At 31.1% G+C, this 72,089-nt stretch overlaps 1 protein-coding gene across 1 annotated transcript; it reads right to left on the bottom strand.

Moving 5' to 3' along the window:
- Positions 1–41,527: 41,527 nt before the first annotated feature.
- On the bottom strand, positions 41,528–70,489 carry LOC133547874 (gastrula zinc finger protein XlCGF57.1-like). The gene is made up of 2 exons (XM_061893349.1): positions 70,248–70,489; positions 41,528–43,825 (listed from the first exon to the last, which is right to left on the bottom strand). The coding sequence occupies exons 1-2, from the start codon at positions 70,381–70,383 to the stop codon at positions 42,006–42,008; spliced, it is 1,956 nt and encodes a 651-aa protein (XP_061749333.1). The 5' UTR covers positions 70,384–70,489; the 3' UTR covers positions 41,528–42,005.
- Between the last annotated feature and the right edge of the window lie 1,600 nt (positions 70,490–72,089).

The raw sequence follows: 72,089 nt of genomic DNA, 5'->3' as shown, positions 1-72,089 counted from the left end.
TTACTATTAAATATATGTTTAGTTTATTAAAATTAAATACATGGTTTTGTATTAATATTAAATACATGTTTAGTGTATTAATATTAAAAACATGTTTAGTGTATAAATGTTGAATACATGTTTAGTGTATAAATATTAAATACATGTTTAGTGTATTAATATTAAATACATGTTTAGTGTATAAATGTTAAATACATGTTTAGTGTATTAATATTAAATATGTTTAGTTTATTAAAATCAAATACATGTTTTTGTATTAATATTAAATACATGTTTAGTGTTTTAATATTAAATACATGTTTAGTGTATTAATATTAAATACATGTTTAGTGTATTAATATTAAATATATGTTTAGTTTATTAAAATTAAATACATGTTTTTGTATTAATATTAAATACATATTAAGTGTAAGAATAATAACTACAAGTTTATTGTATGAATATTAAATACATGTTTAGTGTATAAATATTAAATACATGTTTAGTGTATTAATATTAAATACATGGTTCGTGTATGAATATTAAATACATGTTTAGTGTATGAATATTAAATACATGTTTAGTGTATGAATATTAAATACATGTTTAGTTTATAAATATTAAATACATGTTTAGTGTATTAATATTACATATATGTTTAGTTTATTAAAATAAATACATATTTTTGTATTAATATTAAATACATGTTTAGTGTATAAATGTTAAATACATGTTTAGTGTATTAATATTAAATATATGTTTAGTTTATTAAAATTAAATACATGTTTTTGTATTAATATTAAAAGGAAAAAGAGAGAGAGAGAGACGGAGAGGACCGGACTTATTAAGAGGGAACGTGCGCCCTCCTGTGGACTTCTGCCGCAACTGCACATATAAAGAAATTCATTATTTCCAAGTGTGCCTTATTTAGAGGATAATAAATACATGTTTACTGTATGAATATTAAATATATGATTAGTATATAATTACATATATGTTTGGTATATGATTATTAAATACATGTTCAGTGTATTAATATTAAATACATGTTTAGTGTATGAATATTAAATACATGTTTAGTGTATGAATATTAAATACATGTTTAGTGTATAAATATTAAATACATGTTTAGTGTATAAATATTAAATATATGTTTAGTGTATAAATATTAAATACATGTTTAATGTATGAATATTAAATACATGTTTAGTGTATGAATATTAAATACATGTTTAGTGTATAAATATTAAATACATGTTTAATGTATGAATATTAAATACATGTTTAGTGTATAAATATTAAATACATGTTTAATGTATGAATATTAAATAAATGTTTAGTGTATGAATATTAAATAAATTTTTAATGTATGAATATTAAATACATGTTTAGTGTATAAATATTAAATACATGTTTAGTCTATTATTAAATTCTATTTTAGTGTATAATTATTAAATACATGTTTAGTGTATTAATATTAAATACATGTTTAGTGTATTAATATTAAATATATATTTAGTTTATTAAAATTAAATACATGTTTTTGTATTAATATTAAATACATGTTTAGTGTATAAATATTAAATACATGTTTAGTGTATTAATATTAAATACATGTTTAGTGTATGAATAATAACTACATGTTTACTGTATTAATATTAAATACATGTTTAGTGTATTAATATTAAATACATGTTTAGTGTATAAATATTAAATACACTTTTAGTGTATAAATATTAAATACACATTTAGTGTATAAATAATAACTACATGTTTAGTGTATGAATATTAAATGTTTGGTTTATTAAAATTAAATACATGTTTTTGTATTAATATTAAATACATGTTTAGTGTATAAATATTAAATACATGTTTAGTGTATGAATATTAATTACATGTTTAGTGTATTAATATTAAATGTTTAGTTTATTAAAATTAAATACATGTTTTTGTATTAATATTAAATACATGTTTAGTGTATTAATATTAAAAACATGTTTAGTGTATAAATGTTAAATACATGTTTAGTGTATTAATATTAAATATATGTTTAGTGTATTAAAATTAAATACATGTTTTTGTATTAATATTAAATACATGTTTAGTGTATAAATATTAAATACATGTTTAGTGTATTAATATTAAATACATGTTTAGTGTATAAATATAAGTGTATGAGAAACCAAACTTATGTAAAAAAAATAAAAGAAACAAAAAAAAGGAAAAAGAGAGAGAGAGAGAAGGAGAGGACCGGACTTATTAAGAGGGAACGTGCGCCCTCCTGTGGACTTCTGCCGCAACTGCACACATAAAGAAATTCATTATTTCCAAGTGTGCCTTATTTAGAGGATAATAAATACATGTTTACTGTATGAATATTAAATATATGATTAGTATATGATTACATATACGTTTAGTATATGATTATTAAATACATGTTAAGTGTATTAATATTAAATACATGTTTAGTGTATGAATATTAAATACATGTTTAGTGTATAAATATTAAATACATGTTTAGTGTATGAATATTAAATACTTGTTTAGTGTATGAATATTAAATAGATGTTTAGTTTATAAATATTAAATACATGTTTAGTGTATGAATATTAAATACATATTTAAATATGAATATTAAATACATGTTTAGTGTATAAATATTAAATACATGTTTAGTGTATGAATATTAAATACATGTTTAGTGTATAAATATTAAATACATGTTTAGTGTATGAATATTAAATACTTGTTTAGTGTATGAATATTAAATAGATGTTTAGTTTATAAATATTAAATACATGTTTAGTGTATGAATATTAAATACATATTTAAATATGAATATTAAATACATGTTTAGTGTATAAATATTAAAGACATATTTCGTGTACGAATAATAAATACATGTTTAGTGTATTAATATTAAATACATGTTTAATGTATGAATATTAAATACATGTTTAGTGTATGAATATTAAATACATTTTTAATGTATGAATATTCAATACATGTTTAGTGTATAAATATTAAATACATGTTTAGTGTATTAATATTAAATACATGTTTAATGTATTAATATTGAATACATGTTTAGTGTATAAATAATAACTAAATGTTTAGTGTATGAATATTAAATACATGTTTAGTATATAAATATTAAATACATGTTTAGTGTATTAATATTAAATATATGTTTAGTGTATGAATATTAAATACATGTTTAGTGTATGAATATTAAATAAATGTTTAGTGTATGAATATTAAATACATGTTTAGTGTATGAATATTAAATACACGTTTAGTGTATGAATATTAAATACATGTTTAGTTTATGAATATTAAATACATGTTTAGTGGATATATAATAAATACATATTGATTGTATTAATATTAAATACATGTTTAGTGTATAAATATTAAATACAAGTTTAGTGTATTAATATTAAATACATGTTTAGTGTATAAATAATAACTACATGTTTAGTGTATGAATATTAAATACATGTTTAATGTATAAATGCTAAATACATGTTTAGTTTATGAATATTAAATACATGTTTAGTGTATTAATATTAAATATATATTTAGTTTATTACAATTAAATACATGTTTTTGTATTGATATTAAATACATGTTTAGTGTATTAATATTAAATACATGTTTAGTGTATGAATATTAAATACATGTTTAGTGTATTAATATTAAATACATGTTTAGTGTATGAATAATAACTACATGTTTAGTGTATGAATATTAAATACATGTTTAGTGTATGAATATTAAATACAAGTTTAGTGTGAAAATATTAAATACATGTTTAGTCTACTATTAAATTCCATTTTAGTGTATAATTATTAAATACATGTTTAGTGTATTAATATTAAATACATGTTAAGTGTATTAATATTAAAAACATGTTTAGTGTATTAATATTAAATATATGTTTAGTGTATTAAAATTAAATACATGTTTAGTGTATAAATATTAAATACATGTTTAGTGTATTAATATTAAATACATGTTTAGTGTATAAATGTTAAATACATGTTTAGTGTATTAATATTAAATATATGTTTAGTTTATTAAAATTAAATACATGTTTAGTGTATAAATATTAAATACATGTTTAGTGTATTAATATTAAATACATGTTTAGTGTATAAATGTTAAATACATGTTTAGTGTATTAATATTAAATATATGTTTAGTTTATTAAAATTAAATACATGTTTTTTTATTAATATTAAATACATGTTTAGTGTATTAATAATAAATACATGTTTACTGTATGAATATTAAATATATGATTAGTATATAATTACATGTATGTTTGGTATATGATTATTAAATACACATTTAGTGTATGAATATTAAATACATGTTTAGTGTATGAATATTAAATACATGTTTAGTGTATGAATATTAAATACATGTTTAGTGTATAAATATTAAATACATGTTTAGTGTATTAATATTAAATATATGTTTAGTTTATTAAACTTAAATACATGTTTTTGTATTAATATTAAATACATGTTTAGTGTATGAATATTAAATACACGTTTAGTGTATGAATATTAAATACATGTTTAGTTTATGAATATTAAATACATGTTTAGTGGATAAATAATAAATAAATATTTAGTGTATTAATATTAAATACATATTTAGCGTATGGATATTAAATACATGTTTAGTGTATAAATATTAAATACATGTTTAGTGTATTAATATTAAATATGTGTTTACTTTATTAAAATTAAATACATGTTTTTGTATTAATATTAAATACATGTTTAGTGTATAAATATTAAATACAGGTTTAGTGTATTAATATTAAATACATGTTTAGTGTATGAATAATGACTACAGGTTTAGTCAATTAATATTAAATACATGATTAGTGTATAAATAATAACTACATGTTTAGTGTATGAATATTAAACACATGTTTAGTTTATGAATATTAAATACATGTTTAGTGTATAAATATTAAATACATGTTCAGTGTATTAATATTAAATACATGTTTAGTGTATGAATATTAAATACATGTTTAGTGTATAAATATTAAATACATGTTTAGTGTATGAATATTAAATACATGTTTAGTGTATGAATATTAAATACATGTTTAGTGTAAGAATATTAAATACATGTTTAGTATATTAATATTAAATACATGTTTAGTGTAAGAATATTAAATACATGTTCAGTGTATTAATATTAAATATATGTTTAGTGTATGAATATTAAATACATGTTTAGTGTATAAATATTAAATACATGTTTAGTGTATAAATATTAAATACATGTTTAGTGTATGAATATTAAATACATGTTTAGTGTATGAATATTAAATACATGTTTAGTGTATAAATATTAAATACATGTTTAGTGTATAAATATTAAATACATGTTTAGTGTATGAATATTAAATACATGTTTAGTGTATGAATATTAAATACATGTTTAGTGTATAAATATTGAATACATGTTTAGTGTATGAATATTAAATACATGTTTAATGTATGAATATTAAATACATGTGTAGTGTATAAATATTAAATACAAGTTTCGTGTATGAATATTAAATACATGTTTAGTGTATAAATGTTAAATACATGTTTAATGTATGAATATTAAATACATGTTTAGTGTATGAATATTAAATACATGTTTAGTGTATAAATATTAAATACATGTTTCCTGTGTAAATATTAAATACATGTTAAGTGTATGAATATTAAATACATATTTAGTGTATAAATATTAAATACATGACTAGAGTATTAATATTAAATAGATGATATGTGTATTAATAATAAATACATGTTTGGTGTATTAATATTAAATTCATGATTAGTGTATAAATATTAAAAACATGTTTAGTGTATGAATAATAACTACATGTTTAGTGTATTAATATTAAATACATGTTTAGTGTATTGATATATAATACATGTTTAGTGTATGAATAATAACTACATGTTTAGTGTATTAATATTAAATACACGTTTAGTGTATAAATATTAAATACACTTTTAGTGTATAAATATTAAATACACGTTTAGTGTAAAAATATTAAATACATGTTTAGTGTATAAATATTAAATACATGTTTAGTGTATAAATAATTACTACATGTTTAGTGTATGAATATTAAATACATGTTTAGTGTATTCATATTAAATGTTTAGTTTTTTTAAATTAAATACATGTTTTTGTATTAATATTAAATACAAGTTTAGTGTATAAATGTTAAATGCATGTTTAGTGTATGAATAATAACTACATGTTTAGTGTATAAATATTAAATACATGTTTAGTGTATTAATATTAAATACATGTTCAGTGTATTAATATTAAATACATGTTTAGTGTATGAATATTAAATACATTTTTAATGTATGAATATTAAATACATGTGTAGTGTATAAATATTAAATACATGTTTAAGGTATAAATATTAAATACAAGTTTCGTGTATGAATATTAAATACATGTTTAGTGTATAAATGTTAAATACATGTTTAGTTTATGAATATTAAATACATGTTTAGTGTATGAATATTAAATACATGTTTAATGTATGAATATTAAATACATGTTTAGTGTATAAATATTAAATACATGTTTCGTGTGTAAATATTAAATACATGTTAAGTGTATGAATATTAAATACATATTTAGTGTATAAATATTAAATACATGACTAGAGTATTAATATTAAATAGATGATTAGTGTATTAATAATAAATACATGTTTGGTGTATTAATATTAAATTCATGATTAGTGTATGAATATTAAAAACATGTTTAGTGTATGAATAATAACTACATGTTTAGTGTATTAATATTAAATACATGTTTAGTGTATTGATATATAATACATGTTTAGTGTATGAATAATAACTACATGTTTAGTGTATTAATATTAAATACACGTTTAGTGTATAAATATTAAATACACTTTTAGTGTATAAATATTAAATACACGTTTAGTGTAAAAATATTAAATACATGTTTAGTGTATAAATATTAAATACATGTTTAGTGTATAAATAATTACTACATGTTTAGTGTATGAATATTAAATACATGTTTAGTGTATTCATATTAAATGTTTAGTTTTTTAAAATTAAATACATGTTTTTGTATTAATATTAAATACAAGTTTAGTGTATAAATGTTAAATGCATGTTTAGTGTATGAATAATAACTACATGTTTAGTGTATAAATATTAAATACATGTTTAGTGTATTAATATTAAATACATGTTCAGTGTATTAATATTAAATACATGTTTAGTGTATGAATAATAACTAAATGTTTAGTGTATGAATATTAAATACATGTTTAGTGTATAAATATTAAATACATGTTTAGTGTAATAATATTAAATATATGTTTAGTTTATTAAAATTAAATACATGTTTTTTTATTAATATTAAATACATGTTAAGTGTATAAATCTCGAATACATGTTTAGTGTATTAATATTAAATTCATGTTTAATGTATAAATGTTAAATATATGTTTAGTGTATGAATATTAAATACATGTTTAGTGTATTAATATTAAATACATGTTTAGTGAATGAATATTCAATACATGTTTACTGTATACATATTAAATACATGTTTGGTGTATTAATATTAAATATATGTTTAGTTTATTAAACTTAAATACATGTTTAGTTTATGAATATTAAATACGTGTTTAGTGGATATATAATAAATACATATTTAGTGTATTAATATTAAATACATGTTTAGTGTATGAATATTAAATACATGTTTAGTGTATTAATATTAAATACATGTTTAGTGTATAAATATTAAATTAAGGTTTAGTGTATTAATATTAAATACATGTTTAGTGTATGAATAATAACTACATATTTAGTGTATGAATATTAAATACATGTTTAGTGTATAAATATTGTTTAGTTTATGAATATTAAATACATGTTTAGTGTATTAATATTAAATTTATATTTAGTTTATTAAAATTAAATACATGTTTTTGTATTAATATTAAATACATGTTTAATGTATAAATATTCAATACATGTTTAGTTTATAAATATTAAATACATGTTTAGTGTATTAATATTAAATACATGTTTAGTGTATGAATATTAAATACATGTTTAGTGTATAAATATGAATATTAAATACATGTTTAGTGTATTAATATTACATTTATATTTAGTTTATTAAAATTAAATACATGTTTACTGTATGAAAATTAAATATATGATTAGTGTATAATTACATATACGTTTAGTATATGATTATTAAATACATAATCAGTGTATTAATATTAAATACATGTTTAGTGTATGAATATTAAATACATGTTTAGTGTATGAATATTAAATACATGTTTAATGTATAAATATTAAATACATGTTTAGTGTATGAATATTAAATACATGTTTAATGTATGAATATTAAATACATGTGTAGTGTATAAATATTAAATACAAGTTTCGTGTATGAATATTAAATACATGTTTAGTGTATAAATATTAAATACATGTTTAGTGTATAAATATTAAATACATGATTAGAGTATTAATATTAAATAGATGATTAGTGTATTAATATTAGATATATGTTTAGTGTATAAATAATAACTAAATGTTTAGTGTATGAATATTAAATACATACTTAGTTTATAAATATAAAATACATGTTTAGTGTAATAATATTAAATATATGTTTAGTTTATTAAAATTAAATACATGTTTTTGTATTATATTAAATACTTGTTAAGTGTATAAATCTCAAATACATGTTTAGTGTATTAATATTAAATTCATGTCTGGTGTATAAATGTTAAATATATGTTTAGTGTATAAATATTAAATATATGTTTAGTTTATTAAAATTAAATACATGTTTTTGTATTAATATTAAATACATGTTTAGTGTATAAATATTAAATACATGTTTGGTGTATTAATATTAAATACATGTTTAGTGTACGAATATTAAATACATGTTTAGTGTATGAATATTAAATACATGTTTAGTGTATGAATATTCAATACATGTTTACTGTATACATATTAAATACATGTTTAGTGTATTAATATTAAATATATGTTTAGTTTATTAAACTTAAATACATGTTTTTGTATTAATATTAAATACATGTTTAGTGTATGAATATTAAATACACGTTTAGTGTATTTAATATATTTAATATATTTATATTTAATATAAACATATTTAGTGTATAAATATTAAATACATGTTTAGTGTATTAATATTAAATACATGTTTAGTGTATGAATAATAACTACATGTTTAGTGTATGAATATTAAATACATGTTTAGTGTATAAATATTGTTTAGTTTATGAATATTAAATACATGTTTAGTGTATTAATATTAAATTTATATTTAGTTTATTAAAATTAAATACATTTTTTGTATTAATATTAAATACATGTTTAGTGTATAAATATTAAATACATGTTTAGTTTATAAATATTAAATACATGTTTAGTGTATTAATATTAAATACATGTTTAGTGTATAAATATTAAATACAGGTTTAGTGTATTAATATGAAATACATGTTTAGTGTATGAATAATAACTACATGTTTAGTGTATGAATATTAAATACATGTTTAGTATATAACAATTGTTTAGTTTATGAATATTAAATACATGTTTAGTGTATTGATATCAAATACATGTTTAGTGTATGAATAATAACTACATGTTTAGTGTATTAATATTAAATACATGTTTAGTGTATGAATAATAACTACATGTTTAGTTAATGAATATTAAATACATGTTTAGTGTATGAATATTAAATACAAGTTTAGTGTGAAAATATTAAATACATGTTTAGTCTATTATTAAATTCCATTTTAGTGTATAATTATTAAATACATGTTTAGTGTATTAATATTAAATACATGTTTAGTGTATTAATATTAAATATATATTTAGTTTATTAAAATTAAATACATGTTTTTGTATTAATATTAAATACATGTTTACTGTATAAATATTAAATACACGTTTAGTGTAAAAATATTAAATACATTTTTAGTGTATAAATATTAAATACATGTTTAGTGTATAAATAATAACTACACGTTTAGTGTATGAATATCAAATACATGTTTAGTGTATTCATATTAAATGTTTAGTTTTTTAAAATTAAATACATGTTTTTGTAATAATATTGAATACATGTTTAGTGTATTAATATTAAAAACATGTTTAGTGTATAAATGTTGAATACATGTTTAGTGTATGAATGTTAAATACATGTTTAGTGTATTAATATTAAATATATGTTTAGTGTATTAAAATTAAATACATGTTTTTGTATTAATATTAAATACATGTTTAGTGTATAAATATGAAATACATGTTTGGTGTATTAATATTAAATACATGTTTAGTGTATGAATATTAAATACATGTTTAGTGTATGAATATTAAATACATGTTTAGTGTATTAATATTAAATATATGTTTAGTTTATTAAACTTAAATACATGTTTTTGTATTAATATTAAATACATGTTTAGTGTATACACGGGACGGCGTGGCGCAGTGGGCAGGGTGGCCGTGCGCAACACGAGCGTCCCTGATTCAAATCCCACCTAGTACCAACCTCGTCACGTCCGTTGTGTCCTGAGCAAGACACTTCACCCTTGCTCCTGATGGGTGCTGGTTGGCGCCTTGCATGGCAGCTCCCTCCATCAGTGTGTGAATGTGTGTGTGAATGGGTAAATGTGGAAGTAGTGTCAAAGCGCTTTGAGTACCTTGAAGGTAGAAAAGCGCTATACAAGTACAACCCATTTATCATTTATTTATTTATGTTTAGTGTATTAATATTAAATACATGTTTTGTATTAATATTAAATACATGTTTAGTGTATCAATATTAAATACATGTTTAGTGTATTAATATTAAATACATGTTTAGTGTATGAATATTAAATACATTATTAGTGTATTAATATTAAATATATGTTTAGTTTATTAAAATTAAATACATGTTTTTGTATTAATATTAAATACATGTTTAGTGTATAAATATTAAATACATGTTTAGTGTATGAATATTAAATACATGTTTAGTGTATAAATGTTGAATACATGTTTAGTGTATGAATATTAAATACATGTTTAGTGTATTAATATTAAATATGTTTGGTTAATTAAAATTAAATACATGTTTTTGTATTAATATTAAATACATGTTTAGTGTATAAATATTAAAAACATGTTTAGTGTATGAATGTTAAATACATGTTTGGTGTATAAATATTAAATAAACGTTTAGTGTATTAATATTAAATATATGTTTAGTTTATTAAAATTAAATACATTTTTTGTATTCATATTAAATACATGTTTAGTGTATTAATATTAAATACATGTTTAGTGTATAAATAATAACTACATGTTTAGTGTATGAATATTAAATACATGTTTAGTGTATAAATATTAAACACATGTTTAGTGTAATAATATTAAATAAATGTTTAGTTTATTAAAATTAAATTAATGTTTTTGTATTAATATTAAATACATGTTTAGTGTATAAATATTAAATACATGTTTAGTGTATTAATATTAAATATATGTTTAGTTTATTAAAATTAAATACATGTTTTTGTATTAATATTAAATACATGTTTAGTGTATTAATATTAAAAACATGTTTAGTGTATGATTGTTAAATACATGTTTAGTGTATAAATATTAAATACATGTTTAGTGTATTAATATTAAATATATGTTTAGTTTATTAAAATTAAATACATGTTTTTGTATTAATATTAAATACATGTTTAGTGTATAAATATTAAAAACTTGTTTAGTGTATAAATGTTAAATACATGTTTAGTGTATAAATATTAAATACATGTTTAGTGTATTAATATTAAATAAATGTTTAGTTTATTAAAATTAAATACATGTTTTTGTATTAATAGTAAATACATGTTTAGTAAATAAATATTAAATACATGTTTAGTGTATTAATATTAAATACATGTTTAGTGTATAAATATAAGTGTATGAGAAACCAAACTTGTGTAAAAAAAATAAAAGAAACAAAAAAAAGGAAAAATAAGAGAGAGAGACAGAGAGGACCGGACTTATTAAGAGGGAACGTGCGCCCTCCTGTGGACTTCTGCCGCAACTGCACACATAAAGAAATTTATTATTTCCAAGTGTGCCTTATTTAGAGGATAATAAATACATGTTTACTGTATGAATATTAAATATATGATTAGTATATAATTACATATATGTTTAGTATATGATTATTAAATAAATGTTCAGTGTATTATTATTGTGGGCTTCACGGTGGCAGAGGGGTTAGTGCGTCTGCCTCACAATACGAAGTTCCTGCAGTCCTGGGTTCAAATCCAGGCTCGGGATCTTTCTGTGTGGAGTTTGCATGTTCTCCCCGTGAATGCGTGGGTTCCCTCCGGGTACTCCGGCTTCCTCCCACTTCCAAAGACATGCACCTGGGGATAGGTTGATTGGCAACACTAAAAAATGGTCCCTAGTGTGTGAATGTGAGTGTGAATGTTGTCTGTCTATCTGTGTTGGCCCTGCGATGAGGTGGCGACTTGTCCAGGGTGTACCCTGCCTTCCGCCCGATTGTAGCTGAGATAGGCGCCAGCGCCCCCCGCGACCCCGAAAGGGAATAAGCGGTAGAAAATGGATGGATGGATGTATTATTATTAAATACATGTTTAGTGTATAAATATTAAATACATGTTTAGTGTATGAATATTAAATACATGTTTAGTGTATTAATATTAAATACATGTTTAGTGTATTAATATTAAATACATGTTTAGTGTATAAATATTAAATACATGTTTAGTGTATAAATATTAAATACATGTTTAGTGTATTAATATTAAATACATGTTTAGTATATGAATATTAAATACATGTTTAGTGTAAAAATATTAAATACATGTTTAGTGTAGTAATATTAAATACATGTTTAGTTTATTAAAATTAAATACATGTTTTTGTATTAATATTATATACATATTAAGTGTAAGAATAATAACTACATGTTTATTGAATGAATATTAAATACAAGTTTAGTGTATTAATGTTAAATATATGTATAGTTTATTAAACTTAAATACATGTTTTTGTATTAACATTAAATACATGTTTAGTGTATTAATATTAAATACATGTTTAGTGTATAAATAATAACTAAATGTTTAGTGTATGAATATTAAATACATGTTTAGTGTATAAATATTAAATACATGTTTAGTGTCTGCGATGAGGTGGCGACTTGTCCAGGGTGTACCCCGCCTTCCGCCCGATTGTAGCTGAGATAGGCGCCAGCGCCCCCCGTGACCCCGAAAGGGAATAAGCGGCAGAAAATGGATGGATGGATGGAATATTAAATACATGTTTAGTGTATTAATATTAAATACATGTTTAGTGTCTGCGATGAGGTGGCGACTTGTCCAGGGTGTACCCCGCCTTCCGCCCGATTGTAGCTGAGATAGGCGCCAGCGCCCCCCGTGACCCCGAAAGGGAATAAGCGGTAGAAAATGGATGGATGGATGGATGTTTAGTGTATTAATATTAAATACATGTTTAGTGTATAAATATTAAATACATGATTAGTGTATAAATATAAAATACATGTTTAGTGTATTAATATGAAATACAATTTTAGTGTGAAAATATTAAATACATGTTTAGTGTATGAATATTAAATACATGTTTAGTGTATTAATATTAAACATATGTTTAGTTTATTAAAATTGAATACATGTTTTTGTATTAATATTAAATATATGTTTAGTTTATTAAAATTAAATACATGTTTAGTGTATGAATATTAAATACATGTTTAGTGTATAAATATTAAATAATTTTTTAGTTTATGAATATTAAATACATGTTTAGTGGATCAATAATAAATACATATTTAGTGTATTAATATTATATACATGTTTAGTAGATGAATATCAAATAAATGTTTAGTGTATAAATATAAAATATATGTTTAGTTTATTAAAATTAAATACATGTTTTGTATTAATATTAAATACATGTTTAGTGTATAAATATTAAATACATGTTTAGTGTATGAATAATAACTACATGTTTAGTGTATGAATATTAAATACAAGTTTAGTGTGAAAATATTAAATACATGTTTAGTGTATTAATATTAAATACATGTTTAGTGTATAATTATTAAATACACGTTTAGTGTATTGATATTAAATACATGTTTAGTGTATTAATATTAAATACATGTTTAGTTTATAAATATTAAATACATGTTTAGTGTATGAATATTAAATACATGTTTAGTTTATTAAAATTAAATACATGTTTTTGTATGAATATTAAATACATGTTTAGTGTATAAATAGTAAATACATGTTTAATGTATGAATATTAAATACATGTTTAGTGTATAAATATTAAATACATGTTTAGTGTATAAATATTAAATACATGATTAGAGTATGAATATTAAATACATGTTTAGTGTATTAATATTAAATACATGTTTAGTGTATTAATATTAAATACATGTTTAGTGTATAAATAATAACTAAATGTTTAGTGTATGAATATTAAATACATGTTTAGTGTATAAATATTAAATACATGTTTTTGTATTAATATTAAATACTTGTTGTGTGTATGAATCTCAAATACATGTTTAGTGTATTAATATTAAATTCATGTTTAGTGTATAAATGTTAAATATATGTTTAGTGTATAAATATTAAATATATGTTTAGTTTATTAAAATTAAATACATGTTTTTGTATTAATGTTAAATACATGTTTAGTATATAAATATTAAATACATGTTTAGTGTATTAATATTAAATACATGTTTAGTGTATGAATATTAAATACATGTTTAGTGTATGAATATTAAATACATGTTTAGTGTATGAATATTCAATACATGTTTACTGTATACATATTAAACACATGTTTAGTGTATTAATATTAAATATTTGTTTAGTTTATTAAACTTAAATACATGTTTTTGTATTAATATTAAATACATGTTTAGTGTATGAATATTAAATACACGTTTAGTGTATGAATATTAAATACATGTTTAGTGTATGAATATTAAATACATGTTTAGTGTATTAATATTAAATACATGTTTAGTGTATAAATATTAAATACATGTTTAGTGTATTAATATTAAATACATGTTTAGTGTATGAATAATAACTACATGTTTAGTGTATGAATATTAAATACATGTTTAGTGTATAAATATTGTTTAGTTTATGAATATTAAATACATGTTTTTGTATTAATATTAAATACATGTTTAGTGTATAAATATTAAATACATGTTTAGTTTATAAATATTAAATACATGTTTAGTGTATTAATATTAAATACATGTTTAGTGTATGAATAATAACTACATGTTTAGTGTATAAATATTAGATACAGGTTTAGTGTATGAATATTAAATACATGTTTAGTGTATAAATATTGTTTAGTTTATGAATATTAAATACATGTTCAGTGTATTAATATTAAATTTATATTCAGTTTATTAAAATTAAATACATGTTTTTGTATTAATATTAAATACATGTTTAGTGTATGAATATTAAATACATGTTTAGTTTATAAATATTAAATACATGTTTAGTGTTTTAATATTAAATACATGTTTAGTGTATGAATAATAACTACATGTTTAGTGTATAAATATTAAATACATGTTTAGTGTATTAATATTAAATACATGTTTAGTGTATGAATAATAACTACATGTTTAGTGTATGAATATTAAATACATGTTTAGTGTATGAATATTAAATACAAGTTTAGTGTGAAAATATTAAATACATGTTTAGTCTATTATTAAATTCCATTTTAGTGTATAATTATTAAATACATGTTTAGTGTATTAATATTAAATATATATTTAGTTTATTAAAATTAAATACATGTTTTTGTATTAATATTAAATACATGTTTAGTGTATAAATATTAAATACATGTTTAGTGTATTAATATTAAATACATGTTTAGTGTATGAATAATAACTACAGGTTTAGTGTATTAATATTAAATACATGTTTAGTGTATAAATAAAAACTACATGTTTAGTGTATATGTTCAATGTATGAATATTAAATACATGTTTAGTGTATGAATATTAAATACATGTTTAAAGTATGAATATTAAATACATGTTTAGTTTATGAATATTAAATTCATGTTTAGTGTATAAATATTAAATACATGTTTCGTGTATGAATATTAAATACATGATTAGTGTATTAATATTAAATACTTGTTTAGTGTATAAATATTAAATACATGTTTAGTGCATTAATATTAAATACATGTTTAGTGTATAAATAATAACTACATGTTTAGTGTATGAATATTAAATACATGTTTAGTGTATAAATATTAAATACATGTTTAGTGTATGAATATTAAATACATGTTTAGTGTATAAATATTAAATACATGTTTAGTGTATAAATATTAAATACATGTTTAAAGTATGAATATTAAATAGATGTTTAGTTTATGAATATTAAATACATGTTTAGTGTATAAATATTAAATACATGTTTCGTGTATGAATATTAAATACATGTTTAGTGTATAAATATTAAATACATGTTAAGTGTATAAATATTATATACATATTTAGTGTATGAATATTAAATACATGATTAGTGTATTAATATTAAATACTTGTTTAGTGTATAAATATTAAATACATATTTAGTGTATTAATATTAAATACATGTTTAGTGTATAAATATTAAATACATGTTTAGTGTATAAATATTAAATACATGATTAGTGTATTAATATTAAATACTTGTTTAGTGTATAAATATTAAATACATATTTAGTGTATTAATATTAAATACATGTTTAGTGTATAAATAATAACTACATGTTTAGTGTATGAATATTAAATACATGTTTAGTGTATTAATATTAAATATATGTTTGGTTTATTAAAATTATATACGTGTTTTTGTATTAATATTAAATACATGTTTAGTGTATAAATATTAAATACATGCTTAGTGTATTAATATTAAATACATGTTTAGTGTATGAATAATAACTACATGTTTAGTGTATGAATATTAAATACATGTTTAGTGTATTAATATTAAATACATGTTTACTTTATGAATATTAAATACATGTTTAGTGGATTAATAATAAATACATATTCAGTGTATTAATATTAAATACATGTTTAGTGTATAAATGTTAAATACATGTTTATTGTATAAATATTAAATACATGTTTAGTGTATTAATATTAAAAATATATTTAGTTCATTAAAATTAAATACATGTTTTGTATTAATATTAAATACATGTTTAGTGTATAAATATTGAATACATGTTTAATGTATGAATATTAAATACATGTTTAGTGTATGAATATTAAATACATGTTTAAAGTATGAATATTAAATACATGTTTAGTTTATGAATATTAAATACATGTTTAGTGTATTAATATTAAATACATGTTTCGTGTATGAATATTAAATACATGATTAGTGTATTAATATTAAATACTTGTTTAGTGTATAAATATTAAATACATGTTTAGTGTATTAATATTAAATACATGTTTGGTTTATAAATATTAAATACATGTTTAGTGTATGAATATTAAATACATGTTTAGTGTATTAACATTAAATATATATTTAGTTTATTAAAATTAAATACATGTTTTGTATTAATATTAAATACATGTTTAGTGTATAAATATTAAATACATGTTTAGTGTATGACTATTAAATACATGTTTAGTGTATAAATATTAAATGCATGTTTAAAGTATGAATATTAAATACATGTTTAGTTTATGAATATTAAATACATGTTTAATGTATTAATATTAAATATATGTTTAGTTTATTAAAATTAAATACATGTTTTTGTATTCATATTAAATACATGTTTAGTGTATTAATATTAAATATATGTTTAGTTTATTAAAATTAAATACACCTTTTTGTATTAATATTAAATACATGTTTAGTGTATAAATATTAAATACATGTTTAGTGTATAAATATTAAATACATGTTTAAAGTATGAATATTAAATACATGTTTAGTTCATGAATATTAAATACATGTTTAGTGTATTAATGTTAAATACATGTTTACTTTATGAATATTAAATACATGTTTAGTGGATTAATAATAAATACATATTCAGGGTATTAATATTAAATACATGTTTAGTGTATAAATATTAAATACATGTTTAGTGTATTAATATTAAATACATGTTTAGTGTATAAATATAAGTGTATGAGAAACCAAACTTATGTAAAAAAAAATAAAAGAAACAAAAAAAAAGGAAAAAGAGAGAGAGAGAGACGGAGAGGACCGGACTTATTAAGAGGGAACGTGCGCCCTCCTGTGGACTTCTGCCGCAACTGCACGAATGAAGAAATTCATTATTTCCAAGTGTGCCTTATTTAGAGGATAATAAATACATGTTTACTGTATGAATATTAAATATATGATTAGTGTATAATTACATATATGTTTAGTATATGATTATTAAATACATGTTCAGTGTATTAATATTAAATACATGTTGAGTGTATGGATATTAAATACATGTTTAGTGTATAAAAATCAAATACATGTTTAGTGTATGAATATTAAATACATGTTTAAAGTATGAATATTAAATACATGTTTAGTTTATGAATATTAAATACATGTTTAGTGTACAAATATTTAAGACATGTTTCGTGTATGAATATTAAATACATCTTTAGTGTATGAATATTAAATACATATTTAGTGTATGAATATTAAATACATGATTAGTGTATTAATATTAAATACTTGTTTAGTGTATAAATATTAAATACATGTTTAGTGTATAAATATTAAATACATGTTAAGTGTATAAATATGAAATACATATTTAGTGTATGAATATTAAATACATGTTTAGTGTATTAATATTAAATACATGTTTAGTGTATTAATATTAAATATATGTTTAGTGTATGAATAATAACTACATGTTTAGTGTATGAATATTAAATACATGTTTAGTGTATTAATATTAAATACATGTTTACTTTATGAATATTAAATACATGTTTAGTGGATTAATAATAAATACATATTCAGTGTATTAATATTAAATACATGTTTAGTGTATAAATATTAAATACATGTTTAGTGTATAAATATTAAATACATGTTTAATGTATTAATATTAAAAATATATTTAGTTTATTAAAATTAAATACATGTTTTGTATTAATATTAAATACATGTTTAGTGTATAAATATTGAATAAATGTTTAATGTATGAATATTAAATACATGTTTAGTGTATAAATATTAAATACATGTTTAAAGTATGAATATTAAATACATGTTTAGTTTATGAATATTAAATACATGTTTAGTGTATGAATATTAAATACATGATTAGTGTATTAATATTAAATACTTGTTTAGTGTATAAATATTAAATACATGTTTAGTGTATTAATATTAAATACATGTTTAAAGTATGAATATTAAATACATGTTTAGTTTATGAATATTAAATACATGTCTCGTGTATGAATATTAAATACATGTTTAGTGTATTAATATTAAATACATGTTTAGTGTATAAATAATAACTACATGTTTAGTGTATGAATATTAAATACATGTTTGGTTTATAAATATTAAATACATGTTTAGTGTATAAATATTAAATACATGTTTAGTGTATGAATATTAAATACATGTTTAGTGTATAAATATTAAATGCATGTTTAAAGTATGAATATTAAATACATGTTTAATGTATTAATATTAAATATATGTTTAGTTTATTAAAATTAAATACATGTTTTTGTATTCATATTAAATACATGTTTAGTGTATTAATATTAAATATATGTTTAGTGTATGAATGTTAAATACATGTTTAGTGTATAAATATTAAATATATGTTTAGTTTATTAAAATTAAATACACCTTTTTGTATTAATATTAAATACATGTTTAGTGTATAAATATTAAATACATGTTTAGTGTATAAATATTAAATACATGTTTAAAGTATGAATATTAAATACATGTTTAGTTCATGAATATTAAATACATGTTTAGTGTATTAATATTACATACATGTTTACTTTATGAATATTAAATACATGTTTAGTGGATTAATAATAAATACACATTCAGGGTATTAATATTAAATACATGTTTAGTGTATAAATATTAAATACATGCTTAGTGTATAAATATTAAATACATGTTTAGTGTATAAATATAAGTGTATGAGAAACCAAACTTATGTAAAAAAAAATAAAAGAAACAAAAAAAAGGAAAAAGAGAGAGAGAGAGACGGAGAGGACCGGACTTATTAAGAGGGAACGTGCGCCCTCCTGTGGAGTTTTGCCGCAACTGCACACATAAAGAAATTCATTATTTCCAAGTGTGCCTTATTTAGAGGATAATAAATACATGTTTACTGTATGAATATTAAATATATGATTAGTGTATAATTACATATACGTTTAGTATATGATTATTAAATACATGTTCAGTGTATTAATATTAAATACATGTTTAGTGTATGAATATTAAATACATGTTTAGTGTATGAATATTAAATACATTTTTAAAGTATGAATATTAAATACATGTTTAGTGTATGAATATTAAATACATGTTTAGTTTATGAATATTACATACATGTTTGGTGTATAAATATTAAATACATGTTTAGTGTATAAATATTAAATACATGTTTAATGTATTAATATTAAATACATGTTTAGTGTATAAATAATAACTACATGTTTAGTGTATGAATATTAAATACATGTTTAGTGTATTAATATTAAATACATGTTTAGTGTATTAATATTAAATATATATTTAGTTTATTAAAATTAAATACATGTTTTGTATTAATATTAAATACATGTTTAGTGTATAAATATTAAATACATGTTTAGTGTATTAACATTAAATACATGTTTAGTGTATGAATATTAAATACATGTTTAGTGTATAAATATTAAATACATGTTTAGTGTATTAATATTAAATACATGTTTAGTGTATTAATATTAAATATACTTTTAGTGTATGAATATTAAATACACATTTATTGTAAAAATATTAAATACATGTTTAGTGTATTAATATTAAATATATGTTTAGTGTATGAATATTAAATACATTTTTAAAGTATGAATATTAAATACATGTTTAGTGGATAAATAATAAATACATATTTAGTGTATTAATATTAAATACATGTTTAGTGTATTAATATTAAATACATGTTTAGTGTATGAATATTAAATAAATGTTTAGTGTATAAATAATAACTACATGTTTAGTGTATGAATATTAAATACATGTTTAGTGTATAAATATTAAATACATGTTTAGTGTATTAATATTAAATATATGTTTAGTTTATTAAAATTAAATACATGTTTTTGTATTAATATTAAATACTTGTTTAGTGGATAAATAATAAATACATATTTAGTGTATTAATATTAAATACATGTTTAGTTTATGAATATTAAATACATGTTTAGTGTATAAATATTGAATACATGTTTCGTGTATGAATATTAAATACATGTTTAGTGTATAAATATTAAATACATGTTAAGTGTATAAATATTAAATACATGTTTAGTGTATAAATGTTAAATACATGTTTAGTGTATATATATTAAATACATGTTTAGTTTATTAAAATTTAATACATGTTTTTGTATTAATATTAAATACATGTTTAGTGTATAAATATTAAATACATGTTTAGTGTATTAATATTAAAAACATGTTTAGTGTATAAATATAAGTGTATGAGAAACCAAACTTATGTAAAAAAAAATTAAAGAAACAAAAAAAAAAGGAAAAAGAGAGAGAGAGAGACGGAGAGGACCGGACTTATTAAGAGGGAACGTGCGCCCTCCTGTGGACTTCTGCCGCAACTGCACATATAAAGAAATTCATTATTTCCAAGTGTGCCTTATTTAGAGGATAATAAATACATGTTTACTGTATGAATATTAAATATATGATTAGTGTATAATTACATATACGTTTAGTATATGATTATTAAATACATGTTCAGTGTATTAATATTAAATACATGTTTAGTGTATGAATATTAAATACATGTTTAGTGTATGAATATTAAATACATGTTTAGTGTATTAATATTAAATACATGTTTAGTGTATAAATATCAAATACATGTTTAGTGTATGAATATTAAATACATGTTTAGTGTATAAATATTAAATACATGTTCAAGAATGAATAATAACTACATATTTAGTGTATGAATATTAAATACATGTTTAGTGTATTAATATTAAATATATGTTTAGTTTATTAAAATTAAATACATGTTTTGTATTAATATTAAATACATGTTTAGTGTATTAATATTAAATACATGTTTAGTGTATGAATATTAAATACATTATTAGTGTATTAATATTAAATATATGTTTAGTTTATTAAAATTAAATACATGTTTTTGTATTAATATTAAATACATGTTTAGTGTATTAATATTAAATACATGTTTAGTGTATAAATGTTGAATACATGTTTAGTGTATGAATATTAAATACATGTTTAGTGTATTAATATTAAATATGTTTGGTTAATTAAAATTAAATACATGTTTTTGTATTAATATTAAATACATGTTTAGTGTATAAATATTAAAAACATGTTTAGTGTATGAATGTTAAATACATGTTTGGTGTATAAATATTAAATACACGTTTAGTGTATTAATATTAAATATATGTTTAGTTTATTAAAATTAAATACATTTTTTGTATTAATATTAAATACATGTTTAGTGTATTAATATTAAATACATGTTTAGTGTATAAATAATAACTACATGTTTAGTGTATGAATATTAAATACATGTTTAGTGTATAAATATTAAACACATGTTTAGTGTAATAATATTAAATAAATGTTTAGTTTATTAAAATTAAATTAATGTTTTTGTATTAATATTAAATACATGTTTAGTGTATAAATATTAAATACATGTTTAGTGTATTAATATTAAATATATGTTTAGTTTATTAAAATTAAATACATGTTTTTGTATTAATATTAAATACATGTTTAGTGTATTAATATTAAAAACATGTTTAGTGTATGATTGTTTAATACATGTTTAGTGTATAAATATTAAATACATGTTTAGTGTATTAATATTAAATATATGTTTAGTTTATTAAAATTAAATACATGTTTTTGTATTAATATTAAATACAAGTTTAGTGTATTAATATTATAAATAAAATGATAAATGGGTTGTACTTGTATAGCGCTTTTCTACCTTCAAGGTACTCAAAGCGCTTTGACACTACTTCCACATTTACCCATTCACACACACATTCACACACTGATGGAGGGAGCTGCCATGCAAGGCGCCAACCAGCACCCATCAGGAGCAAGGGTGAAGTGTTTTGCTCAGGACACAACGGACGTGACGAGGTTGGTACTAGGTGGGAATTGAACCAGGGACGCTCGGGTTGCGCACGGCCACTCTTCCACTGCGCCACTAAATACATGTTTAGTGTATTAATATTAAATATGTTTAGTTTATTAAAATTAAATACATGTTTTTGTATTAATATTAAATACATGTTTAGTGTATAAATATTAAAAACATGTTTAGTGTATAAATGTTAAATACATGTTTAGTGTATAAATATTAAATACATGTTTAGTGTATTAATATTAAATATGTTTAGTTTATTAAAATTAAATACATGTTTTTGTATTAATATTAAATACATGTTTAGTGTATAAATATTAAAAACTTGTTTAGTGTATAAATGTTAAATACATGTTTAGTGTATAAATATTAAATACATGTTTAGTGTATTAATATTAAATAAATTATTAGTTTATTAAAATTAAATACATGTTTTTGTATTAATAGTAAATACATGTTTAGTAAATAAATATTAAATACATGTTTAGTGTATTAATATTAAATACATGTTTAGTGTATAAATATAAGTGTATGAGAAACCAAACTTGTGTAAAAAAAATAAAAGAAACAAAAAAAAGGAAAAATAAGAGAGAGAGACGGAGAGGACCGGACTTATTAAGAGGGAACGTGCGCCCTCCTGTGGAGTTCTGCCGCAACTGCACACATAAAGAAATTTATTATTTCCAAGTGTGCCTTATTTAGAGGATAATAAATACATGTTTACTGTATGAATATTAAATATATGATTAGTATATAATTACATATATGTTTAGTATATGATTATTAAATAAATGTTCAGTGTATTATTATTAAATACATGTTTAGTGTATAAATATTAAATACATGTTTAGTGTATGAATATTAAATACATGTTTAGTTTATTAATATTAAATACATGTTTAGTTTATGAATATTAAATACATGTTTGGTGGATAAATAATAAATACATATTTAGTGTATTAATATTAAATACATGTTTAGTGTATAAATATTAAATACATGTTTAGTGTATAAATATTAAATACATGTTTAGTGTATTAATATTAAATACATGTTTAGTATATGAATATTAAATACATGTTTAGTGTAAAAATATTAAATACATGTTTAGTTTATTAAAATTAAATACATGTTTTTGTATTAATATTATATACATATTAAGTGTAAGAATAATAACTACATGTTTATTGAATGAATATTAAATACAAGTTTAGTGTAATAATATTAAATATATGTTTAGTTTATTAAAATTAAATACATGTTTACTGTATAAATATTAAATACATGTTTAGTGTATTAATGTTAAATATATGTATAGTTTATTAAACTTAAATACATGTTTTTGTATTAACATTAAATACATGTTTAGTGTATGAATATTAAATACATGTTTCGTTTATGAATATTAAATATATGTTTGGTGTATAAATATTAAATACATGTTTAGTGTATTAATATTAAATACATGTTTAGTGTATTAATATTAAATACATGTTTAGTGTCTGCGATGAGGTGGCGACTTGTCCAGGGTGTACCCCGCCTTCCGCCCGATTGTAGCTGAGATAGGCGCCAGCGCCCCCCGTGACCCCGAAAGGGAATAAGCGGTAGAAAATGGATGGATGGATGGATGTTTAGTGTATTAATATTAAATACATGTTTAGTGTATAAATATTAAATACATGATTAGTGTATAAATATGAAATACAATTTTAGTGTGAAAATATTAAATACATGTTTAGTGTATGAATATTAAATACATGTTTAGTGTATTAATATTAAATATATGTTTAGTTTATTAAAATTGAATACATGTTTTTGTATTAATATTAAATATATGTTTAGTTTATTAAAATTAAATACATGTTTAGTGTATGAATATTAAATACATGTTTAGTGTATAAATATTAAATAATTTTTTAGTTTATGAATATTAAATACATGTTTAGTGGATCAATAATAAATACATATTTAGTGTATTAATATTATATACATGTTTAGTAGATGAATATCAAATAAATGTTTAGTGTATAAATATAAAATATATGTTTAGTTTATTAAAATTAAATACATGTTTTGTATTAATATTAAATACATGTTTAGTGTATAAATATTAAATACATGTTTAGTGTATGAATAATAACTACATGTTTAGTGTATGAATATTAAATACAAGTTTAGTGTGAAAATATTAAATACATGTTTAGTGTATTAATATTAAATACATGTTTAGTGTATAATTATTAAATACACGTTTAGTGTATTGATATTAAATACATGTTTAGTGTATTAATATTAAATACATGTTTAGTTTATAAATATTAAATACATGTTTAGTGTATGAATATTAAATACATGTTTAGTGTATAAATATTAAACACATGTTTAGTGCATTAATATTAAATATATGTTTAGTTTATTAAAATTAAATACATGTTTTGTATTAATATTAAATACATGTTTAAAAAATACATGTATACTGTATTAATATATATAATTGGTATATAATTCAATATATGTTTAGTGCATTAATATTAAATACATGTTTAGTGTATGAATATTAAATACATGTTTATTTCATGAATATTAAATACATGTTTAGTGTATTAATATTAAATACATGTTTAGTGTATAAATATAAGTGTATGAGAAACCAAACTTATGTAAAAAAAATAAAAGAAACAAAAAAAAAAGGAAAAAGAGAGAGAGAGAGACGGAGAGGACCGGACTTATTAAGAGGGAACGTGCGCCCTCCTGTGGACTTCTGCCGCAACTGCACTTATAAAGAAATTCATTATTTCCAAGTGTGCCTTATTTAGAGGATAATAAATACATGTTTACTGTATGAATATTAAATATATGATTAGTATATAATTACATATACGTTTAGTTAATGATTATTAAATACATGTTTAGTGTAGTAATATTAAATACATGTTTAGTGTATGAATATTAAATACATGTTTAGTGTATAAATATTAAATACATGTTTAGTGTATAAATATTAAATACACTTTTAGTGTATAAATATTAAATACTCGTTTAGTGTAAAAATATTAAATACATGTTTAGTGTATTAATATTAAATATATGTTTAGTTTATTAAAATTAAATACATGTTTTTGTATTAATATTAAATACATATTAAGTGTAAGAATAATAACTACATGTTTATTGAATGAATATTAAATACATGTTTAGTGTATTAATATTAAATACATGTTTAGTGTATTAATATTAAATACATGTTTAGTGTATTAATATAAAATACATGTTTAGTGTATGAATATTAAATACATGTTTAGTGTATTAATATAAAATACATGTTTAGTGTATGAATATTAAATACATGTTTAGTGTATAAATATTAAATACATGTTTAGTTTATAATATTAAATACATGTTTAGTGTATTAATATTAAATATATGTTTAGTTTATTAAAATTAAATACATGTTTAGTGTATGAATATTAAATGCATGTTTAGTGTATAAATATTAAATACATCTTTTTTGTATAAATATTAAATACATGTTTGGTGTATAAATATTAAATACATGTTCAGTGTATGAATAATAAATACATATTTAATGTATAAATATTAAATGCATGTTTAGTGTATAAATATTAAATACATGTTTAGTGTATAAATATTAAATACACGTTTAGTGTAAAAATATTAAATACATGTTTAGTGTATTCATATTAAATACATGTTTTTGTATAAATATTAAATATATGTTTAGTGTATGAATATTAAATACATGTTTAGTTAATTAATATTAAATACATGCTTGTTGAATCAATATTAAATACATGTTCAGTGTATAAATAATACATATATATTTAATGTAAAAATATTAAATACATGTTTAGTGTATAAATATTAAATACATGTTTAGTTAATTAATATTAAATACATGTTCAGTGTATAAATAATAAATACATATGTAATGTATAAATATTAAATGCATGTTTAGTGTATGAATATTAAATACATGTTAAGTGTATTAATATTAAATACATGTTTAGTGTATGAATATTAAATACATGTTTAGTTAATTAATATTAAATACATGTTCAGTGTATAAATAATAAATACATATTTAATGTATAAATATTAAACGCATGTTTAGTGTATGAATATTAAATACATGTTTAGTGTATAAATATTAAATATATGTTTAGTGTATTAATATTAAATATATGTTTAGTTTACGAACATTAAATACATGTTTTTGTATAAATATTAAATACATGTTTAGTGTATAATATTAAATACATGTTTAGTGTATGAATATTAAATACATGTTTAGTGTATGAATATTACATACATGTTTAATGTATTAATATTAAATACATCTTTAGTGTATGAATATACGTGTATGAGAAACTTAACTTATGTAAAAAAATAAATAAAAATAAAAGTAAAAAAAGAAGAAGGAAAAAGGCCAATAGGGCTGGTCGATAAACCTAGGTCATAACTTATGTGAGGGGGCAGACTTATTAAGAGGGAACGTGCGCCCTCCTGTGGACTCCTGCCGCAACTGCACACATAAAGAAATTCATTATTTCCAAGTGTGCCTTATTTAGAGGATAATAAATACATGTTTACTGTATGAATATTAAATATATGATTAGTGTATGATTACATATACGTTTAGTATATGATTATTAAATACATGTTCAGTGTATTAATATTAAATACATGTCCAGCGTATTGATATTAAATACATGTTTAGTGTATACATATTAGATACATGTTTAAAAAAATACATGTATACTGTATGAATATTAAATATATAATTAGTATATAATTAAATATGTTTAGTGTATTAATATTAAATACATGTTTAGTGTATAAATATTAAATAATGATACCCACATATCCACATGACATATTTTCCATGCCGCGTGCCACAAATGGAGGAGCGACGATCACCTTCGAGAAAGGGGACAATCGCATGGTCACAAGGGACGGTAGCAGGTTTGACATACACCAAAGTGGTCATCTGTATTACTTGCCTACTGTTCAAACTGATATTGATCAATGTAAAGTGTGTCATGATGTACAAACCTGGCATGAAATGTTGGGCCATTGTAATTATGAAGTTGTGCAGAAATTATAAGGTGTAGTGAGAGGCATGGAGATAATAGGGAGTGTGGCTAAACCAGCACAATTATGTGAAGTGTGCACAAAAGGCAAATTTACCCAGACGAGAAACAAGGAGCCTGACAGGTGGGCTAAGAAACCCTTGGAGCTAGTCCACACTGACCTAGCCGGTCTCATGCAAACGCCTAGCATCAATGGTCACAAATATGCACAAATATTTACTGATGACTATTCTGGTACCATGATGGTGTACTTTCTAAGGTCTAAGAGTAATGCAGGTCTCGCAACAGAACGGTTCTTAGCTGACGTAGCACCATACAGTGAGGTTCGGTGCATCAGATCAGATAATGCTTCTGAGTATACAAGCAAAGAGTTCCAGGCACTGTTAATAAAGAATAGGATTAGACATGAAACGTCTTCACCCTATTCACCACACTAAAATGGCACGGCCTAGAGAGGGTGGAGAACCCTTCATGAGATGGGTAGACGCTTACCGCTAGAAAGTAACTTACCTGTTGAACTACGCTGTACAGACGGCAGCCTTTGTACGGAACAGATGCTACTCTAGGCGTACACAGAAAACGCCATACGAGTTGTTCGTAGGGAAAGAACCAAACATTTCCAAAATGCAAACATTTGGATCAGTGTGCTATGCTTACCAGCAACAAGCCAAGGGCAAGCTAGACTCTAGGTGTGAGCAGGGTGTTTTTGTGGGTTATGATAAAAACTGCCCAGACTACCTAGTGTACTACCCAGAACAAGAGAAAGTTCAGAAACACAGAATGGTAAAATTCACAACCAAAACTGCAACAGAAAAAGAAACACAAACATGTGAGTCATACACGGGGTATGGTGATGTAAACCCCAGGGTTAATGAAAGAGAAATTTGTGTTGATGATGACAAGGTTGAAAATGTACCAGATCAAGGTTTACAGGGTGTTTCTGAGACTTTACCTGAACAGACTGAACGCACAGAGTCCCTGACACTGTAAACGGAAGGAACCCACCACGAACCAGGAGGAGGCCGGTTCACTTACAGGACTTTGAAAACATTGGACACATTTGTAACATGCGTGGACTCTTGCTACAGAGCAGTATGTGACATTCCTCAAACCTACAAGGAAGCGATAATGTCAAACAAATCAGGGCAGTGGAAAAATGCTATGGATGATGAGGTAAAGTCACTGGAGGAAAACGACACCTTTACCCTCACCCATTTGCCACCGGACAGTGGGGGGAAAATGGGTCTATGGCCTCAAGAGTGACATTGACGGAACAGATAAATACAAAGCGAGGTTCGTAGCGAAAGGCTACAGTCAGAAAAGGGAACTGACTACAAAGAGACATTTTCACCCACAGCAGACATGACAAGTGTGAGGGTGATCATGCAAAAGGCGGCACAAGAGGAGCTAGTGCTGCACCGGCTTGATGTGAAGACTGCTTATCTTCACGCTCCGATCGATTGTGAAATTTATATCGAACAGCCAGAAGGCTACGACAAAGAATCAGTCACAGGTGAAAAGCTAGTGTGTAAATTGCACAAGTCTCTCTACGGCTTGAAACAGTCCGGTAGAAATTGGAATGCAATGTTGCACACATGTCTAACTGAGAATGGTTTTGTACAAAATTCTGCTGATCATTGTGTGTACTTACGAGAGAAGTATTATGAGAACGTGATTTTACTAGTATGGGTAGACCATCTCATCATAGCATCTAAAAACAATGGTGTACTCAACAGTGTGAAAATGATGCTCACTGAAAGATTCAAAATGAAGGATCTAGGAAAATTGAAACATTTTCTGGGAATAGATTTTGACCAAACAAATGGTAAAGTCACAATGTCTCAAGAGAGATATGTTCACAACATCTTAGAGAGATTTGAAATGCAAAATTGCAAGTCCAGAGAGACTCCACGTGAACCAAAACTAGAGTACACAGATGTTGCAGACAAAACGACAGATCAAAGAAGGTTCAGGGAGGCAGTTGGAAGCCTAATTTACTTGTCCACATGCACACGTCCAGACAGAAGTTTTGTGGTCAGGAAGTTATCCCAACACTTTGCTGAGCCAACACAGTAAAATATGTCTTTAGATACCTCAAAGGTACAGCAGAAAACAAGTTATGTTTCAAAAGAAATGAAAGTGAAAAACTGGGATTGAGAGTGTACAGTGACGCTGACTGGGCTTCAGATGTGTCTGACAGGAGAAGCACATCAGGTTATTGTGCTAGTCTAAGCGGAGGTAGCTCTCTAATCTCATGGAAAACAAGAAAACAAGCTACTGTTGCTTTATCCACATGTGAGGCAGAGTACATGTGGTTGGCAGTTGGGGGCGGCATGGCGTAGTGGGTAGAGCGGCCGTGCCAGAAACCTGAGGGTTGCAGGTTCGCTTCCCACCTATTGACATCCAAATCGCTGCCGTTGTGTCCTTGGGCAGGACACTTCACCCTTGCCCCCGGTGCCGCTCACACTGGTGAATAGATGATGAATGAATGATAGGTGGTGGTCGGAGGGGCCGTAGGTGCAAACTGGCAGCCACGCTTCCGTCAGTCTACCCCAGGGCAGCTGTGGCTACAGATGTAGCTTACCACCACCATCGTGTGAATGAATGATGGGTTCCCACTTTTCTGTGAGCGCTTTGAGTATCTAATAATAGAAAAGCGCGATATAAATCTAATCCATTATTATTATTATAATGTATTTACCTAGGACAGTGTGATAAAAAAAATACTTATACTCGTTTAAATAGATGATTTTCTTTGAACTGGGTACCAAAAGTTGTTTATTAAACTCAGAAATGTGACACTCAGCAGGAGATCTCTTATCTGATCAAGGTCTGGCTCCTGTGTCTTTGATGTGACATGTGGACTTTAGTTGACCTGGACATGTGTGTTTTCTCTCCCTGGTACCCCCCCGTGCTAAACTGTTGCCCTTTCCCGAGTGACCCCCCTCCCCTTCTGGGCAAACGACACCCTCTCCTTCTTCACAGGACTTTGGGTATTCATTCCACTGGTGTACTGTATGTAAATGAGCATGGAGGGTGAGACTTCTGAGAATGTATAATTGTCATGACATATTCTAAAAGATTTAGAACAAGCTGGAACGAACGGATGTGTCGTTCTGGTTTGGTCTCGCTTTGCAAAGCTTGTTATTATTTGTTTGTTACTTTGACAAATTATTTTAAAGCTATTTGTCACTAAAGGATCGTCTTTAAGAAATTTCCACGACAAGTTGGTGTGCAGAAGCGGGATCCCAAGAAGATCGCTGTTCCCGTTGGCAGAGGCCGCTGAAATGGACTAATCAACCCGGCAGCACAAAAAAGCTGACTTCTCCTTCCCAGAAATTTGAAAGGACGGGAGAGTTTTCGAGGCCCCTGCGAATCGGACGGCCGTCTCTTCGAGATCACGTTTAACCCGCTGCAACATCGTAACGGTAAATTAATTGAATCATCCTGACTGAAATTTTAAGACGAATCTCTGACATTTGAATTTCAAACAAAAGACGATTCCACAAAAGGTTTTTTTGTGTGACAAAGCTTGAGTGATTTATATGTTTCATACATGGGAAATTAGCCGTTCTTTTTCCGTCTCCCTACGATTTTTAATGCCGGGTTAGAGTCCCTGGGTTAGAGTCCCAAAATGTAGCGCTGGGTTAGAGTCCCAAAATGTAGCGCTGGGTTAGAGTCCCAAAATGTAGCGCTGGGTTAGAGTCCCTGGGTTAGAGTCCCAAAATGTAGCGCTGGGTTAGAGTCCCTGGGTTAGAGTCCCAATCGTAGCACTGGGTTAGAGTCCCTGGGTTAGAGTCCCAATTGTAGCACTGGGTTAGAGTCCCTGGGTTAGAGTCCCAAAATGTAGCGCTGGGTTAGAGTCCCTGGGTTAGAGTCCCAATTGTAGCGCTGGGTTAGAGTCCCTGGGTTAGAGTCCCAATTGTAGCGCTGGGTTAGAGTCCCAAAATGTAGCGCTGGGTTAGAGTCCCTGGGTTAGAGTCCCGATTTTAATGCCGGGTTGGAGTCCCAATGAAAGTAGCCGTGTCTTCATAAAAACGTATATATATGCCCGGTTAGAGGCCAGAAGAAATAACACGGATTTAGGGTTGGAGCCGTCTCGTCATAAATTTTAATGGGTTAGAGTCCCGATGATTAACAGTGTCTATAAGGCCGTGAATGTATGCCCGGTTAGAGGCCGGAAGAAACAACACACATTTTAGTATGTTAAGTTTAAACAAAAAGAGCGGAAAATTAAAACGAGCTCGAATATGTAGTCCAGGAAAGTTAAGCCTGAGGTATTCGATTGTGATTTCCCATGTATGTGCACAATGAAAGAAAATATGTAGAGGGAGCCCTAATGTGTGTGAAAGTATGGGTGAATGAATTGGGATTTCCCAAGACTGGTTCATTTAGGATGAATCAATTGAGTAAAATTAAAGAAAAGTTAGCGCTACAAGAGGTCAACATGCGAAAGGGAAAGACTGAGGGTGTGAAAGATTTGAATTGTTTGAACAACATAAAGAAACATTAGATGAGTGAAGCAGAAAATAAAGAAAAGATCGATCTTGCAACTGATATTTTTCCCAGTACTCTGTTTTCGAGCCAATCTCAGGGCCTGAGTCGCAGTCGAAGGGTTTCTGAGGACTGGACGCCACTTTACCCCACTCTGCCCCCGCACTACGACCAGCAGCAGCAGCAGCAGCAACAGCAACAGCAGCACCAGCACCAACAACAGCACCCGCCGATGTCACCCCTCCAGCTCCAGCTTCAGCAGCTCCCAACTCTACCCCTCACAACGCCGTTTTCGCCCACTAACTACCAGCGGGCAGTCTCGGGGCACGGCGCAGCAGCCCCGGCGGGGTCCTCCCACTCACATCAGGATGACAATCAAGGAGCATCGGGCTCATCAATTCAACATGTGACCAACGAAGTGAATAAAATGTCTCTGAGTGAGGACAGTGCTGGCAGGACTCTGAGAAGTGGCAGAACCTTCCAGGCTCCGATGATGGAATATCCAGGACCGCAAGGGACTCCCGCTTTGGTCTTACACCAGATGGACCAGGAAATGCGTGAAGCGATCAGAGACTGGCCGTCACCACACAGAGGTGGAGACGCGCTTGCAGCCGCATTCCAGGCTTTCTGTCGGGCATGGCGTCCCACAGGAGCAGAAATACAAAAACTTCTGCTGGTGCATCTGGGACCGGAGCAGTTGGCAAAGATAGCAGCAGAGGTGCACGCGGGACGTTTTGCCCCCTCCAAACTCCCTCTCTTTGTTTAAAATGCCAATTTTCTGCTAGATTTGCTCTCTATGAACTCCAAGGAAAAGATACCCGGCCGGGGGCAATTTTTGAAATAGGTGTCCAAGCTATGGCACGCCGGGGTCCAAATCCGGCCCCTGTTTTTTTTATTCATTTTTTTGCATTTTTGGGACATGGGGGACTTGTGGGACCCCACCAAGGACTGATTTTTGAACACTTTGAGGACTGCCACTGTGAAATGAACGCGGGATGGAGGCAAGAAGAAAGATGGACGTGGCCGTAACTATTGTTTCACGTGCGGAAAGGAAGGTCACCGGAGGCGAGACTGTCCTGAGAATAAACGGGATGGACAGCGGGACTATTGGGGCAGAGCGGATGGAGGCCAACTCAGAAACAATTCAGATTGACTGACCGGCTCGGGACCTGAGACAACGAAACAGATAAGTGTTGCACCCACACCCTCTCACGACAACACCATACTAACCGCTAACCGCAACGAAGACGCACTTGCTTTTACTGATACATTGCTGCTTGCTAAGGTGCAGGACAGAATTAGGGAATTAGAAGAGCGTGAACAGCCAATGGTTGGGACGTATGCTTTTTGTGAGGACTTAGCCTATAAGAAAATGCCGATGATTGTGTGTGATGTGGGTGGAAGGTCATTGACGTTTCTTGTCGATTCTGGAGCGACAAACAGCGTAATTCAAACGAGTGAATTCTCTACAAAATTGAGTGGTAGAACTATGTTTTCCACTAGTGCGAGTGGGCAAACTGTCTTGAAAAGTTTTCAATACCAATTCGTTGTACATGGGCGACGGCTGATTGTACAATGACAACAAAACATTTGTTTTTAATGTCTGATCTTTGTCCAATCAATCTGTTGGGTCGTGATTTAATGTTAAAATGGGGTATCGGAATCACTCCGATGCCAGAAGGCCTCAAAGTGGAGAGGAATGCAAATGGGTCGAATTTTGTCTCATTGGAGGTGAATTGTCCGCTCTATATCTATCAGTGGTGGGTAACGACCACTGCTTTGCAGGATCTAGAGAGCACAATATCACCCTGTTTGAATCCAGTATCTGACAGAATTGAATCTGAAAGCATGTATTGTGTGTCACATGTTCACGAAGGTCCGGACCAAGAATATGAAGCTTCATTCTATCATGGTTTGAATGATAGTTTGTTTATTAATGACGTCTATTTTGATGGATGCAAATGTGCAGTTGCAGTAAAATTAACTCCATCACAAGAAATATTGGATCATGTTGAAAATTCCAGTCCGCACATTCCGATAGCAAAAGCTAAATCTGATAATTGGCGGGATTTAAATCCTTTTATGCATGACTGTTTTTTGGCAAAGGATTGGCAACCGTGTGCACGCAGGAAAAAATGTATTCTATTCACAATCAGTTGATGCATATAGAATTAATTATGCGGCAAAAATTCATTTGCTACGTTCGGTGCAATTAGCATCTCCGACTGACGAAAAGTATGACGCACACCTGACTTTGACTGCGGTGACTTCTCCGACTGAGATTTCCTCCTTGTTGGCGCAAGTGGCGAGTTGTTTGTGGGCGAGGAACGACAGGCATGGGCTAATTCTGGTGCTGTTTTCCGGGATGGAGCCGGGTTTGGCCCTGACGCCTGAAGCTTTGTATGAATGTTGTCTGTCTATCTGTGTTGGCCCTGTGATGCGGTGGTGACTTGTCCAGGGTGTACCCCGCCTTCCGCCCGATTGTAGCTGGGATAGGCACCAGCACCCCCCGCGACCCCGAAGGGAATAAGCAGCAGAAAATGGATGGATGGATGGGAAGCCTTGTCTTCCTAAACGCTTGTTTGATTGTTATGTGAAATTGAGTGATGGGTTGGACCATGTGTCAAAGGGAGGGATGTGTCGAGCAGTACAGCAATTCCGGTTTACTAAGGGCTTTTACGCTTTCACAGAACATCTCTGCAAAAGTTGTTTGATTTGTGCTCAAAATAATCCAGGTAAACTTAGACCATTACCACAAGCAGCACACCCACCGCCAAGTAGGGCTTTTGAGCATGTCATGATGGATTTCATTGAACTTACACCCAGTGAAGGGAAAAAATATTGTCTAGTGATGTGTAAATGGTCCTTAGTGTGTGAATGTGAGTATGAATGTTGTCTGTGTATCTGTGTCGGCCCTGCGATGAGGTGGCGACTTGTCCAGGGTGTACCCCGCCTTCCGCCCGATTGTAGCTGAGATAGGCGCCAGCGCCCCCCGCGACCCAAAAAGGGAATAAGCGGTAGAAAATGGATGGGTGGATGGATGGTTGATATGTTTTCAGAATGGGTAGAAGCCTTCCAAGCGAAACATGCTTCTTCCGCTGCAGTGGCAAAAGCACTTTTAACTGAAATTGTGGCAAAGTGGGGCATTCCGAAGAAGTTATGGAGTGACAATGGTTCACATTTTGTAAATGAGGTGATACAGCAATTGTCTGATTATTTGCAAATTGATTTGAGAACTCATTGCAGCTACCATCCACAATCCGGAGGTGCTGTTGAAAGAGGAAACGGAACAATTCAATTAAAACTTGCCAAATGTTGTGAAGAGACTAAGCTCAGCTGGCCTAAATGTTTGCGGATAGTTGTCATGTACATGCCTATGCAGGTGTGCACGCGTCATAACCTGTCACCTTTTGAGATTCTGTTTGCAGTCCCCCCTAATGTGGGGATAGGACCATCAGGACCGCCAATTGAGACGACCCTCTGTGAACACGGACTGGTAAGATATTGTATATCTTTAACAAAGTGTTTTGCTAATATTTGAAGGCAAGTCTCTTTGGCGCTTCCGGGGCGAGCGGATCATCCTCTACACACCATTGTGCCGGGCGACTTCGTGCTTATCAAGAACTTCAGACAGAAGAGCTGGAAACAATGAGGCTGGCTCGGCCCGTTCCAAGTTCTCCTCGTCACCCACACTGCAGTGAAAGTGGAAGAACGGCCGACGTGGGTCCACGCTTCGCAATGCAAGGCGATTTCGGGCCCTGTAGCGGTGGCCGCAGAGGAGTGAGGAGCTGTAAAATCGCTTTTGGCTCCTACGGCAGGATCCGCGGCTGCAGAGACGAGGGTTACACACACCTCCCTCGCATCACATCTTTAGAGAAACACTACTAGTTTGCAGACACAGGTGAAGGCGCTGAGGGCCAAAATCACCAGGACAAATGTGTAGCGGACTCACATAATGTCTCAAACTGCTATGTCTGTACATATATGCCTATAGCGGCGTCCAATCCACATGTCACACCTAAGCCTGTAATGGAGGGTTATAGATATTTTCCCAGGATGTGTTATACCTTTTTGCAGCAAATCTGAATGATACGGTTAAAGCGCATACGGGGACACCTTTGTCTTCGCTTGAAGATCCGAAGTTAGATTTTTATGATCTGTGGTCCGATAATGATACGAATGAGCTTTTTGGTCCAGTTTATATTAGGCCGGGTATGAAATGTGCGTGTTATGCGGTATCTTGGAGCCTTAGAGAGCCGCCAGTGCAGATGGGACAAATTCCACTGATGTATTGTTTAAATGTGACTAGTTCATGCACTACATATCACGGTAACACTAGTTTGAACATTTCACAGGCTGCGCAAGGAGGGGGCTGTTCTCCCTATTTTACAGATCAAACTGGCACGCGGCCTCAGGAGGATGTTCTGTGGCTTTGTGGCTTTAACGTTTATGTTAGATTGCCATAGAATTGGATGGGCCGTTGTGCTATGATAACAGCTGCTGACCACTCTTACATTGTGTCAGCTGTTCCGAGTCATAGGGGTAAGCGTGAGTATGCACCCCATGATGAGGTTTGGGCTACAACTTTGAACTTTGGACACCAGGAGAAAAGGTGGCATTGTCATTGTTTCCACAGCTGGGCGTGGGGAAACTCATGCTTAGAATGGAGATGCTGAATCATCGGTTTTCAGGTTTTGTAAATTGGACAGTTACTATTACGGAGGCGAGCAGAGTGGAAATGAAGGCGTTACGGGCAGTGACTTTGCAAAATCGTATAGTATTAGACCATTTGGTAGCGAGCGTCGGAGGAGTTTGTGCTCTGCTGAATTCATGGTGCTGTACGTACATTCCAGACAATACTGGAGATGATTCCGTCATTTCGCAGGGTATTCAGAATTTGACTTCTCTGCGAGACGCAATAGGAGAAGATGTTGTGGTGGATCCGTCCTGAGTAGCAAACTGGCGTTCATGGGTAATGCAAATTGGGACGATTATGCTAGTGGTCTTAGCTCTATTGTTTGTCTTGTCAGTTAGTGTGATTCCGCTGATAAGATCACTAATTACGCGTATGATTTCGTCTGCGTTCGTTCAGTACACAGCCTTGGGACAAGGTGAGGTAGATTTCAAGGATGGAAATGAAGATCCGTTCTTTGAGATGTTACTTGATTATAATGTTGATTAGGTTGAGTATTTGTGTGGCGTTTTGTAATTTTATTTTTAATCATGTTATTACTTTCTAAGGGTTATTTGGTGTGTGTTTTTTTCGCTAGTTAGTAATGTTGTTGTTTGTAGTTTATTATAGGTAATAAAAGGGAGGATTGTGATAGCAAAATTACTTGTACTTGTTTTAATTGATGATGTTCTTTAAACGAGTCGCCAAAAGTTGTTTATTAGGCTTAGGAATGTGACGTTCTGCAGGAGACCTCTAATCTGATCAAGCTCTGTCTTCTGTGTCATCCTTCTGGACAAACCACACCCTCTCCCCTTCACAGGACCTTGGGCATTCTTTTACTGGGATACTGTATGTAAATGAGCATGGAGAGTGGGACTTCTGAGAATATAATATTGTCATGACATATTCTAAAAGAGTTAGAACAAGCTGGAACGAACGGATGTGTCGTTCTGGTTTGGTCTCGCTTTGCAAAGCTTGTTATTATTTGTTTGTTACTCTAATAAATCATTTTAAAGCTATTTGTCACTAAAGGATCATCTTTAGGAAATTTCCACGACAGCAGAGGCAGCAGAAGTCCACAGGAGGGCGCACGTTGCCTCTTAATAAGTCTGGTCTCTCTCTCTCTCTCTCTCTCTCTCTCTCTCTCTCTCTCTCTCTCTCTCTCTCTCTCTCTCTCTCTCTCTCTTTCTCTCTCTTGCTCTCTCTCTCTCTCTCTCTCTAAATATATATTTATATATATATATAATTTATACACTAAACATGTATTTAATATTTATACACTAAAAAAGTTTTTTTAATATTCATATATTAAACAGTTGTTTAATTAATACTTATACACTAAACATGTAAAGGAGGAATTGGAAGTCTGGGACACTAAATAAGGCACACTTGGAAGTAATGAAGTTCTTTGTGTGTGCAGTTGCAGCAGAAGTCCACAGGAGGGCGCACGTTCCCTCTTCATAAGTCTGGTTCTCTCTCTCTCTCTCTCTCTCTCTCACTCTCTCTCTCTCTATATCTTTCTCACTCTCTCTCTCTCTCTCTCTATATATATATATATATATCTCCCACTCTCTCTCCCTCTCTCTCTCTCTCACTCTCTCTCTCACTCTCTATATATCTCTCTCACTCTCTCTCCCACCTCTCTCCGTCTCTCTCTCTCTCTCCCCCTCTCTCTCTCTCTCAATCTCTCTCTCTCTCTCTCTCTCTCTCTCTCTCTCTCTATATATATATATATATATATATATATATATATATAATTTATACGCTAAACATGTATTTAATATTTATACACTAAACAAGTTTTTAATATACATATATTAAACAGTTGTTTAATTAATACTTATACACTAAACATGTAAAGGAGGAATTGGAAGTCTGGGACACTAAATAAGGCACACTTGGAAGTAATGAAGTTCTTTGTGTGTGCAGTTGCGGAAGAAGTCCACAGGAGGGCGCACGTTCCCTCTTCATAAGTTTGGTTTTCTCCCTCTCTCTCTCTCGCTCTCTCTCTCTCTCTCTCGCTCTCTCTCTCTAGCGTGCTCTCCCCCCAGTCCTTGTCTAGTTTTATCAGCCAGCCCTATTGGCCATTTTCCTACTTTTTAAACATCAGTCATGTGTCTATCATTATATATATTGTATTGTTTTACAGCCCAGCCCTATGTTTTTTTTTCAAATGACTATTTTTTAATTGGTTTCGATTTGATGTATTTTGCAATATTTGCAATATATATTGACATTGTTTGATCGCCCAGCCCTATCGGCTTTTTTCCATTTTTTTGTATTTTTTCTATCTATGTGTCATGCTATTAAATTGATATATCGGTGTCAGCCAGCGACCCTTGGTCCGCTTCCGATGGTGCGGAGGCTTGGAGGCGTGTGTGGACTAATGGAGGGGGTGTTTCCACCAGGCGTGTATGGAGGCCTATTTCATTCAGGGGAGGAGCCAGAAATGATGACGTAAGAAGCCCCGTGACCGCTTCGGGAAGCAGTACAGATTTGCCGGGAAATTTGACAACTTATAAACCGCCCAAGCTCCATCGAAAATGTTGTCTTTTGAGTCTTGTGGTCAGTTGGGAATATGGAAAGAGAATAAAAACAGTTTTTTAAATGCCACTAGAATCAGGGGGGTCCTTTTTTTTTTCTTTTTTTCTTCTTTGTCATGAAAAAGGGAGGTTTTTGTGGTTAGTGCACTAATTGTAAGTGTATATTGTGTTTTTTTTGTTGATTTAAGAATTGTTTTTTTAATAAAAAATTCTTCTGCGGCCCGGTACCAATCGGTGGTTGGGGACCACTGCTGTACATCATTGTCCAAGTGACATTATATTGTCATCTTCCTCTTTATGCCATTTCCTCAAGGTGACAGAAAAACATGATACAACCTGCCTATCATGTGATTCTACCATGTTGGCAAAATACAAACACACAATATATTGACATATATAATACATAAAACATGGAATTAGAAGTGAACAGTACCCATCCCTACCAGCAAGTGTTGTTGTACTGGAAACTAATTTACAAACACAACTTCATCACACACAATACTCCACTATGGAATTGTTCTTATATTAAAATGAGAAACAAATCCATCTTTGAACAGCAATGGTTTGAAAAAGGCATTTGGTCGCTGATGCACTTATTGACTGATAAAGTATTTTATTATTTGAAGATTTCATTAAGTATGACCTGCAAACAGACACAATATTTTAAGCAATTATAAAGGCTTTTGTTCAAAATATTGTAATTCCAGTAAATATATATATATATATTTTTTTCAATTCTTTACCATTTCTTCTTTATTGTATTTTCTCCGGAACAAAAAAATAAAACTCATAATTTGAAAGTTTCCATTCTTCCAAACGCCAAGGAGTTAATTTAAGGAAAAAAATTAAAATATTTTTTAAGATGTTGTTTTGCAATTGAAGACAACACTTGTTCGTTCTGTGATAGGGAAACAAATTAAACTTTTTTTTTTCATGAATGTATGCAAAATAAAGCTCTGTGAGATGATGTACAATATTGGCTTTTGCCTGACATTCCAAACTTTGATTGATATTGTTTTGGGGATGTTAAAAAAGGTAAAGAATGTTTAAAACACAATAGTGGGGATTTTTTTTTAACCCACAAATGTATGTTAGTAAAAACAAAACATCCTTCCACAAACAACTCAGCCATTTTCTCTCACTTTTTATTGCATAAACGTACAAGTACATACATATTAAGTTAAAGTATAAAAAAATCACAACACAATCATCATATTACAAAAGAGAGTAGTAAAGATGATTAATAAAATGGATTATAGAGACCCAACAAATGATTCATAAAGTCACACATTTTAAAATTGTATAAAAGACAACTGTTTAAATGATGTATAAAGTAAATAATAATATGCTTCCTGAAGTGGTCCAGAAGATGTTTCAGATGTGAACCAGTACATATGTATATCATATAAAGGTGATAATCTATGGGATTATTAACAATTACAAATACAAATATGTCACACTTCAATATTTCAAACTATCCAATCTATAAATGTAAAGATCATATTAAACAGATTGTTAGACAAACAACAATGTCACACATGTTATATGTGCTGATGTTGTTAGAAAGTCAAAATGAAAGTCTGGACAGTTTATTTCAAATCCTGCAGTTTCATTTGCTGCTGCTGTTCTCACCAGCACACTTGTGTTTCTTACACTGGTACTTAGAAGACAATCTTTCACCACACACACTGCAACTCAACACTTTCTCTCCTGGGTGTCTTCTCATGTGTGCTAAAAGGTTTGATCGGTCACAAAAGCTTCTGTTGCAGATTGAACAGGAATGTGATTTTTCACCAGTGTGTGTTCTAGTGTGTACTTTCATATTTTGACTTTGTGTAAAACCTTTACCACAGGTTGAACAGGAAAAAGCTTTTTCACCAGTGTGTGTTCTCATGTGTCTTTTCACATCCTGACTTTGTGCAAAACCTTTACCACAGGTTGAACAGAAAAAAGGCTTTTCACCAGTGTGTATTCTCATGTGTACTTTCAAATGTTGACTTCTTGTAAAACCTTTACCACAGATTGAACAGGGAAAAGTTTTTTCACCAGTGTGTGTTCTCATGTGTACTTTCACATTCTGACTTTCTGTAAAACCTTTACCACAGATTGAACAAGAAAAAGGTTTTTCACTAGTGTGTGTTCTCATGTGTGTTTTCACATCTGTACTATTTGTAAAACCTTTACCACAGGTCGAACAGGAAAAAGGTTTTTCTCCAGTGTGTGTTCTCATGTGTCTTTTCAAATTATTACTTTCTGTAAAACCTTTACCACAGATTGAACAAGAAAAAGGTTTTTCACCAGTGTGTATTCTCATGTGTACTTTCAAATGTTGACTTCTTGTAAAACCTTTACCACAGATTGAACAGGGAAAAGTTTTTTCACCAGTGTGTGTTCTCATGTGTACTTTCACATTCTGACTTTCTGTAAAACCTTTACCACAGATTGAACAAGAAAAAGGTTTTTCACTAGTGTGTGTTCTCATGTGTGTTTTCACATCTGTACTATTTGTAAAACCTTTACCACAGGTCGAACAGGAAAAAGGTTTTTCTCCAGTGTGTGTTTTCATGTGTACTTTCAAATTTTGACGTTGTGTAAAACCTTTACCACAGGTTGAACAAGAAAAAGGTTTTTCACCAGTGTGTGTTCTCATGTGTACTTTCAAATTCTGACGTTGTGTAAAACCTTTACTACAGAGTGAACAAGAAAAAGGTTTTTCTCCAGTGTGTGATCTTATGTGTACTTTCAGACTACAATGGTATTTAAAGGTTTTGTGAGAGTGAGAAGATGTGAAGTGAGTGTTGTCAGTGTGACATGTCTTATCATCTTTAGAGTCTTCATCATCAGTGTCAGGAGAGTGTGACGTTGTGTCCTCACTATCTGATAGTGGAGCTAAGAGCTTGTCTGCTTGTGATCCTCCACAGTGGTCTCCATCAGCTTCTGTTGTCATGTGTTGTGTTGAGCTGCTGCTTGGAGGCTCCCCCCCTCCCCTCTCCTCACTTTCACCTTTCACCTCATCATCTTCACTCTTCACAGGGACACCAGTCACTGGGAACTCCTCCAACCATTTAGGCTGACTGATGCCCTCTTCCTCCTCTTCTTCTTTAATGTGCGGCGGCTCTTGGTCCTCCTCTTCCTCTTTAATGTGCGGCGTATCTTGGTCCTCCTCTTCCTCTTTAATGTGCGGCGGCTCTTGGTCCTCCTCTTCCTCTTTAATGTGCGGCGTATCTTGGTCTTCCTCTTCCTCTTTAATGTGAGGGTTCAGTGGGTCCTCCTCTTTATTTTTGATGTGTAAGTTCAGTGGGTCCTCCGCTTGCCCTTTAATGTGAAGGGTCAGTTTAACATTATGGGTCTGTGGCTTCTCAACTTCCTCATTAATGTGGGGGGGCTGTGGTTCCTCTTCCTGCTCACGAAAAAGATGTTCTTCGACATCTACGGGACGGGAGAAAACAAACTTTCTTTATAAAAGTCCAGCTTTGCTCAGTCACATGAGACATTGTCCTGCACCAACATATGATCTCACAATCTCATCAATTTCCCCTCACAGCAGTCAGGGTACTTCCAGCTGACACATGAAGAAGACCTTCAGGGGAATGCCTTTTCAGGCCAACATCCAATCCATCTTATTCATATAAAAACATCCTCAAATTAATTCCTGCAATCCATACTAGTGTGCTGTTCTCTCTCTGAATAAGTCATACACACACAGGAAATAATGTACCACATGCCAGCCTCCACGCAGTAGTACTAGTGATGAGCTCCCCCTGCTGGTGGACAATAATTACTGTCATTTTCACATTCATCTTTAGAGACATGTCACACTAAAAATAGCATGAGCATAGTCAACATCCATCCATCCATTTTCTACTGTACTGTTCGAGGTCAAACATGTTGTCCAAAAAAGATGACATCTGTTTTACTTTCATTTAGATAGTGTCACCACAGTTAAACTGGGAAGAAGTAATCAGATTACTGACTACTCCTTCAAAAGATAACTTGTTTACCTTATTAATAATAGTAATATTGAATTAATTTAGTGTGTTTCTAGACACTCAAATTGCGTTACAGTGAGAACTGAGAAGACATCATTCATGCAGTCCACCCACTCAATGTGGTAAGCTACATTTAATTATTATAATAATATTAAGTAGATGAAGAAATTCCTGAAAGAATTGTGTTTGAATGCTCCAATGCTGAAGCTGAACTGAAAGGTTGACAGAATGTAGTATGAATGTAAGAATAGTTTGAATGTTGAAGAGTTTGAATCTCGGGAAAACTGGGATTTTTTTAAGTTCTCAAACCAACATGCTTTTTTTGTCCTGACTGTATCATGTTGTATGCATCCATGTGTGATGTATCATGTTGTATGCATGCATGTGTGATGTATCATGTTGTATGCATGCATGTGTGATGTATCATGTTGTATGCATGCATGTGTGATGTATCATGTTGTATGTGTGATGTATCATGTTGTATGCATGCATGTGTGATGTATCATGTTGTATGCATGCATGTGTGATGTATCAGGTTGTATGTGTGATGTATCATGTTGTATGCATGCATGTGTGATGTATCATGTTGTATGCATGCATGTGTGATGTATCAGGTTGTATGTGTGATGTATCATGTTGTATGCATGCATGTGTGATGTATCATGTTGTATGCATGCATGTGTGATGTATCATGTCGTATGCATGCATGTGTGATGTATCATGTTGTGTGCATGCATGTGTGATGTATCATGTTGTATACATGCATGTGTGATGTATCATGTTGTATGCATGCATGTGTGATGTATCATGTTGTATGCATGCATGTGTGATGTAACATGTTGTATGCATGCATGTGTGACGTATCATGTTGTATGCATGCATGTGTGATGTATCATGTTGTATGCATGCAAGTGTGATGTATCATGTTGTATGCATGCATGTGTGATGTATCATGTTGTATGCATGCATGTGTGATGTATCATGTTGTATGCATGCATGTGTGATGTATCATGTTGTATGCATGCATGTGTGATGTATCATGTTGTATGTGTGATGTATCATGTTGTATGCATGCATGTGTGATGTATCATGTTGTATGCATGCATGTGTGACGTATCATGTTGTATGCATGTATGTGTGATGTATCATGTTGTATGCATGCATGTGTGATGTATCATGTTGTATGCATGCATGTGTGATGTATCATGTTGTATGCATGCATGTGTGATGTATCATGTTGTATGCATGCAAGTGTGATGTATCATGTTGTATGTGTGATGTATCATGTTGTATGCATGCATGTGTGATGTATCATGTTGTATGTATGCATGTGTGATGTATCATGTTGTATACATGTATGTGTGATGTATCATGTTGTATGCATGCAAGTGTGATGTATCATGTTGTATGCATGCATGTGTGATGTATCATGTTGTATGCATGCATGTGTGATGTATCATGTTGTATGTGTGATGTATCATGTTGTATGTATGCATGTGTGATGTATCATGTTGTATGCATGCATGTGTGATGTATCATGTTGTATGCATGTATGTGTGATGTATCATGTTGTATGCATGCAAGTGTGATGTATCATGTTGTATGCATGCATGTGTGATGTATCATGTTGTATGCATACATGTGTGATGTATCATGTTGTATGCATGCACGTGTGATGTATCATGTTGTATGTGTGATGTATCATGTTGTATGCATGCATGTGTGATGTATCATGTTGTATGTATGCATGTGTGATGTATCATGTTGTATACATGCATGTGTGATGTATCATGTTGTATACATGCATGTGTGATGTATCATGTTGTATGCATGCATGTGTGATGTATCATGTTGTATGCATCCATGTGTGATGTATCATGTTGTATGCATGCATGTGTGATGTATCATGTTGTATGCATGCAAGTGTGATGTGTCATGTTGTATGCATGCATGTGTGATGTATCATGTTGTATGCATGCATGTGTGATGTATCATGTTGTATGCATGCAAGTGTGATGTATCATGTTGTATGTGTGATGTATCATGTTGTATGCATGCATGTGTGATGTATCATGATGTATGCATGCATGTGTGATGTATCATGTTGTATGCATGCATGTGTGATGTATCATGTTGTATACATGCATGTGTGATGTATCATGTTGTATGCATGCATGTGTGATGTATCATGTTGTATGCATCCATGTGTGATGTATCATGTTGTATGCATGCATGTGTGATGTATCATGTTGTATGCATGCATGTGTGATGTATCATGTTGTATGCATGCATGTGTGATGTATCATGTTGTATGTGTGATGTATCATGTTGTATGCATGCAAGTGTGATGTATCATGTTGTATGCATGCATGTGTGATGTATCATGTTGTATGCATGCATGTGTGATGTATCATGTTGTATGCATGCAAGTGTGATGTATCATGTTGTATGTGTGATGTATCATGTTGTATGCATGCATGTGTGATGTATCATGTTGTATGCATGCATGTGTGATGTATCATGTTGTATGCATGCATGTGTGATGTATCATGTTGTATACATGCATGTGTAATGTATCATGTTGTATGTGTGATGTATCATGTTGTATGCATGTATGTGTGATGTATCATGTTGTATGCATGTATGTGTGATGTATCATGTTGTATGCATGTATGTGTGATGTATCATGTTGTATGCATGCATGTGTGATGTATCATGTTGTATGCATGCATGTGTGATGTATCATGTTGTATGCATGCAAGTGTGATGTATCATGTTGTATGCATGCATGTGTGATGTATCATGTTGTATGCATGCATGTGTGATGTATCATGTTGTATGCATGCATGTGTGATGTATCATGTTGTATACATGCATGTGTGATGTATCATGTTGTATACATGCATGTGTGATGTATCATGTTGTATGCATGTATGTGTGATGTATCATGTTGTATGCATGTATGTGTGATGTATCATGTTGTATGCATGCATGTGTGATGTATCATGTTGTATGCATGCATGTGTGATGTATCATGTTGTATGCATGCATGTGTGATGTATCATGTTGTATGCATGCATGTGTGATGTATCATGTTGTATGCATGCATGTGTGATGTAACATGTTGTATGCATGCATGTGTGATGTATCATGTTGTATGCAAGCATGTGTGATGTATCATGTTGTATGCATGAATGTGTGATGTATCATGTTGTATGTGTGATGTATCATGTTGTATATATGCATGTGTGATGTATAATGTTGTATACATGCATGTGTGATGTATCATGTTGTATGTGTGATGTATCATGTTGTATGCATGCATGTGTGATGTATCATGTTGTATACATGCATGTGTTATGTATCATGTTGTATGCTTCCATGTGTGATGTATCATGTTGTATTCTTGCATGTGTGATGTATCATGTTGTATACATGCATGTGTGATGTATCATGTTGTATGCATGCATGTGTGATGTATCATGTTGTATACATGCATGTGTTATGTATCATGTTGTATGCTTCCATGTGTGATGTATCATGTTCTATTCTTGCATGTGTGATGTATCATGTTGTATGCATGCATGTGTGATGTATCATGTTGTATGCTTGCATGTCTGATGTATCATGTTGTATGTGTGATGTATCATGTTGTATGCATGCATGTGTGATGTATCATGTTGTATACATGCATGTGTGATGTATCATGTTGTATGCATGCATGTGTGATGTATCATGTTGTATGCAAGCATGTGTGATGTATCATGTTGTATACATGCATGTGTGATGTATCATGTTGTATGTGTGATGTATCATGTTGTATGCATGCATGTGTGATGTATCATGTTGTATACATGCATGTGTTATGTATCATGTTGTATGCTTCCATGTGTGATGTATCATGTTGTATTCTTGCATGTGTGATGTATCATGTTGTATGTGTGATGTATCATGTTGTATGTGTGATGTATCATGTTGTATGCATACATGTGTGATGTATCATGTTGTATACATGCATGTGTTATGTATCATGTTGTATACATGCATGTGTTATGTATCATGTTGTATGCTTCCATGTGTGATGTATCATGTTCTATTCTTGCATGTGTGATGTATCATGTTGTATGCATGCATGTGTGATGTATCATGTTGTATGTGTGATGTATCATGTTGTATGCATGCATGTGTGATGTATCATGTTGTATACATGCATGTGTGATGTATCATGTTGTATGCATGCATGTGTGATGTATCATGTTGTATGCAAGCATGTGTGATGTATCATGTTGTATACATGCATGTGTGATGTATCATGTTGTATGTGTGATGTATCATGTTGTATGCATGCATGTGTGATGTATCATGTTGTATACATGCATGTGTTATGTATCATGTTGTATGCTTCCATGTGTGATGTATCATGTTGTATTCTTGCATGTGTGATGTATCATGTTGTATGTGTGATGTATCATGTTGTATGTGTGATGTATCATGTTGTATGCATACATGTGTGATGTATCATGTTGTATACATGCATGTGTTGTGTATCATGTTGTATGCTTCCATGTGTGATGTATAATGTTGTATTCTTGCATGTGTGATGTATCATGTTGTATACATGCATGTGTGATGTATCATGTTGTATGCAAGCACGTGTGATGTATCATGTTGTATACATGCATGTGTTATGTATCATGTTGTATGCTTCCATGTGTGATGTATCATGTTGTATTCTTGCATGTGTGATGTATCATGTTGTATGCATGCATGTGTGATGTATCATGTTGTATGCTTGCATGTGTGATGTATCATGTTGTATGTGTGATGTATCATGTTGTATGCATGCATGTGTGATGTATCATGTTGTATGCATGCATGTGTGATGTATCATGTTGTATGCATGCATGTGTGATGTATCATGTTGTATGTGTGATGTATCATGTTGTATGCATGCATGTGTGATGTATCATGTTGTATGCATGCATGTGTGATGTATCATGTTGTATGCATGCATGTGTGATGTATCATGTTGTATGCATGCATGTGTGATGTATCATGTTGTATACATGCATGTGTGATGTATCATGTTGTATGTGTGATGTATCATGTTGTATGCATGCATGTGTGATGTATCATGTTGTATACATGCATGTGTTATGTATCATGTTGTATAATTCCATGTGTGATGTATCATGTTGTATTATTGCATGTGTGATGTATCATGTTGTATGTGTGATGTATCATGTTGTATGTGTGATGTATCATGTTGTATGCATACATGTGTGATGTATCATGTTGTATACATGCATGTGTTATGTATCATGTTGTATGCTTCCATGTGTGATGTATCATGTTGTATTCTTGCATGTGTGATGTATCATGTTGTATACATACATGTGTGATGTATCATGTTGTATGCATGCATGTGTGATGTATCATGTTGTATACATGCATGTGTTATGTATCATGTTGTATGCTTCCATGTGTGATGTATCATGTTGTATTCTTGCATGTGTGATGTATCATGTTGTATGCATGCATGTGTGATGTATCATGTTGTATGCTTGCATGTGTGATGTATCATGTTGTATGTGTGATGTATCATGTTGTATGCATGCATGTGTGATGTATCATGTTGTATGCATGCATGTGTGATGTATCATGTTGTATGCATGCATGTGTGATGTATCATGTTGTATGCATGCATGTGTGATGTATCATGTTGTATACATGCATGTGTGATGTATCATGTTGTATGCATGCATGTGCGATGTATCATGTTGTATGCATGCATGTGCGATGTATCATGTTGTATGCATGCATGTGTGATGTATCATGTTGTATACATGCATGTGTGATGTATCATGTTGTATGCATGCATGCATGATACATCACACATGCATGCATACAACATGATATCATGTTGTATACATGCATGTGTGATGTATCATGTTGTTTGCGTGCATGTGTGATGTATCATGTTGTATGCGTGCATGTGTGATGTTTCATGTTGTATGTGTGATGTATCACGTTGTATGCGTGAATGTGTGATGTATCATGTTGTATGCGTGCATGTGTGATGTATCATGTTGTATGCGTGCATGTGTGATGTATCATGTTGTATGCGTGCATGTGTGATGTATCATGTTGTATCATGTTGTATGCGTGCATGTGTGATGTATCATGTTGTATGCGTGCATGTGTGATGTATCATGTTGTATGCGTGCATGTGTGATGTATCATGTTGTATGCGTGCATGTGTGATGTATCATGTTGTATGCGTGCATACAACATGATACATCACACATGCATGTATACAACATGATACATCACACATGCATGCATAAAACATGATACATCACACATGCATGCATACAACATGATATCATGTTGTATGTGTGATGTATCATGTTGTATGCATGCATGTGTGATGTATCATGTTGTATGTGTGATGTATCATGTTGTATGCATGCATGTGTGATGTATCATGTTGTATACATGCATGTGTGATGTATCATGTTGTATGCATGCATGTGTGATGTATCATGTTGTATGCATGCATGTGTGATGTATCATGTTGTATGCATGCATGTGTGATGTATCATGTTGTATGCAAGCATGTGTGATGTATCATGTTGTATGCATGCATGTGTGATGTATCATGTTGTATGTGTGATGTATCATGTTGTATGCATGCATGTGTGATGTATCATGTTGTATGCATGCATGTGTGATGTATCATGTTGTATGCATGCATGTGTGATGTATCATGTTGTATACATGCATGTGTGATGTATCATGTTGTATGCATGCATGTGCGATGTATCATGTTGTATGCATGCATGTGCGATGTATCATGTTGTATGCATGCATGTGTGATGTATCATGTTGTATACATGCATGTGTGATGTAACATGTTGTATGCATGCATGCATGATACATCACACATGCATGCATACAACATGATATCATGTTGTATACATGCATGTGTGATGTATCATGTTGTTTGCGTGCATGTGTGATGTATCATGTTGTATGCGTGCATGTGTGATGTTTCATGTTGTATGTGTGATGTATCACGTTGTATGCGTGAATGTGTGATGTATCATGTTGTATGCGTGCATGTGTGATGTATCATGTTGTATGCGTGCATGTGTGATGTATCATGTTGTATGCGTGCATGTGTGATGTATCATGTTGTATCATGTTGTATGCGTGCATGTGTGATGTATCATGTTGTATGCGTGCATGTGTGATGTATAGTGTTGTATGCGTGCATGTGTGATGTATCATGTTGTATGCGTGCATGTGTGATGTATCATGTTGTATGCGTGCATACAACATGATACATCACACATGCATGTATACAACATGATACATCACACATGCATGCATAAAACATGATACATCACACATGCATGCATACAACATGATATCATGTTGTATGTGTGATGTATCATGTTGTATGCATGCATGTGTGATGTATCATGTTGTATGTGTGATGTATCATGTTGTATGCATGCATGTGTGATGTATCATGTTGTATACATGCATGTGTGATGTATCATGTTGTATGCATGCATGTGTGATGTATCATGTTGTATGCATGCATGTGTGATGTATCATGTTGTATGCATGCATGTGTGATGTATCATGTTGTATGCAAGCATGTGTGATGTATCATGTTGTATGCATGCATGTGTGATGTATCATGTTGTATGTGTGATGTATCATGTTGTATGCATGTATGTGTGATGTATCATGTTGTATGCATGCATGTGTGATGTATAATGTTGTATACATGCATGTGTGATGTATCATGTTGTATGTGTGATGTATCATGTTGTATTCATGCTGTATGTGTGATGTATCATGTTGTATGCATGCATGTGTGATGTATCATGTTGTATACATGCATGTGTGATGTATCATGTTGTATGCATGCATGTGTGATGTATCATGTTGTATGCATGCATGTGTGATGTATCATGTTGTATGCGTGCATACAACATGATACATCACACATGCATGTATACAACATGATACATCACACATGCATGCATAAAACATGATACATCACACATGCATGCATACAACATGATATCATGTTGTATGTGTGATGTATCATGTTGTATGCATGCATGTGTGATGTATCATGTTGTATGTGTGATGTATCATGTTGTATGCATGCATGTGTGATGTATCATGTTGTATACATGCATGTGTGATGTATCATGTTGTATGCATGCATGTGTGATGTATCATGTTGTATGCATGCATGTGTGATGTATCATGTTGTATGCATGCATGTGTGATGTATCATGTTGTATGCAAGCATGTGTGATGTATCATGTTGTATGCATGCATGTGTGATGTATCATGTTGTATGTGTGATGTATCATGTTGTATGCATGTATGTGTGATGTATCATGTTGTATGCATGCATGTGTGATGTATAATGTTGTATACATGCATGTGTGATGTATCATGTTGTATGTGTGATGTATCATGTTGTATTCATGCTGTATGTGTGATGTATCATGTTGTATGCATGCATGTGTGATGTATCATGTTGTATACATGCATGTGTGATGTATCATGTTGTATGCATGCATGTGTGATGTATCATGTTGTATGCATGCATGTGTGATGTATCATGTTGTATGCATGCATGTGTGATGTATCTAGTTGTATGCAAGCATGTGTGATGTATCATGTTGTATGCATGCATGTGTGATGTATCATGTTGTATGTGTGAAGTATCATGTTGTATGCGTGAAGTATCATGTTGTATGCATGTATGTGTGATGTATCATGTGGTATGCATGCATGTGTGATGTATCAAGTTGTATACATGCATGTGTGATGTATCATGTTGTATGTGTGATGTATCATGTTGTATGAATGCATGTGTGATGTATCATGTTGTATGCATGCATGTGTGATGTATCATGTTGTATGTGTGATGTATATGTTGTATTCATGCATGTGGGATGTATCATGTTGTATGCTTGCATGTGTGATGTATCATGTTGTATACTTGCATGTGTGATGTATCATGTTGTATGCATGCATGTGTGATGTATCATGTTGTATGTGTGAAGTATCATGTTGTATGCGTGAAGTATCATGTTGTATGCATGTATGTGTGATGTATCATGTGGTATGCATGCATGTGTGATGTATCAAGTTGTATACATGCATGTGTGATGTATCATGTTGTATGTGTGATGTATCATGTTGTATACATGCATGTGTGATGTATCATGTTGTATGCATGCATGTGTGATGCATCATGTTGTATGCATGCTGTATGTGTGATGTATCATGTTGTATGCATGCATGTGTGATGTATCATGTTGTATACATGCATGTGTGATGTATCATGTTGTATGCATGCATGTGTGATGTATCATGTTGTATGCATGCATGTGTGGTGTATCATGTTGTATGCATGCATGTGTGATGTATCTAGTTGTATGCAAGCATGTGTGATGTATCATGTTGTATGCATGCATGTGTGATGTATCATGTTGTATGTGTGAAGTATCATGTTGTATGCGTGAAGTATCATGTTGTATGCATGTATGTGTGATGTATCATGTGGTATGCATGCATGTGTGATGTATCAAGTTGTATACATGCATGTGTGATGTATCATGTTGTATGTGTGATGTATCATGTTGTATGAATGCATGTGTGATGTATCATGTTGTATGCATGCATGTGTGATGTATCATGTTGTATGTGTGATGTATATGTTGTATTCATGCATGTGGGATGTATCATGTTGTATGCTTGCATGTGTGATGTATCATGTTGTATACTTGCATGTGTGATGTATCATGTTGTATGCATGCATGTGTGATGTATCATGTGGTATGCATGCATGTGTGATGTATCAAGTTGTATACATGCATGTGTGATGTATCATGTTGTATACTTGCATGTATCATGTTGTATGAATGCATGTGTGATGTATCATGTTGTATGCATGCATGTGTGATGTATCATGTTGTATGTGTGATGTATCATGTTGTATGCGTGCATGTGTGATGTATCATGTTGTATGCGTGCATGTGTGATGTATCATGTTGTATGCGTGCATGTGTGATGTTTCATGTTGTATGTGTGATGTATCATGTTGTATGCGTGCATGTGTGATGTATCATGTTGTATGCGTGCATGTGTGATGTATCATGTTGTATGCGTGCATGTGTGATGTATCATGTTGTATGCGTGCATGTGTGATGTATCATGTTGTATGCGTGCATGTGTGATGTATCATGTTGTATGCGTGCATGTGTGATGTATCATGTTGTATGCATGTATGTGTGATGTATCATGTTGTATGCGTGCATGTGTGATGTATCATGTTGTATGCATGCATGCATGATACATCACACATGCATGCATACAACATGATACATCACACATGCATGTATACAACATGATACATCACACATGCATGCATAAAACATGATACATCACACATGCATGCATACAACATGATATCATGTTGTATGCATGCATGTGTGATGTATCATGTTGTATGTGTGATGTATCATGTTGTATGCATGCATGTGTGATGTATCATGTTGTATGTGTGATGTATCATGTTGTATGCATGCATGTGTGATGTATCATGTTGTATACATGCATGTGTGATGTATCATGTTGTATGCATGCATGTGTGATGTATCATGTTGTATGCATGCATGTGTGATGTATCATGTTGTATGCATGCATGTGTGATGTATCATGTTGTATGCAAGCATGTGTGATGTATCATGTTGTATGCATGCATGTGTGATGTATCATGTTGTATACATGCATGTGTGATGTATCATGTTCTATTCTTGCATGTGTGATGTATCATGTTGTATGTGTGATGTATCATGTTGTATGCATGTATGTGTGATGTATCATGTTGTATGCATGCATGTGTGATGTATAATGTTGTATACATGCATGTGTGATGTATCATGTTGTATGTGTGATGTATCATGTTGTATGCATGCTGTATGTGTGATGTATCATGTTGTATGCATGCATGTGTGATGTATCATGTTGTATACATGCATGTGTGATGTATCATGTTGTATGCATGCATGTGTGATGTATCATGTTGTATGCATGCATGTGTGATGTATCATGTTGTATAAATGCATGTGTGATGTATCTAGTTGTATGCAAGCATGTGTGATGTATCATGTTGTATGCATCCATGTGTGATGTATCATGTTGTATGCATGCATGTGTGATGTATCATGTTGTATGTGTGAAGTATCATGTTGTATGCGTGAAGTATCATGTTGTATGCATGTATGTGTGATGTATCATGTGGTATGCATGCATGTGTGATGTATCAAGTTGTATACATGCATGTGTGATGTATCATGTTGTATGTGTGATGTATCATGTTGTATGAATGCATGTGTGATGTATCATGTTGTATGCATGCATGTGTGATGTATCATGTTGTATGTGTGATGTATATGTTGTATTCATGCATGTGGGATGTATCATGTTGTATGCTTGCATGTGTGATGTATCATGTTGTATACTTGCATGTGTGATGTATCATGTTGTATGCATGCATGTTTGATGTATCATGTTGTATGTGTGAAGTATCATGTTGTATGCGTGAAGTATCATGTTGTATGCATGTATGTGTGATGTATCATGTGGTATGCATGCATGTGTGATGTATCAAGTTGTATACATGCATGTGTGATGTATCATGTTGTATGTGTGATGTATCATGTTGTATACATGCATGTGTGATGTATCATGTTGTATGCATGCATGTGTGATGTATCATGTTGTATGTGTGATGTATCATGTTGTATGCATGCTGTATGTGTGATGTATCATGTTGTATGCATGCATGTGTGATGTATCATGTTGTATACATGCATGTGTGATGTATCATGTTGTATGCATGCATGTGTGATGTATCATGTTGTATGCATGCATGTGTGGTGTATCATGTTGTATGCATGCATGTGTGATGTATCTAGTTGTATGCAAGCATGTGTGATGTATAATGTTGTATACATGAATGTGTGATGTATCATGTTGTATGTGCGAAGTATCATGTTGTATGCGTGAAGTATCATGTTGTATGCATGTATGTGTGATGTATCATGTGGTATGCATGCATGTGTGATGTATCAAGTTGTATACATGCATGTGTGATGTATCATGTTGTATGTGTGATGTATCATGTTGTATGAATGCATGTGTGATGTATCATGTTGTATGCATGCATGTGTGATGTATCATGTTGTATGTGTGATGTATATGTTGTATTCATGCATGTGGGATGTATCATGTTGTATGCTTGCATGTGTGATGTATCATGTTGTATACTTGCATGTGTGATGTATCATGTTGTATGCATGCATGTGTGATGTATCATGTGGTATGCATGCATGTGTGATGTATCAAGTTGTATACATGCATGTGTGATGTATCATGTTGTATGTGTGATGTATCATGTTGTATGAATGCATGTGTGATGTATCATGTTGTATGCATGCATGTGTGATGTATCATGTTGTATGTGTGATGTATCATGTTGTATGCGTGCATGTGTGATGTATCATGTTGTATGCGTGCATGTGTGATGTATCATGTTGTATGCATGCATGTGTGATGTATCATGTTGTATGTGTGATGTATATGTTGTATTCATGTATGTGTGATGTATCATGTTGTATGCTTGCATGTGTGATGTATCATGTTGTATACTTGCATGTGTGATGTATCATGTTGTATGCATGCATGTGTGATGTATCATGTGGTATGCATGCATGTGTGATGTATCAAGTTGTATACATGCATGTGTGATGTATCATGTTGTATGTGTGATGTATCATGTTGTATGAATGCATGTGTGATGTATCATGTTGTATGCATGCATGTGTGATGTATCATGTTGTATGTGTGATGTATCATGTTGTATGCGTGCATGTGTGATGTATCATGTTGTATGCGTGCATGTGTGATGTATCATGTTGTATGCGTGCATGTGTGATGTTTCATGTTGTATGTGTGATGTATCATGTTGTATGCGTGCATGTGTGATGTATCATGTTGTATGCGTGCATGTGTGATGTATCATGTTGTATGCGTGCATGTGTGATGTATCATGTTGTATGCGTGCATGTGTGATGTATCATGTTGTATGCGTGCATGTGTGATGTATCATGTTGTATGCGTGCATGTGTGATGTATCATGTTGTATGCGTGCATGTGTGATGTATCATGTTGTATGCATGTATGTGTGATGTATCATGTTGTATGCGTGCATGTGTGATGTATCATGTTGTATGCATGCATGCATGATACATCACACATGCATGCATACAACATGATACATCACACATGCATGTATACAACATGATACATCACACATGCATGCATAAAACATGATACATCACACATGCATGCATACAACATGATATCATGTTGTATGCATGCATGTGTGATGTATCATGTTGTATGTGTGATGTATCATGTTGTATGCATGCATGTGTGATGTATCATGTTGTATGTGTGATGTATCATGTTGTATGCATGCATGTGTGATGTATCATGTTGTATACATGCATGTGTGATGTATCATGTTGTATGCATGCATGTGTGATGTATCATGTTGTATGCATGCATGTGTGATGTATCATGTTGTATGCATGCATGTGTGATGTATCATGTTGTATGCGAGCATGTGTGATGTATCATGTTGTATGCATGCATGTGTGATGTATCATGTTGTATGTGTGATGTATCATGTTGTATGCATGTATGTGTGATGTATCATGTTGTATGCATGCATGTGTGATGTATAATGTTGTATACATGCATGTGTGATGTATCATGTTGTATGTGTGATGTATCATGTTGTATGCATGCTGTATGTGTGATGTATCATGTTGTATGCATGCATGTGTGATGTATCATGTTGTATACATGCATGTGTGATGTATCATGTTGTATGCATGCATGTGTGATGTATCATGTTGTATGCATGCATGTGTGATGTATCATGTTGTATGCATGCATGTGTGATGTATCTAGTTGTATGCAAGCATGTGTGATGTATCATGTTGTATGCATGCATGTGTGATGTATCATGTTGTATGTGTGAAGTATCATGTTGTATGCGTGAAGTATCATGTTGTATGCATGTATGTGTGATGTATCATGTGGTATGCATGCATGTGTGATGTATCAAGTTGTATACATGCATGTGTGATGTATCATGTTGTATGTGTGATGTATCATGTTGTATGAATGCATGTGTGATGTATCATGTTGTATGCATGCATGTGTGATGTATCATGTTGTATGTGTGATGTATATGTTGTATTCATGCATGTGGGATGTATCATGTTGTATGCTTGCATGTGTGATGTATCATGTTGTATACTTGCATGTGTGATGTATCATGTTGTATGCATGCATGTGTGATGTATCATGTTGTATGTGTGAAGTATCATGTTGTATGTGTGATGTATCATGTTGTATGAATGCATGTGTGATGTATCATGTTGTATGCATGCATGTGTGATGTATCATGTTGTATGTGTGATGTCTATGTTGTATTCATGCATGTGGGATGTATCATGTTGTATGCTTGCATGTGTGATGTATCATGTTGTATACTTGCATGTGTGATGTATCATGTTGTATGCATGCATGTGTGATGTATCATGTTGTATGTGTGAAGTATCATGTTGTATGCGTGAAGTATCATGTTGTATGCATGTATGTGTGATGTATCATGTGGTATGCATGCATGTGTGATGTATCAAGTTGTATACATGCATGTGTGATGTATCATGTTGTATGTGTGATGTATCATGTTGTATACATGCATGTGTGATGTATCATGTTGTATGCATGCATGTGTGATGTATCATGTTGTATGTGTGATGTATCATGTTGTATACATGCATGTGTGATGTATCATGTTGTATGCATGCATGTGTGATGTATCATGTTGTATGTGTGATGTATCATGTTGTATACTTGCATGTGTGATGTATCATGTTGTATGCATGCATGTGTGATGTATCATGTTGTATGTGTGAAGTATCATGTTGTATGTGTGATGTATCATGTTGTATGAATGCATGTGTGATGTATCATGTTGTATGCATGCATGTGTGATGTATCATGTTGTATGTGTGATGTATATGTTGTATTCATGCATGTGGGATGTATCATGTTGTATGCTTGCATGTGTGATGTATCATGTTGTATACTTGCATGTGTGATGTATCATGTTGTATGCATGCATGTGTGATGTATCATGTTGTATGTGTGAAGTATCATGTTGTATGCGTGAAGTATCATGTTGTATGCATGTATGTGTGATGTATCATGTGGTATGCATGCATGTGTGATGTATCAAGTTGTATACATGCATGTGTGATGTATCATGTTGTATGTGTGATGTATCATGTTGTATACATGCATGTGTGATGTATCATGTTGTATGCATGCATGTGTGATGTATCATGTTGTATGTGTGATGTATCATGTTGTATGCATGCTGTATGTGTGATGTATCATGTTGTATGCATGCATGTGTGATGTATCATGTTGTATACATGCATGTGTGATGTATCATGTTGTATGCATGCATGTGTGATGTATCATGTTGTATGCATGCATGTGTGGTGTATCATGTTGTATGCATGCATGTGTGATGTATCTAATTGTATGCAAGCATGTGTGATGTATCATGTTGTATGCATGCATGTGTGATGTATCATGTTGTATGCATGCATGTGTGATGTATCATGTTGTATGCATGCATGTGTGATGTATCATGTTGTATGTGTGAAGTATCATGTTGTATGCGTGAAGTATCATGTTGTATGCATGTATGTGTGATGTATCATGTGGTATGCATGCATGTGTGATGTATCAAGTTGTATACATGCATGTGTGATGTATCATGTTGTATGTGTGATGTATCATGTTGTATGAATGCATGTGTGATGTATCATGTTGTATGCATGCATGTGTGATGTATCATGTTGTATGTGTGATGTATATGTTGTATTCATGCATGTGGGATGTATCATGTTGTATGCTTGCATGTGTGATGTATCATGTTGTATACTTGCATGTGTGATGTATCATGTTGTATGCATGCATGTGTGATGTATCATGTGGTATGCATGCATGTGTGATGTATCAAGGTGTATACATGCATGTGTGATGTATCATGTTGTATGTGTGATGTATCATGTTGTATGAATGCATGTGTGATGTATCATGTTGTATGCATGCATGTGTGATGTATCATGTTGTATGTGTGATGTATCATGTTGTATGCATGCATGTGTGATGTATCATGTTGTATGCGTGCATGTGTGATGTATCATGTTGTATGCGTGCATGTGTGATGTTTCATGTTGTATGTGTGATGTATCATGTTGTATGCGTGCATGTGTGATGTATCATGTTGTATGCGTGCATGTGTGATGTATCATGTTGTATGCGTGCATGTGTGATGTATCATGTTGTATGCGTGCATGTGTGATGTATCATGTTGTATGCGTGCATGTGTGATGTATCATGTTGTATGCGTGCATGTGTGATGTATCATGTTGTATGCATGTATGTGTGATGTATCATGTTGTATGCGTGCATGTGTGATGTATCATGTTGTATGCATGCATGCATGATACATCACACATGCATGCATACAACATGATACATCACACATGCATGTATACAACATGATACATCACACATGCATGCATAAAACATGATACATCACACATGCACGCATACAACATGATATCATGTTGTATGCATGCATGTGTGATGTATCATGTTGTATGTGTGATGTATCATGTTGTATGCATGCATGTGTGATGTATCATGTTGTATGTGTGATGTATCATGTTGTATGCATGCATGTGTGATGTATCATGTTGTATACATGCATGTGTGATGTATCATGTTGTATGCATGCATGTGTGATGTTTCATGTTGTATGCATGCATGTGTGATGTATCATGTTGTATGCATGCATGTGTGATGTATCATGTTGTATGCAAGCATGTGTGATGTATCATGTTGTATGCATGCATGTGTGATGTATCATGTTGTATGTGTGATGTATCATGTTGTATGCATGTATGTGTGATGTATCATGTTGTATGCATGCATGTGTGATGTATAATGTTGTATACATGCATGTGTGATGTATCATGTTGTATGTGTGATGTATCATGTTGTATGCATGCTGTATGTGTGATGTATCATGTTGTATGCATGCATGTGTGATGTATCATGTTGTATACATGCATGTGTGATGTATCATGTTGTATGCATGCATGTGTGATGTATCATGTTGTATGCATGCATGTGTGATATATCATGTTGTATGCATGCATGTGTGATGTATCTAGTTGTATGCAAGCATGTGTGATGTATCATGTTGTATGCATGCATGTGTGATGTATCATGTTGTATGTGTGAAGTATCATGTTGTATGCATGTATGTGTGATGTATCATGTGGTATGCATGCATGTGTGATGTATCAAGTTGTATACATGCATGTGTGATGTATCATGTTGTATGAATGCATGTGTAATGTATCATGTTGTATGCATGCATGTGTGATGTATCATGTTGTATGTGTGATGTATATGTTGTATTCATGCATGTGGGATGTATCATGTTGTATGCTTGCATGTGTGATGTATCATGTTGTATACTTGCATGTGTGATGTATCATGTTGTATGCATGCATGTGTGATGTATCATGTTGTATGTGTGAAGTATCATGTTGTATGCGTGAAGTATCATGTTGTATGCATGTATGTGTGATGTATCATGTGGTATGCATGCATGTGTGATGTATCAAGTTGTATACATGCATGTGTGATGTATCATGTTGTATGTGTGATGTATCATGTTGTATACATGCATGTGTGATGTATCATGTTGTATGCATGCATGTGTGATGTATCATGTTGTATGCATGCATGTGTGATGTATCATGTTGTATGTGTGATGTATCATGTTGTATGCATGCTGTATGTGTGATGTATCATGTTGTATGCATGTATGTGTGATGTATCATGTTGTATGCGTGCATGTGTGATGTATCATGTTGTATGCGTGCATGTGTGATGTATCATGTTGTATGCGTGCATGTGTGATGTATCATGTTGTATGCGTGCATGTGTGATGTATCATGTTGTATGCGTGCATGTGTGATGTATCATGTTGTATGCATGTATGTGTGATGTATCATGTTGTATGCGTGCATGTGTGATGTATCATGTTGTATGCATGCATGCATGATACATCACACATGCATGCATACAACATGATACATCACACATGCATGTATACAACATGATACATCACACATGCATGGATAAAACATGATACATCACACATGCATGCATACAACATGATATCATGTTGTATGCATGCATGTGTGATGTATCAAGTTGTATGTGTGATGTATCATGTTGTATGCATGCATGTGTGATGTATCATGTTGTATACATGCATGTGTGATGTATCATGTTGTATGCATGCATGTGTGATGTATCATGTTGTATGCAAGCATGTGTGATGTATCATGTTGTATGCATGCATGTGTGATGTATCATGTTGTATGTGTGATGTATCATGTTGTATGCATGTATGTGTGATGTATTATGTTGTATGCATGCTGTATGTGTGATGTATCATGTTGTATGCATGCATGTGTGATGTATCATGTTGTATACATGCATGTGTGATGTATCATGTTGTATGCATGCATGTGTGATGTATCATGTTGTATACATGCATGTGTGATGTATCATGTTGTATGCATGCCTGTGTGATGTATCATGTTGTATGCATGCATGTGTGATGTATCATGTTGTATGCATGCATGTGTGATGTATCATGTTGTATGCAAGCATGTGTGATGTATCATGTTGTATGCATGCATGTGTGATGTATCATGTTGTATGTGTGATGTATCATGTTGTATGCATGTATGTGTGATGTATTATGTTGTATGCATGCTGTATGTGTGATGTATCATGTTGTATGCATGCATGTGTGATGTATCATGTTGTATACATGCATGTGTGATGTATCATGTTGTATGCATGCATGTGTGATGTATCATGTTGTATGCATGCATGTGTGATGTATCATGTTGTATGCATGCATGTGTGATGTATCTAGTTGTATGCAAGCATGTGTGATGTATCATGTTGTATGCATGCATGTGTGATGTATCATGTTGTATGTGTGAAGTATCATGTTGTATGCGTGAAGTATCATGTTGTATGCATGTATGTGTGATGTATCATGTGGTATGCATGCATGTGTGATGTATCATGTTGTATGTGTGATGTATCATGTTGTATGAATGCATGTGTGATGTATCATGTTGTATGCATGCATGTGTGATGTATCATGTTGTATGTGTGAAGTATCATGTTGTATGCGTGAAGTATCATGTTGTATGCATGTATGTGTGATGTATCATGTGGTATGCATGCATGTGTGATGTATCAAGTTGTATACATGCATGTGTGATGTATCATGTTGTATGTGTGATGTATCATGTTGTATGAATGCATGTGTGATGTATCATGTTGTATGCATGCATGTGTGATGTATCATGTTGTATGTGTGATGTGTATGTTGTATGCATGCATGTGTGATGTATCATGTTGTATGCAAGCATGTGTGATGTATCATGTTGTATGCATGCATGTGTGATGTATCATGTTGTATGTGTGATGTATCATGTTGTATGCATGTATGTGTGATGTATCATGTTGTATGCATGCTGTATGTGTGATGTATCATGTTGTATGCATGCATGTGTGATGTATCATGTTGTATACATGCATGTGTGATGTATCATGTTGTATGCATGCATGTGTGATGTATCATGTTGTATGCATGCATGTGTGATGTATCATGTTGTATGCATGCATGTGTGATGTATCTAGTTGTATGCAAGCATGTGTGATGTATCATGTTGTATGCATGCATGTGTGATGTATCATGTTGTATGTGTGAAGTATCATGTTGTATGCGTGAAGTATCATGTTGTATGCATGTATGTGTGATGTATCATGTGGTATGCATGCATGTGTGATGTATCAAGTTGTATACATGCATGTGTGATGTATCATGTTGTATGTGTGATGTATCATGTTGTATGAATGCATGTGTGATGTATCATGTTGTATGCATGCATGTGTGATGTATCATGTTGTATGTGTGATGTATCATGTTGTATGCGTGCATGTGGGATGTATCATGTTGTATGCTTGCATGTGTGTGATGTATCATGTTGTATACTTGCATGTGTGATGTATCATGTTGTATGCATGCATGTGTGATGTATCATGTTGTGTGTGTGAAGTATCATGTTGTATGCGTGAAGTATCATGTTGTATGCATGTATGTGTGATGTATCATGTGGTATGCATGCATGTGTGATGTATCAAGTTGTATACATGCATGTGTGATGTATCATGTTGTATGTGTGATGTATCATGTTGTATACATGCATGTATGATGTATCATGTTGTATGCATGCATGTGTGATGTATCATGTTGTATGTGTGATGTATCATGTTGTATGCATGCTGTATGTGTGATGTATCATGTTGTATGCATGCATGTGTGATGTATCATGTTGTATACATGCATGTGTGATGTATCATGTTGTATGCATGCATGTGTGATGTATCATGTTGTATGCATGCATGTGTGGTGTATCATGTTGTATGCATGCATGTGTGATGTATCTAGTTGTATGCAAGCATGTGTGATGTATCATGTTGTATGCATGCATGTGTGATGTATCATGTTGTATGTGTGAAGTGTCATGTTGTATGCGTGAAGTATCATGTTGTATGCATGTATGTGTGATGTATCATGTGGTATGCATGCATGTGTGATGTATCAAGTTGTATACATGCATGTGTGATGTATCATGTTGTATGTGTGATGTATCATGTTGTATGAATGCATGTGTGATGTATCATGTTGTATGCTTGCATGTGTGATGTATCATGTTGTATGCTTGCATGTGTGATGTATCATGTTGTATGCATGCATGTGTGATGTATCATGTGGTATGCATGCATGTGTGATGTATCAAGTTGTATACATGCATGTGTGATGTATCATGTTGTATGTGTGATGTATCATGTTGTATGAATGCATGTGTGATGTATCATGTTGAATGCATGCATGTGTGATGTATCATGTTGTATGTGTGATGTATCATGTTGTATGCGTGCATGTGTGATGTATCATGTTGTATGCGTGCATGTGTGATGTATCATGTTGTATGCGTGCATGTGTGATGTTTCATGTTGTATGTGTGATGTATCATGTTGTATGCGTGCATGTGTGATGTATCATGTTGTATGCGTGCATGTGTGATGTTTCATGTTGTATGTGTGATGTATCATGTTGTATGCGTGCATGTGTGATGTATCATGTTGTATGCGTGCATGTGTGATGTATCATGTTGTATGCGTGCATGTGTGATGTATCATGTTGTATGCGTGCATGTGTGATGTATCATGTTGTATGCGTGTATGTGTGATGTATCATGTTGTATGCGTGCATGTGTGATGTATCATGTTGTATGCATGTATGTGTGATGTATCATGTTGTATGCGTGCATGTGTGATGTATCATGTTGTATGCATGCATGCATCATGATACATCACACATGCATGTATACAACATGATACATCACACATGCATGCATACAACATGATATCATGTTGTATGCATGCATGTGTGATGTATCATGTTGTATGCATGCATGTGTGATGTATCATGTTGTATGTGTGATGTATCATGTTGTATGCATGCATGTGTGATGTATCATGTTGTATACATGCATGTGTGATGTATCATGTTGTATGCATGCATGTGTGATGTATCATGTTGTATGCATGCATGTGTGATGTATCATGTTGTATGCATGCATGTGTGATGTATCATGTTGTATGCAAGCATGTGTGATGTATCATGTTGTATGCATGCATGTGTGATGTATCATGTTGTATGTGTGATGTATCATGTTGTATGCATGTATGTGTGATGTATCATGTTGTATGCATGCATGTGTGATGTATAATGTTGTATACATGCATGTGTGATGTATCATGTTATATGTGTGATGTATCATGTTGTATGCATGCTGTATGTGTGATGCATCATGTTGTATGCATGCATGTGTGATGTATCATGTTGTATACATGCATGTGTGATGTATCATGTTGTATGCATGCATGTGTGATGTATCATGTTGTATGCATGCATGTGTGATGTATCATGTTGTATGCATGCATGTGTGATGTATCTAGTTGTATGCAAGCATGTGTGATGTATCATGTTGTATGCATGCATGTGTGATGTATCATGTTGTATGTGTGAAGTATCATGTTGTATGCGTGAAGTATCATGTTGTATGCATGTATGTGTGATGTATCATGTGGTATGCATGCATGTGTGATGTATCAAGTTGTATACATGCATGTGTGATGTATCATGTTGTATGTGTGATGTATCATGTTGTATGAATGCATGTGTGATGTATCATGTTGTATGAATGCATGTGTGATGTATCATGTTGTATGCATGCATGTGTGATGTATCATGTTGTATGCATGTATGTGTGATGTATCATGTGGTATGCATGCATGTGTGATGTATCAAGTTGTATACATGCATGTGTGATGTATCATGTTGTATGTGTGATGTATCATGTTGTATGCATGCATGTGTGATGTATCATGTTGTATGTGTGATGTATCATGTTGTATGCATGCATGTGTGATGTATCATGTTGTATGTGTGATGTATCATGTTGTATGCATGCATGTGTGATGTATCATGTTGTATGTGTGATGTATCATGTTGTATGCATGCATGTGTGATGTATCATGTTGTATGTGTGATGTATATGTTGTATTCATGCATGTGGGATGTATCATGTTGTATGCTTGCATGTGTGATGTATCATGTTGTATACTTGCATGTGTGATGTATCATGTTGTATGCATGCATGTGTGATGTATCATGTGGTATGCATGCATGTGTGATGTATCAAGTTGTATACATGCATGTGTGATGTATCATGTTGTATACTTGCATGTGTGATGTATCATGTTGTATGCATGCATGTGTGATGTATCATGTTGTATGTGTGAAGTATCATGTTGTATGCGTGAAGTATCATGTTGTATGCATGTATGTGTGATGTATCATGTGGTATGCATGCATGTGTGATGTATCAAGTTGTATACATGCATGTGTGATGTATCATGTTGTATGTGTGATGTATCATGTTGTATACATGCATGTGTGATGTATCATGTTGTATGCATGCATGTGTGATGTATCATGTTGTATGTGTGATGTATATGTTGTATTCATGCATGTGGGATGTATCATGTTGTATGCTTGCATGTGTGATGTATCATGTTGTATACTTGCATGTGTGATGTATCATGTTGTATGCATGCATGTGTGATGTTTAATGTTGTATGCTTGCATGTGTGATGTATCATGTTGTATACTTGCATGTGTGATGTATCATGTTGTATGCATGCATGTGTGATGTATCATGTTGTATGTGTGATGTATCATGTTGTATACATGCATGTGTGATGTATCATGTTGTATACATGCATGTGTGATGTATCATGTAGTATGCATGCATGTGTGATGTATCATGTTGTATGCATGCATGTGCGATGTATCATGTTGTATGCATGCATGTGCGATGTATCATGTTGTATGCATGCATGTGTGATGTATCATGTTGTATACATGCATGTGTGATGTATCATGTTGTATGCGTGCATGTGTGATGTATCATGTTGTATGCATGCATGTGTGATGTATCATGTTGTATACATGCATGTGTGATGTATCATGTTGTATGCGTGCATGTGTGATCTATCATGTTGTATGCATGCATGTGTGATGTATCATGTTGTATACATGCATGTGTGATGTATCATGTTGTATGCATGCATGTGTGATGTATCATGTTGTATGCATGCATGTGTGATGTATCATGTTGTATGCATGCATGTGTGATGTATCATGTTGTATGCATGCATGTGTGATGTATCATGTTGTATGCATGCATGTGTGATGTATCATGTTGTATGCATGCATGTGTGATGTATCATGTTGTATACATGCATGTGTGATGTATCATGTTGTATGCTTGCATGTTCCAAATAAAGTCATACTCATCTCAACTCAACTCAATACTTGGTTGGCGTTTTTTGGATGATTAGAGAGGACCTCCCATTGGCTCCATTGCAAGTGGACTTTTATTTACATTTATGAGTTAGAATTAGGGCTGGGTGATATATGTAATATACTCCATATATTGTGGGTTTGTCTCTGTGCGATATAGAAAATGACTATATTGTCAGTATTGGAGTATAGATTCTCACTCAGTTGCTTTTAGCCGCGGGCATTACACTACATCCTCTTCTCACTCCTTGTCTGTCCTTCTCACAGAGACATAAAACAAGCGCACCTTCTCACATACGTCACATACTGTCGCGTGTGCAACGTCATACGCCCTCGCAGAGCAGACAGGTAGCGGCATTATAACGTTAGCTGTGGTGCTAACGGGGTGGTGCGAGTGGTAATACGAGAGAAAGAAGGTGCTAGTCTGGTAACAAATGAAGGAATAATTAATTCCCAAGAAAAGCAGCACAGAGTCCATTGTCTGGCGGTGGTTTGGTTTCAAAAGGGAAGATGTTGAAAAGACAACCGTAATATGTCAAGTATGCGGCAAAAGCGTTGCTACAAAAAGTTGCAGCACTGCTAATGTGTAGCATCATTTGAAAAGTCACCCGCTAGAGAATGAGGAGTGCTTGAAACTCTGCATGTCAACATCTCAGTTTGGTGCCACACCCACAAAATGCCCAAGCAACCATTTCCACATCAACCCCATATGAAAAAACTGGTCAACAACAGAAGGAGATAACGTCCGCAGGAACCTACCACATAGCGAAGGACATACACTATTTGATTTCCTATTATGCAGCACATTTTTATTTGACAGTTATTGATATATCTTGTGTGACATCATGCAGAAAAGTGCACTTTATTTGTTTTAAACTATTGTAGTGGTGTTCTGTACAACAGGTGCACTTTAATATAGTGTTGTTTTGCTATGTCATCTTAGTGACATCATGCACAAAAGTGCACTCATAGCTTGTTTTAAAATGTCTCTGACAATCTTGCACTTTTTGCTTTGGAAATGACATGAATGTTTGTGCCACTGCTTAATAACTGTTTAATAAATACACTTTTGCTAATTTGACTTAGTTGTGGTTTCCCTCTCTGCATGAAAGTTTAAAAGTAGCATATATGAATGCAGTATGAAGAAGAATGTTTGAATGTAGACACATAGAATCATCATACTGCTGTGATTATATGCATCAAGTGTTCATTCAAGGCTAAGGCAAAATATCCACATATATATGCTGTATCGTGATGTGGACTAAAAATATTGAGATATTAATAAAAGGCCATATCGCCCAGCCCTAGTTAGAATGGGATTTATTTTTTTTTATATATCCACCATCATGTCTTTTATAATGATTGTGAACGATAGAAAAATTCCTCAAAAAAGTGCAGTTCCCCTCTAAATTCCAATGATTAGATTTAAGACTTGAAGTGTATGAGCATGAAGTGATGAAGCCTACTTGGATGAGAGGACAAAGGTCTTGTAAGAGAAAGTGAAGAGTCCAGTTGTGATGGATTGAATGCCCTGAGAATAAAATGTTGTGCTTACTTGGACTGTGATGAAGCTGTGAGGACTCAGGTGGTTTGTCTTCATGCTCTTCAGTATTCACAGAGACAACAGTCAGTGGAAACTTGCTGACATCAGCCTCCTCCTGCCCTAGAAGACACTCTCCCTCCTGACTCATCCACACTTCCTCCTCTTCCTCTTTAATGTGGGGGGGCTGTGGATTCTCCTCTTCCTCTTTAATGTGAGGGGGCTGCTGGACATCTGTTGGGTAAATAAGTAAATAAGATCAAGAGGGAATAGAAATAGTTTTGAACTGACACTGTTGACACAATTACATTATTTGTGTTCTTCCGTGTGTTGTGTTAAAAGTGTGTAGCAAAACAAACAATAAAAACACAGGAAATACCCAATTGGTTCCTAAAATTCAAAAAATCTAATTCCAAAATCACTGCAAAAACATTCATGGTATGTTTTTGTGATCATGCAAAATATTTTTTGGTGGTCATTTTGTTGCCTGGGCCAAAAGGAACTTTCACAAAAACATGTTTTACTATGTGCTGTTTTATGGAGTATCTTCATCAACAATTCCTCTTTAGGAATTGGAGACCATCTACGACACGCTGAAGGAAAGTCAGTCACCTTAATAATTCAAGTTTTGACTACTTTAGTTATTGAAAATAATTGTTTATGTTCACTTATTGATACTTGTAAGTCAGATTTAGGAAGTGAAATTATAACTTTAATTAGATTTGTTTACAGTATAAAATGTATTTAGTGAGTGTGTGAGTTTTATGTAAACATGTTGATACAGGTTTACTTCTTGGGGACTGGAACACAGATATGTCCTGAAAGGATGCACCCATTTTTAAAACCTTCACTAAGCTGTGCCACCAACATTGTCTCACTTAGCTCATTAATCAAACTACCAGGGTGAGTGAGTCCTGTTAAACCTTCATAGACCTCCTTGTTACTTCTGACCAGTCTCAGATCACCACGAGTGGAACTACTGTGTGCGGCTTAAGTGATCATTCCATCATTTTCTGTACCCATAAAGAACATAGAACCGAGGCTGACGGCCACAAAATAAGCGAAGCTACAATCCTCAAGACCTAGACTAGCAAGGCTTTCAATGACAAACTGCCGAAATAAGACTTGCCTCGGTACTTGCAAGTACACAGGTCTTTGGGTCAATTCCTATCCTCAGAAAAGTAGACAACTTCACAGTCAAAGTGGGTGACAATATAATAACAAACAAAAATGAGATTACCTATCTTGGCTGCATCGTAGAGACTAATCTCTCCAGTGAAAAAATGACTACTAAGGTGGTCAAAGAATCAACCAATGAATTCTGTTCTTACTAGTGTTGTCCCGATACCAATATTATAGTACCGGGACCTATACCAAAATGTATTTTGATACTTTTCAATACTTCTCTAAATAAATGGGACCACAAAAAAGTACATTATTGGCTTCATTTTAACAAAAAATCTTCGGGTACATTAAACATATGATTCTTATTGAAAGTTTTTCCTAAATAAAATAGTAAACATACTAGACAACTCACCCCAATAGTGATGAAGTGTTTCGAGAGGATAGTCATGTCACACATCAAGAAGACCATCCCAGACACACTGGACCCTCTACAGCAGGGGTCACCAACCTTTTTGAAACCAAGAGCTACTTCTTGGGTACTGATCAATGCGAAGGGCTTCCAGTTTGATACATACTTAAATAAATTGCCAGAAATAGCCAATTTGCTCAAATTACCTTTAATAAACAAATCTATATATATAAAAAATTGATATTTCTGTCTATCATTTTGTCGTAAATGTTTTTTCTTTTTACGGAAGTTTTTTTTTGTAGAGAATAAATGATGAAAAAACA

Source organism: Nerophis ophidion, unplaced genomic scaffold (assembly GCF_033978795.1).
Source record: "Nerophis ophidion isolate RoL-2023_Sa unplaced genomic scaffold, RoL_Noph_v1.0 HiC_scaffold_220, whole genome shotgun sequence".
Lineage (NCBI taxonomy): Eukaryota > Metazoa > Chordata > Actinopteri > Syngnathiformes > Syngnathidae > Nerophis > Nerophis ophidion.
The sequence above is the reverse complement of the archived record's forward strand: the minus strand, read 5'-3'. Positions and strand labels throughout refer to the sequence as shown.

What these genes read in the sequence shown, in the direction of transcription:
- LOC133547874 (XM_061893349.1), bottom strand. Translation starts at nt 70,383, where the DNA reads ATGAGTCAGGAGGGAGAGTGTCTTCTAGGGCAGGAGGAGGCTGATGTC. An exon ending in ACAGCTTCATCACAGTCCAA is followed by an intron (nt 43,826 to 70,247) that starts GTAAGCACAACA and finishes CCCGTCCCGTAG; the next exon opens with ATGTCGAAGAACATCTTTTT.